The following is a 61,680-nucleotide window of genomic DNA, read 5'->3' as shown; positions in this document are numbered from 1 at the left end:
AGGGAGAAGCTCAACCTCCCCGCCGGACTCTCTGGGGGCTCCCCACTGCATTTATTGTCATCATTATCATCATCATCTTCATTATTATTTAAAAAATAATGATAATGATAATCGTGGTATTTGTTAAGCAATTACCATGGGCCAATCACTGTACTGAACACAGGGATAGATACCAAATAATCAGGTTTCACATTATGCTCACAGTCTAAGTAGGAGGGAGAACAGGTATTGAATCCCCATTTTGCAGATGAGGGAACTGAGGGCACAGAAAAGTGAAGTGGCTTGTCCAAGGTCATCCAGCAGGTAAGGGGTGGAGTCGGGATAAAATTCAGGTCTTTTGGCTCCCAGGCCTGTGCTCTTTCCACTAGGCCATGCTGCTTCTCCAATCTCACATCAAATCAATCATTCAGTGGTATTTATTGAGTGCTTATTGTGTGTGGAATATTGTACTAAGTGCTTGGGAGAGTACAGTACAACAACACATTCCCTGCCCACAACGAGCTTACAGACTAGAAGGGGAGACAGACATTATTATAAATAAATAATGGATATGTACAGAAGTGCTGTGAAGATGGGAACGGGAATGAAGAAAGGGAGCAAGTCAGGGAGATGCAGGAGGGAGTGGAAGAAAAGGAAAAGCTTCATATAGTGCTCTGCACACAGGAAGTGCTCAATAAATACCATTGGTTGATTGATTGGTAGCTGCTACCTGGGAGTACTCTGCCTTAGGTCTTGTCCGGACCAGGCCCTGGCTGTTTTCTGTGGCTCCTGTTGTGAGGTGAGGAACAAGATTTTGGGGCACAGGGACCTTTGCGGGTGTCATGGTAAAGACACTGAGAGAGGCAGGACAGTCCAGTGGAAATGGCACAGAGTTGTGAGTCAGGATCCTATTTTTTTATGCTATTTAAGTGCTTACTATGTGCCAGGCACTGTAGTAAGCTCTGGGATTGATGCAAGCTAATCAGATTGGACACATGAACCATGTCCCACATGGGGCTCCCAGTCTTAATCCCCATTTTACAGATGAGGGAACTGAGGCACAAAGAAGTGTCTTGTCCAAGGTTACACTGCAGACAAGCTGCCGACAAGTTTATTTGCTAAGCATTGACTGTTTTTCTTGCTCTCCTTGCCTCTTAGACTGTGAATGTCATTTGCGGAAAGGGTTGTGTCCTTTCTGATTATCCTACATCTGCTCCAAGTGCTTAGCATAGTGCCTGTAACCTGATAAATACTTATTTAATACCACTATCAGTCATTCAAGAAGAGGAGGTATAACGTTGCCTAGTTGATAGAGCCTGGGCCTAAGAGTCAGAAGGACCTGGGTTCTATACCTGTCTACTTTTTATTTTGTCTCCTAGACTGTGAGCCCGTGGTTGGGTAGGGACCGTCCCTATTTGTTGCCGATTTGTACTTCCCAAGTGCTTAGTACAGTGCTTTGCACACACTAAGCACCCAATAAATACGATTGAATGAATGAATAAATAAATATGACAATGAATGAATTTCCGATTCCACCACGTGTCTGCGGTGACAAGTCATTTCACTTTTCTGTGTCCAGGTTACCTCATCTGTAAAATGGGGATTAAGACTGTGAGCCCCATGTGGAATGTGGACTGTGTCCAACCTGATTCTCTTGAATCTACCCAGCACTTAATCCAGGTGCCTTGCACGTATTGTCAGCTGTGTGACTTTGGGCAAGTCACTTAACTTCTCTGTGCTTCAGTTACCTCGTCTGTAAAATGGGAATTAAGACTGTGAGCCCCCCATGGGACAACCTGATCACCTTGTAACCTCTCCAGCACTTAGAACAGTGCTTTGCACATAGTAAGTGCTTAATAAATGCCATTATTATTATTATTATTATTATTATTACGTAGTAAGTGCCTAATAAATATCATTTTAAAAAAGTGATGAGGGCAGAGGAAATTTACCTCCGGCTCCCGCTAAGCAATGCAGTCCTGAAACCATCATGGGTTGATGAGGATCCCAAAACGTTTTTGGGGACAGAAGGAAATGGATGACGTGACGCCCACCCAACGTGCCCCAGTGAGCGTCCCTGAGCCGCCTGCCCGTGAAGTTGCCCTTCCCCCACGTGGTCAAATACGGCAATGACTCTGAAATCCCTTCGGTGCCACTTGGGCAATCAATCAATCAATCGTATTTATTGAGCGCTTACTGTGTGCAGAGCACTGTACTAAGCGCTTGGGAAGTCCCAGTTGGCAACATATAGAGACAGTCCCTACCCAACAGTGGGCTCACAGTCTAGAGAAGCAGCGTGACTCAGTGGAAAAAGCACGGGCTTTGGAGTCAGAGGTCGTGGGTTCAAATCCCGGCTCCACCACTTGTCAACTGTGTGACTTTGGGCGAGTCACTTAACTTCTCTGGGCCTCAGTTCCCTCATCTGTAAAATGGGGATGAAGACTGTGAGCCCCACGTGGGACAACCTGATCACCTTGTAAATTCCCCAGCGCTTAGAACAGTGCTCTGCACATAGTAAGCGCTTAATAAATGCCATTATTATTATTATTATTATTATAATTAGAAGGGGCAGGAAACGAGCTGCCCCTGGTGGCCAGATTTGGCAAAGACCCTGAAATCCCTTGGGAGTCACTTGAGAAAGACCGAGCTGCCCCCTGGTGGTCAGATGTGGCAATGACCCTGAAATCCCTTGGGCGCCACTTGCGAGAGAAACGAGTTTCCCCCTGGTGGACAAAATTGTTAATGACGCTGAAATCCCTTGCGAAAGAAACGAATTGCCCTGCCCCCTTGTGGCCAGATAAACCTGAAATCCTTTGGGCGCCACTAGCGAAAGAAACGAGCTGCCCCCTGGTGGTTAGATGTGGCAATGACCCTGAAATCATCATAATGAAATCATTATTATTATGTGCCAGACACTCTTCTAAGCGCTGGAGTAGCTATGAGGTACATGTCCCACATGGGGCTCAGTCTTGATCCCCGTTTTGCAGATGAGGTAACTGAGGCACAGAGAAGTGAAGTGGCTTGCCCAAGGTCACACAGCAGACAAGTGGCAGAGCTTTTGACTTCCAGGCCTGTGCTCTATCCACCAAGCCACAGTGCTTCCTTAAGTGAAAGCAAAAAAGTAAAGAATTAAAAAATTCGAGCAGCACTTAAAGTGGCTGATGGGGGCGGGAGGCGGACGCCTGACCGGAAAGTGAAGGGCTAATCTAGGAATGGCTTCTGTTATTAGAAGCTGTTATTAGCCATTTAGAGTTATTTGTTACTCTATTTTATTTTACTTGTACATATCTATTCTACTTATTTTATTTTGTTAATATGTTTGGTTTTGTTGTCTGTCTCCCCCTTCTAGACGGTAAGCCCACTGTTGGGTAGGGACCGTCTCTATATGTTGCCAACTTGGACTTCCCAAGCGCTTAGTACAGTGCTCTGCACACAGTAAGCGCTCAATAAATACGATTGATTGATTGATTGATTGAAATCCCGTGGGCGTCGCTTGCGAGAAACGAATTGCCCTGCCCCCTTGTGGCCAGATGTGGCAATGACTCCGAAATCCTTTGGGCGCCACTTGCGCGAGAAACGAGCTGCCCCCTGGTGGTCAGATTTGGCAACGACCCCGAAATCCCTTGGGCACCGCTCGTGAACGAAACGAGCTGCCCCCTTGTGGCCAGTTGTGGCAATGACCCTGAAATCATTTGAGCGCCACTTGAGAATGAACGAGCTGCCTCCTAGTGGCCAGATGTGGCAGTGACTCTGAAATCCTTCGGGAGCCACTTACTAGAGAAACGAGCTGCCCCCTTGTGGCAAGATTTGGCAACGACCCAGAAATCCCGCGGACGCCACTTGCGAGAGAAACGAACTGCCCTGCCCCCTTGTGGCCAGATTTGGCAATGACCCAGAAATCCCGTGGGCGCCACTTGCGAGAGAAACGAATTGCCTGCCCCCTGGTGGCCAGATTTGGCAATGACCCAGAAATCCCGTGGGCGCCACTTGCGAGAGAAACGAATTTCCTGCCCCCTGGTGGCCAGATTTGGCAACGAACCTGAAATCCCTAGGGCGTCACTCGCGAAGAAGACGAATTGCCTGCCCCCTGGTGGCCAGATGTGGCAAAGACTCTGAAATCATTTGGGCGACACTTGCTAGGGAAACGAGCTGCCCCCTGGTGGCCAGATTTGGCAACGATTCTGAAATCCTTTGGGCGCCACTTGTGAAAGAAACGAATTGCCCTGCACCCTTGTGGCCAGATGTGGCAATGACCCTGTATATATGTTTGTACATATTTATTACTCTATTTATTTATTTTACTTGTACATATCTATTCTATTTATTTTATTTTGTTAGTATGTTTTGTTTTGTTCTCTGTCTCCCCCTTTTAGACTGTGAGCCCACTGTTGGGTAGGGACTGTCTCTATATGTTGCCAACTTGTACTTCCCAAGCGCTTAGTACAGTGCTCTGCACACAGATTGATTGATTGATTGACCCTGAAATTCCGTGGGCATCACTTGCGAGAGAAACGAATTTCCCTGCCCCCTGGTGGCCAGAGGTGGCAAAGACTCTGAAATCGTTTGGGCTCCACTTGCGAGAGAGACGAGCTGCCCCCTGGTGGCCAGATTTGGCAACGACCCTGAAATCCCTTGGGCGCCACTTGCGAACGAAAAGAGCTGCCCCCTGGTGGCTAGATGTGGAAAATACCCTGAAACCCTTGAGGATGGGTCAACCCGTTTCTCTTTACTTATTATTTCTTATTAATAGTGGTATTTGTTAAATAATAATAATAATGATGGCATTTATTAAGCGCTTACTATGTGCAAAGCACTGTTCTAAGCGCTGGGGGGATACAAGGTCATGAGGTTGTCCCAAGTGGGGCTCACAGTCTTCATCCCCATTTCACAGATGAGGGAACTGAGGCCCAGAGAAGTGAAGTGACTTGCCCAAAGTCACACAGCTGACAAGTGGCAGAGTCGGGATTTGAACCCATGACCTCTGACTCCAAAGCCCGGGGTCTTTTCCACTGAGCCACGCTGCTTCTCCAGTAAGTAAATGCTTACTTTGTGCTGAGCACTGTGTTATCCATTGGGGTAGGTATAATGCCCGTCCCACGTTAGGGCTCCCAGTCTTAGGGGGAGGGAGAACAGGTACTTAATCATCATTTTATAGATGAGGAATCTGAGCCCAAGGAATCTGAGCCCAGGTGCCCTGGAGCCCAGTCTTATGGTCTTTCTGTTAGGCCACACTGCTTCCCCCTAAGCCCCTATTACAATTGTTGTTGACAACATCAACCAATCAATCAATCAATCAGTGGTACTTATGTGCAGAACATTGTACTAAGCATTTCGGAGAGTACAACAGAATTAGCAGACACGTTACCTGCCCACGAGTTTACAGCTTTGAGAGGGAGACATTAGTATAAATAAACAATTTATAATATAAAATTTAAAGATATATATGTCAGTCAGTCAATCATATTTATTAAGCGTATTGGAGAGTACAAAATAACAATAAACAGACACATTCCCTCACTGCGATGAGCTTATAATAATAGTAGTGATAATAATTTTGGTATTTGTTAAGCACTTACTAAGTGCCAAGCACTGTTCTAAGTGCTGGGGTACATACAAGTTAATCAGGTATTACTCTATTTATTTTACTGGTACATATTTACTATTCCATTTATTTTGTTAATGATATGCACATAGCTTTAATTCTATTTGTTCTGATGATTTTGACACCTGTCTACATGTTTTGTTTTGTTGTCTGTCTCCCCCTTCTAGACTGTAAGCCCGTTGTTGGGTAGGGACCGTCTCTATATGTTGCCGACTTGTACTTCCCAAGTGCTTAGTACAGTGTTCTGTACACAGTAAGCGCTCAATAAATATGATTGAATGAATAAATGAATTCAATGATAAATAGAATTATAGCTATATGCACATCATTAATAGAGTAATAAATATGTACAAATATACACAAATGCTGTGGGGAGGGGAATGGGGTAGGGCAGAGGGAGGGAGTGGGGGCTATGGGGAGGGGAGGAGGAGCAGAGGATAAAGGGGGCTCAGTCTGGGAAGGCCTCCTGGAGGAGGTGAGCTCTCAGTAGGACTTTGAAGGGAGGAAGAGAGCTAGTTTGGTGGATGTGAGGAGGGAGGGCATTCCAGGCCAGAGGTAGGACGTGGGCCAGGGGTTAACAGCGGGGGGCGGGGGGGGAGTGAGAACGAGACCCAGTGAAGAGGTTAGCGGCAGCAGAAGAGCTCACAGTCTTAATCCCCATTTTACAGCTAAGGTTACTGAGGCACAGAGAAGTGAGGTGATTGCCCAAAGTCATACAGCCGACAAATGGAGGGGCCAGAATTAGAACCAATGATCTCTAACTCTCAAGCTCGTGCTCTTTCCACTAAGACACGTTGCTCCTCTGGGCAGGTAGGCCCAAACCAGAGTGTACCCATACTAACCCCAGGCTGGGGGCATTGGTGATTCAGGAGGACCAGACAGTTGGCATGCTCCAGCTGGGTGGTGGCCGGAGACCCTGGTGGATGAACCCTGGCCAGGGTGGAGTTGGGGACCCCTGGGGTAGAAGGCTGGAGTCCAGCCCAGGAAGAATCTCAGGGGAGCCTAGTCTGGCTCCAGGATGGGGAGATCATGGTGGGACAGGGGCTGCAGTGGTTACCCAGGAACACGGCCCTATGACCCCTGACCTTCAGATCTGCCCCACAAACCTCTTGTGGTGACCCTGGGTTGGGGAGGGGAGGGAAGGATGAGATTTCTGCCCAGAGATCCAAGGGCCACCCCAAAACAGGAAGCCCTCAGCCTCCTTGATCGTGAGCCAGTCTTCTCTGGGCTGTTCAGCCTTGTCCGGAGCTGAGCTATCAGTCCCCACCAGGCCAGCCTGTGGCCACGACTGATACCAGCCTTTCTGGGAGGGAACTGTGCCCAACGGTCCCAGTGCTCTGTTAGAGGGACATGGCAGGGCAGTGGCACTGATAGATAGTGAGCGGGTGGGGTGAGACAGTAAATACCTGAAGATGATAAACATCCACACTCCAGACCATACTACCTGGGGAACTGGGAGCAGGGAGACTCTTCTTCCCCAGCCCCTTTTCCTGGGTCAGCCCAAGGGAAGATTCCAGAGCCAAGAAAAACACCCCTTCCTATTTCCTGCCCTCCTGCTGCCTGGATCCAATTGGCACCCGATGGTTGAGGGAGACTGGCGTTTGATGAACAGGGCATTGGCCAGAAGGTCCAGGAATGAGGTGATGGCTGATGGTGTTGAAGGAGTTGGGGAGAACAATTAAATTAAAATCCATGGAATTCACATACCTTTCGGTGGATGCCATCGGTGATAGCAAACTGCTTCTGCTTCAGTTCTGGGCCCTGCAGAGTATCTGAGTGGTTCTTCCTGCTCTGGACCCCACCCTGCTGCCTGTTCCAGATCACAGCTCCTGTCTTTCTCTAACAGCGAGATTACCATTGAGCCATCATTTCTTCTCCAAGGGAGATTGAACAAGCCAGAGCCTCTGGACTCCAGCAGCAACAATGATGGTGGGTTTCCCAGATTCTTCCATGCCCGGATGTCTTCTCCTCCTCCATGTCCTCAAGTTGGCTACACTGGGCTCAGGTAGGGAATCTTTTATCTTTGTTCAGTGGGATCTTCTGAAAGAAGACATTTTCCCACTCATTCCCAATCTGAATAATTCTCCCCAGAGAGCAGAGCTGAAGGAAATATTATTTTTCAGCTCAGGGGGACCCTGGGGCCTGCAGAGGATGGACAGGGGGCAGCTCTCTCCTTTCCCTGGGGTCATATGCCTTCTCATCCCACCAATACCCCAGTGCCAGATCCTCTGTTTTAATGTTAATTACCACGTGGTTACTATGTGCTAGGCACCATCATAAGCACTGGGGTAGATAGAAGATAATCAGGTTGGACCCCATTCCTGCCCCACGTAGGGCTCACAGTCATAATCCCCATTTTACAGATGAGGTAACAGATAAATTCTAAAACAGATAAATGAGGGGCAGAGATAAATTAAGTTAGAAGAAGCATGGCCTACTGGATAGAGCATGGTCTGGAGTCAGAAGGTTCTGGGTTCTCACCCTGCCTCTGTCACTTGTCTACTGTGTGACCTTGGGCAAGACACTTTACTTCTCCATGCCTCAGTTACCTCAGCTGCAAAATGGGGATTAAGACTGTGAGCCGTGTGTGGGGCATGGAATGGGTCCAACCTGATTAATTTGTATCTGCCTCAATGCTTAGAACAGTGCCTGGCACATAGTGAGCACATAACGAATACCATTAAAAAAAAAAGTGACTCACCTGAGATCACACAGCAGGCAAGAGGCGGAGCTGGGATTAGAACCCGGGTGCTCTGAATCCCAGGCTCTTGCTCTTTCCACTAGGCTATGTAAGCTTCTCTGATCGTCTCTGTTACAGCTCAAGTTCTTGTGATTGGACCTGCTGAGCCCATCCTGGTCCTGGAGGGGAAAGACGCTGAGTTACCTTGTCATCTGGACCCCAAGATGAGTGCTGAGATGATGGAGGTGAGGTGGATCAGAAGCACATTCTCCCCAGCCGTGCATGTGTATCAAGATGGGCAGGACCTGGATGGAGAGCAGATGGAAGAGTATCGAGGGAGGACAACATTAGTGAAAGATGCCATTGAGAATGGGAACGTGGCACTGAGAATACACAATGTCAGAGCTTCTGATGCAGGAAAGTATCGCTGCTTTTTCCAAGGAGGCCTAGTGAGTGAAGAAGCCACTGTAGAGCTGCAGGTGGCAGGTGAGTGAGTGGCTGGTTTTTCCCTGAGGGGTTCCTCACCGTGACCAACATGGGGTGTTTCTCTCCCAGGCTCAGGCAGTATTACTGACTGTCCCTTTCCAGAAGTAGCATGGCCTAGCAGAAATATCTGGATCCTGGGAGTCAGAGGACCTGGATTCTTATCCCAGCTGCACCACTTGCCTGCTGTGTGAGCTTGGGCAAGTCATTGAATTTATCTTTACCTTATTTTCCTTATCTGTAAAATGGGATTCAATGTCTTTTCTCCATCGTATTTAGACTGTGAGTCCCACGCGAGACAGGGAGTGTGTCTGACTTGACTAACTTATATTTACCCCAGAGCTTAGAACAGTCTTTGACATCTAGTAAGTGCTTAGTAAATAACATAACAATAAACAACATAGTAATAATAATCTACTTCATCACCAAGATTTTGAGGATTGTTCTCATCCTGACCATGGCCCATTCAGCTGCCCCCAGCCTCATGATAGGTCATGGGCAGCACTGCCCAGTATTTTTTTTTCCTGTGGTATTTGTTAAACACTTACTGTGTGCCAACCACTGTTCTGAGGTAGATTCAAGTTAGGTTGAACACAGTACCCATCCCACATGGGACTCACAGTCGAGAGGACTGCCCAATGGAAACTTTTCTGCTGGTGAGCCACTTCCTGGGTCTGTTCTCGAACTGGATTTCTGGGACACCCAGAAACCTGGGTCTAAGGTGGGGCTCAGAGCAGGACACCCCCTTTGTACCTACTGGACTGTCTTTTACCCAAGAAACATTCATGTTTTCTAATGTTGGGGTCTTTCCTGACCAGGGGGCTGTGCAGGATTGAGGCAGGACCCATTTCTGGTGGTCCCAGCTCAGTCTTGTTGGGATGGGGCACATCTGAGCCTGATTACACTCCATGTGGTGGGGACTGGTCAAGGGTCACATGAGATCAAGAAAGGTTGGGATGAGGTGAGGTCAGGGCTGGTTGGTGTCACGGTCTGGGAGAAATGGGAGTCATTGGAGCATCTCATTTTGCATTGTAGTTGCACACACACATACAAATTGAGTTATTAAGGGGTCATGGTTCTGGATAAGGGGCATAGGTCGGGGAAGCAGAAAATGGTGGTGTGGAGTGAGGTTGGGAGAGAATTTGGGATCCAGACCAAGTAGGAAAAGAGTCCAGGAAACAACCCCCCCTCCCATCTGTTTTCCCTAGTGATAATCCCCGAGTGCTGCACTGCTGCCTCTCTTCCTACTCCTTCCCCAGGGATGCACTGGAATGGTGGATGTTCATAGGGAGTGGGAGCTGGAGGGGAGGGAACATTTTCCTGGTTTCATTCATTTATTCATTCAATCGTATTAAGTGCTTATTGTGTGCAGAGCACTGTACTAAGTGCTTGGAAAAGCATAATACAACAATAAAGAGTAACAATCCCTGCCCACAGTGAGCTCACAGTCTAGAGGGGAAGCAAATTGGGTTGAACACAGTCTCTGTCCCCCAGAGGGTTCACAGTCTCAATTCCAATTTTACAGATGAGGTAATTGAGGTACAGAGAAATAAAGTGACTTACCCAAGGTCACACAGCAGACAAGTGGCAGAGCCAGAATTAGAACTCATGACCTTCTGACTCCCAGGGCCACGCTTTAGCCACTATGCCATGTTGCTTCTCTTGCCACACTGCTTCCCTGCTTCACTGGCAGGGTGGATACAGGGAGTGGGAGCCCGAAGGGAAGCAGCATTTTCCTGGTTTCATGGGGATTCCATGCTGGAAGAAACAGTAGAAGACCAAGAATGGGGAAAAGGGGAATCAAGAAGGGCCCCTTCTGCTCCCTGACTCCATTGTCCCCTCACCCCAACCCAGCCTAGCCAGTGACCCTTTGTCTTTCCCCATAGTGACTCTGAGACCTGTTTTACCCAACACTCTGGGACTCCCAGCTTCAGGTCCACCCAGGCCCGCCCACCCTGTCCCTGCTATGGGCTCTCAACATGGCTTGGTGCAGAAACACAGCTAAATAATAATAATAATGATGGCATTTATTAAGCACTTACCATGTGCAAAGCACTGTTCTAAGCGCTGGGGAGGTTACAAGGTGATCAGGTTGTCCCACGGGGGGCTCACAGTCCTAATCCCCATTTTACAGATGAGGTAACTGAGACACAGAGAAGTTAAGCGACTTGCCCAAAGTCACACAGCTGACAATTGGTGGAGCTGGGATTTGAACCCATGACCTCTGACTCCAAAGCCCGTGCTCTTTCCACTGAGCTACACTGCTTCTCAGCTAGGACCTGGCATCCCTGGATATGCCCCCTTCATGGTTCCTAATTCTCCCAGAGCCCGGATAATGTCTGGGATTGTCCCATGTTTGCCCATGATGGCGTTTTTGGAAATGTTGTTTCAGGTCCCTTGTTCCCGAGGGCCTATCCTTTGATGGTGACTCTGGCTGTGACTCTTCCTGCACTAGGACTCCTCATCACTGGGGCCCTTTATCTCATCTGGAAATTGGACAGTGATAAAGGTAAAATACCGTGAATATTTCTGTGATTTCCCTGTTGGTGCAAGTTAAGGCAGGAGACCAGAACCGAGGTGGGGAAGTACACAGACAGGTCAGAGGTCAGAGCTCTCAGCTGCCTTGGGAAGACACTTGCCCACAACCCCAAACTTCCACAAACTTCCTGAGGTTCTGTTTCCCCCTAAGAAGGGACCGACCTACCCAGTGCCTGTGCCAACTGTCACACACGGGGGTAGGGGAAACCATAGGGCAGAGGGGCCCCAACCCCAACTTCTCCAGTTCAGAATGATGCCCGTCACTCCCCACCCGGATCTTGCCACCAAGTTCCCCAGTATGGCCAACCACCCCATTAAAGTTTGGAACTAGCATGGGCCTGGGGCTCAGAAGATCATGAGTTCTAATCCTTGCTTTGCCACTTGTCTGCTATGTGACCTTAGGCAAGTCAATTCACTTCTCTGGGCCTCATTTCCCTTCTCTGTAAAATGGGGATTGAGACTGTGAGCCCCACCTGGGACAGGGATTGTGTCCAACACGATTTGTTTGTGTTCACCCCAGCGCTTAGTACAGTGCCTGGCACATAGTAAGTGCTTAACAAATGTCATATTATTGTTATTATTATTTTCTGAGCTCTGGGAGATGGACGGCTGATACTAAACCAACTGGGTTTCCTTGAAATTTTAGAACAATGATCCCCATTCCAGATCCATGGATGATTCACTGATCAGTGGGGATTCTTTGCAAAGGGGCAATCCTTTGCTGCATGACCAAGACACATATTCCCCTACACCCCATCCCATCCTGTCCCAACACTTGGTTGTGGATTGTCTGTGGAGGGTTGGGGTTGTGGGCTGGCGTCTTCCCTAGGCAGCTGGGAATTCTGACCTCTGACCTTTCTGTCTATCTTCCCCACCCTGGTTCTGGTCTCCTGCCTTAACTTGCAGTTCTCTCTGTCTGGAAAGACTCTGACTTTATCTCTGTTCCTTTTCAGGAAAATTCCAGGCTGAGCTCAGTAAGTTCTGTATTTCCTTCATTTCCCTCCATTTCCTCTTGTTGGCGTTTGCATCCCATTCATCAGCCTGGTGACACTTCCTCTATCTGTTCCCTTGCAGGATGGAGACGGGCCCTGTTCCCTCCTGGTAAGCGACCCTGACATTCTCTGTGGGTCTCAGCTCCCTCCCGCCTTGGACCTTCTGGCCCTTCTCAGCTCCACCCCTGAGGGTCAGACCCAGGGCCATTTCCAAACCATTTGTGGCCTCCCCGCCGCCCCCCGGCAGCTGTCAGGGGCCCCAGAAGTCTTCTGGAATGGCTGAACCAGAGTGGGGAGACACATGGGAGCTGAAGCCATAGGGAAGAATTGGGGATCCCCAGCAGAGACCTGGGTGTCCTTCAACCTGAGTCCCTATATGTTGCCAACTTGTACTTCCCAAGCACTTAGTACAGTGCTCTGCACACAGTAAGCGCTCAATAAATACAATTGATTGATTGATTGGTGGGGTGGGCGAGTGGGGAGCTGGGCTCCAAGGGAGGGTCCTGGATGGGGACGATTCTCTCTGGGAAAGGAGGAGATGAGGAGAGAGTTTCTCCTTTTGGCATCTCCAGGCCCGGTCTGTGTCCCTTTTTGTATCTGGACTCTGGACACTGACCCTGAGGGAGGAAGGATGGGAGGGATTGTATTTAGCCCTTGGCAGAGGCCACACACCCACTCTCTGTTCTCTCCTGTGGCTGCTTCTGCACATCTCCCTTTCTTCTGCCTCACTCTGCTGGTGTCATCCAGCTGGTCTAATTGGTGTCCAGTCCTGGAGTCCAGTAACACTGTCACTGCTTAGCCCAGCCAGCCCAGCCCCATCTCACCCATCCAGGGGATCATTACCACAGTACACTACTCCTTCTAAGGACAGCTTGTTCAGGGACAACTGGGCTGCCATCTCTGGGGGTTGTCAGGAGGGAGAGTTGTTGGGGAGGGTCAATCTGCTCCTCTCCCAGGGTCTCAGGGATTCCTCAGTTACCCCAACCCTGGGGACAGGGGAAAACATCTTGGGGGCGGTGGGGGGAGGGTCCCACAACGACTGACCCTGTTTATCCCCAGGGACCCCAAGCCGCCCCCCACTGATCCTGGAACTCTCTCTGCAGCCAACATCACTCTGGATCCAGACACGGCTCAGCCTGAACTCATCCTTTCTGAGGATCTGAAAAGTGTGACCCGGGGAGACACCCGGCAGAACCTGCCCAACAATCCTGAGAGATTTGATCCAGATGCTCAGGTGCTGGGCCGTGAAGGCTTCACCTCGGGGAGACATTGGTGGGAGGTGGAGGTGGGGGACAGGACCTGCTGGGATGTGGGGGTTTGTAGTGAAAATGTGAAGAGAAAAGGGGTGACCACTGTGACATCTGAGAATGGATACTGGGCTATAGGATCAGGTGGAGCAAAGTACTGGGCCCTTACTTCACCACTGACATACCTTTTTATGAAAACACCCCCCCGTCGTGTAGTGGTTTACCTGGACTATGAAGCTGGAGTCATCTCGTTCTACAGTGGGACTGACGGATCCCACATCTACACTTTCCTCCATATCACCTTCTCTGGGACCCTCCGCCCTTTCTTCTTCCTTTGGTCCTCTGACCCAGGCCCCCTGACAATCTGCCCTGTGCCCAGTGGGACTGCATGAGATCCATCCGTTTCCCCCCTTCAGGAGGCCCAGTGTCCCCCTAAGGGGAGGGACCTGCCTCAACTCCTACCTAACCCACATCCGAGGTTCCTCCTGCCCCATAGGCTTTAGCTCCCCTTCTGTTAACAGGTGCAGTGGCCAGTGTCCCCGGCTCTTCTACTGCTCCCACAGGGCAGGCACAATCTGGAGGTCATTGTCTCCCTGATGCTGCTGCTGCTACTGCCAGGGAGGGCCCCCATTGGGGGCAGAGCTGAAGGAGACTGTGACACTGTAATCTTGGATGGGACAGTGGTGTCCTGAAATGCTACTGCTGCTAGAACCATATGCTTCGGTCAGGAAGATGGACAGGACTGGGTTTCCCAGACACTGTGGTTTGGGCTAAAATGGGATCATGAGACTGTCCAGCCCATGAACTGGGGTCATCTAGAGGGAGGGAAGACCATCCAAGTCAATCCCTGACATTCCATCATGTGAACGTGCAGATGAATCCTGGGAAATTCTGTACAGGAGTCCCGCGGCAACCTTGGGGCTGGGTCCCTGAAGTCTCCCCCGTGGGCACCACCATGCTTTGTCAGAGCAGAGGATGGTGATATATAGGGGATTGGGGATGGCTCAGCTTCTGTCACACCAGGGGAAATTCACAACTGTTTGTGGGTTACAAGGCAACAAAACAGGTCTTTGAACCTGGCTCATTGTGGCTGGGCTCCACTGTCCCTCTCCAGCTCTGGGATCTCACTGGACCACTATAACCCTGCACTAGTCATCCCTCAGCATCACCCAGGGACTGACCTCTAACTGCTGACAGTTCCCCAGCCCTTTGAGTTTATTGGAAATAGATAACTTCAAATAGAGATCCCCAGGCAAGGAGTCCTGGAGAGACCAAGATGGGCTGGGAGTCCATGGAGGCTGGAGCAGAATTCAAAAAGAAATTGAAAACAAGACAAGGTATGCTCCAGAATGCGAGACTGTTTCCCCCTGATTCTGGAAGAATCCAGACTTGGGTGGCATTTGTATCACTTCCAAGGATTGGATTTTCTGCCCTTTTCCCTTGGTCTCGGTGCTGATGGTGAGGGTGTCTGTAGCATCAGTGTCTGCTCCGTGCTGATGACCTGTTGGTTCTGTCCCCTCAGTCTCTGATCTCTGTGTTAGCTGCCAGTAAAGAGCTTGTATCAAACCCCCAAACCGTGTGTGTCTGCTATGTTGATTGGGTAGAAGCAGTGGCAATAGCATTCACTGAGCAGCAACTGGAGATTGTGTTCTGTACCCAGCACTGGAGAGGACAAAACCAAGAAGGGACTAATTCCCTTCCCACAAAGAGCTTCCCCCTTAAAGATGGGGAAGCAGGCACAAACCACTGACTACCATCTGTCACTGAGGGTTTTTGGGGTTGGCAGCTGGTGGAGAAGGAAGATCAGCCCCCGTGGATAGGGAGGGCCAAATCAGAGTGAACCCATACTGATCCCCAGCTGAGGGGGGTGGTGGCTCAGGAGAACAGGACTGTCCAGATGCTCTATCCAGAAAGTAAAGTGGTGACTGGAGACCCTAGCAGCAGAGCCCTGGCCAGGGTGGGGGTGAGGTGCGGGTTGGAGCCCCACACTGGTAGAGTCTCAGGAAAGCTCAGTCCGGCTCCCTTGGGGGGACAGGGCTGGGGCTACATTGTCTTCCTGCTCCACAGGGAACACAGGACCTGGAGCTCAGAGGAAGCTCCAGACCCTTTTACCCCATGACCCCCAACCTCTAGGCTGCAAGCTTGTCATGGGCAGAGAATGAGACTACCAACTCTTTCAAAGTGTACTCTCCCAAATGCTTGGTTCAGTGTTCTGCACACAGTAAACACTTAATAAAAATGATTGATTGATTGTTTGATTTACCTAGAAAGCTGCCCCAAAAGTACCCTCCTAAGGAGACCCTGTGAGGAGGGAGGACTGAGCCTTGTACCCAGAGACCTAGGAGCCACTCCAAAGCAGGAAGCCCCCAGTCTCCATGTCCTTGAGCCAGTCCTCTCCAGGCCATCCAGCCTCTCCCAGAGCTGAGCTATCACACCACAGCCAGCCAACCCATGGCCCCGAATGATACCAGCCTTTCTGGGCTGCCACTGTGCTCAGTAGCTCCAGCATCCAGTCAGGGGTACACGGTGGGAATGTGGTACTGATAGATAGTGACGGGGTGGAGTAGAAACTGTAAGAACCTGAAAGTTGATAAGCATCCACATCCTGGACTCCACCACCAGGAGAGCTGGGAGCAGGGGAACCTGGCTTCCCCACATGCCCCCTTTCCTGGGACAGGCCAGGGGAAGATCCCAGAGACAAGATAAATGTCTTATACCACTCTCTGCCCTCCTCCTGCCTGATCCAGTTGGCCCACTATTGTTGAGGGAGACCCTGGCATCTGATAGAGTGTTGGCCAGAAGGTTCAGGAATGGAGGTGATGGCTGAGGATGGTGAAGGAGTGGGAGAGAACAATTAAGTTAAAATCTGTGGAATGCACATATCTTTTGGTGGATGCCATTGGTGATAGCAAACTGCTTCTGCCCCAGTTATGGCCCCTGCAGGGTGTTGGATGGTTCTTTCTAACCTGAATCCTACCCAGCTGTTCTCTCAGGTCACCTTCCCCCTCCAGCTCTAATGGTGAGGTAAACCACTGAGCTTCTGTTCCTTCTGCAGTGGAGATTGAAAAAGTCGGGGGTTTCTGGGCTCCAGCAGTGGCATTGATGGCAACTTTTCCAGACTCCTCCATGCCCAGATGCCTTGTCCCCCTCCTCTTTCTCCTTTTCCTGATATCTGGCCACAGGTAATGGTCCCTATTTGCTCTTCTCTGCTACTTGATTCCCTGATAAGAAAAACTTCCTGTGTGTCCCTATTCTGAATAGTCATCTGCAGAGAGCAGAGTTAGAGTCTCTAGACTGCAAATCCGTCTCTAGACTGCAAGCTCTTTGTGGGCAGGGAACTTGTCTACCAAGTCCGCTGTAATGTACTCTCCCAAATGCTTAATACAGTACTCTGCACACAGTTAGCACTCAATAAACATGATTGATTGAATATCTTTCCACTGTCAGCTCAGAATGACCTTGTGGCCTTCAAACGATGGATATTAAGGTCTTCCCTTTCCCTGAGTATATATGTCTCCCTCTTCTATCGAGAATCTGGCACTAGCTCCAACTGCTCTGATTGTTCCCTTGTTACAGCTCAGTTTGCTGTGATCAGTTCTCCCAGGCCTTTCTTGGCCCAGCTGTAGGAAGACACTGAGTTACCCTCTCACCTGTATCCCTAGATGAGTGCTGAGAACCGGGAGGTGAAGTGGTTCCAAACCCAAGTCTCTAGCATTGTTCACCTGTACGAGAGCAGAGAGGATCAGTTTGGAGAGCAGATGGAGGAGTACTGAGGGAGAAGAGAGTTGCTGAGAGACGCCATAGCAAATGGAAACTTGGTTGGGAGAATACGCAAAGTGAGAGCCTCTGATGATGGGACAATATTGCTATCCTTTTCAAAATGGCTCCACTTACAGAGAGGCCACTCTTGCAGCTGCCGGTGACGGGTGATTGGCTGGCTTTTCATGTGACTTGCTCACAGTGAACAGTAGCAAATGGTTACCAATCCTAGGCAGCAACACAGACTATTTCATTCCTACTCAGAATACCCTTCAGTTCCAGGCTCCTAGAGAGTGTCAACTACTCCTGCCCATGTTCCCTCCCTACTGCCCCCAACCCCACCGTGCGTTATTGACTATAGAACCCGGTGCAGCATTTCCATGGTAACTTTTCCAAGGGTCGGGCTTTTCCGGTGTCTGGGCTGGAATCCTGGGACATTCCAGTAGTTTGGGGCTAAGATGGGGATCAGGGCAAGGCACCTCCTCTCACTTACTTTTTTGGCTTTCCCCCAGGAGATATTGGTGTTTTCTAACGTTGGGGTGTCTCCTGACCAGAGGCCATGCAAGGTCGGGGCAGGACCCAATTCTTGCGGTCATAACCCAGTCTGGTCAAGATTGGGCAAGATCCCATCTCGGTCTGGCTATGCTCCACTGCAGTGGGGGCCTATCAGGGGTTACATGAGGTCAGGGAGGGTTGAGTGGAAGGGGCTGGTTGCCCTGAGCTCCCAATCAATCACTGAATGGACTTTTTTGAGCACTTACTATATGTGGAACCCTGTACTAAGCTATTAGGAGAGTACAATGAAATAGAAAATAGTAGACAAGATCCTTGCCCAATAGGATTTTACAGTCCAGAGGTGGAGACAGGCATTAAAATAAATTAGATTTACATAAAGTAAATGTACATAAAATTGATGATAATCATGCTATTTGTAAAGTGCTTATTATGAAGCAGCATGGCCAAGTGGAAAGAACATGGGGCTTCAGAGTCAGAGGACATGGGTCCCAATCTTGGCTCCACCATATGTCTGTTGTGTGATCTTGGGCAAGTAACTTAACTTCTCTGTGCCTCAGTTACCTCAGCTGTAAAATGGGGATTAAGACTGTGAGTCCCATGAAACACATAAACTGTATCCTACCTGATTATCTTGTATCTACCCCAGTGCTTAGAACAGTGCTTGGCACATGGTAAGCACTTAACAAATACCACAATTATCATTATTATTATTAGGTGCCATGCACTGTTCTAAGCAATGGAGTAGATACATGGGGCTCTCACAGTCTAGGCAGGAAGGCGTGGGATTTAAATCCCCATTTTACAGATGAGGAAATTGAGACACAGAGATGTGAAGTGACTTTTCCAAAGGTCATACAGCAGACAAGTGGCAGAACTGTGGTTAGAATCCGAGTCCTCAGGTTCTCAGGTCTGGGCTCTTTCCCCTAGGCCACACTGCTTCTCTGTACATAACTGCTGTAGGGCTAAGTGCGGAATGAATATCAAGTGCCCAAGGTACTCTCTCTGTGGTGGATATCACCCTGGAACTGGCAACAGCTCATCCCCAAATCATCCTGTCAGAGGATCAGAAGTGTGTGACAGTGGGATATATCCGGCTGCACCTGCCCAGCAACCATGAACAATTCGAATGGGAGCTCTGTGTGCTGGGTGGCGAGGGCTTCACCACTGGGAGACATTGCTGGGAGGTGGAGGTCAGAAACAGGGATGAGTGGATTCTGGGGGTTTGTAGGAAAAATGTGAGGAGAAAAAGGATTATTGCAGATTCACGTTGTAGTGAGCCCACAATAAACTGCCTTTCTAGTGACAGTGATCCTGTGAACAACAAGGAAGAGACTTTGCGAGGGCACTGATGGGATTTACTTGAACGCAGGTGATTGCGGGCCTGCGGGGGCAGAGCATGGAGGGAGGTGGGGCTTTTTCTCCCTGTTCTACCCAGTAACGGGCCTGGATCAATCAATGACTGCTACATAATGCCACAGCTGCCATGCCTAAGGCAGATAAAAGGTGGTTACTTTGAGGTATGCTGCACCTGCACTGTGTCGTTGGGTAGGGACTGTTTTTATATGTTGCTGACTTGTTCTTCCTGAGCACTTAGTACAGTGTTCTGCATGCAGTGAGTGCTCAGTAAATATGAATGAATAAATCTGAAAGCAGCATGGGGTGGGCACCGGAAGCAGAAACATGAAGACAGAGGCACACTGAGACACAAAAGGGGAACCTAGAAGCAGCAGTCTCTTGCAAGGGGCATGCTGAAAGAGGGGGCACCTGAAGGCAGATGTGTGCAGAGAAGCAGCACAGAGGCATGCTGAGACACAGACAGGAGTAAGCATGCAGCAGCAGATACAGGAGGAGAGCAGTGCTTGAAAACAGAAGAAGGTAGCAGCACTTGGAAGCAGAAAGACGATGCATTGGCAAAATGGGCTCCTTTGACCACAGACTGATATTGGATCCTTGGGTGGTGAAGTGGAGTGAATGGGTGTGTGTGTGTATCACTCCCTTACAAGTTGGTAAAACTAAGTAAAACAACTTTTCACAGTAACCTTGGTGATCAGAGGTGTGGTTTGACTTCTACTATATGTCACTGAGACTTCCCTGGTCCAGGAAGGTCCTGGTTGGTATGACTGGGGTGGGTTTGCAACACACCTGAGCCTGGATTCTGGGCTATGGGGAAATAGGGAACTGAATTCCAGGTTCTCATGCTCAGTGGTTGCATCTCCCCTTGACAACTCACCCTAGCCATATGGGGGTGTACCAGGTTATGAGGCTGGAGATGTCTTCATCTACAGTGGGACTGATGGATCCCACATCAACACTTTACCCAGAATTGCCTTCTCTGGGACCCTCTGGCCTTTCTCCTATATTTGGTCCCATGACCCAGCCCCCTGACCACCTGCCCTGTGCTTGGTGGTGTTAAGGGAGACCCTTATCCTTCCCCTTCTTGGGATATCCCAGTGACCCATTCAGGGGTGGGACCAGACTCTTGGGACAGGGATCCCCTCTCTGGGTCCACTGCCCTTTGCTCTCCCCAGGTCCAGTCCTGTCATCCCCCCCATGTCTCTTAGGTATCCTTCTAGCTCCCTAATCCCTGTAACTCTTACCTCTTACCCCTATAACTCTCCCTCCCCACCCAGGGCTGCAGCTGTGTTCCCAGCTCCTCTGCTGCTCCCCCAGAAAAGACCCAAGCTGGGGCTCTCTGCCTGCTGCTTCTGCTGGAAGTAGATGTCTGCTGTTTCTGTTGCTGCTGCTGAGGGGAGCGTCCTCCCTGGGGGTGGGATTGGGGCACAGTAAAGCATTTGTAGTTCCAGTCCATCAGTAAGGGTTTCCCCAACTGCCACTGCCTCTCATGAGCTTGGATCAACATGCACTGTAGTAAGGGTTGGGGAGCTTATGATGAGAGTTGTAGACATCATGTCGGCCCTCTAGACAGTTTCATGGGGGAGACAAGCAGGCACAAATTGTACAAACAGGATTAATTAATAAATGAAATAAACCAATCCCACGTCAATCAATCAGTGGTACTGAGTGCTTACTATGTGCAGAGCACCGTTCTAAGCACTTGGGAGAGTACAATACAAGAGAATAAGCAGACACAATAAGTGCCAAGTGTGACTGTTGAGTTTGGTGACATGATCAGGGAATTGGGGAGTGGGTTCTAGAGAAGAATGTTTTCAGGAGGGCTCCGGAGAGAGGGAAGGATGTTTCAGATGGGAGGGAGGTGAGAGCAAGGAGCAGTAATAAGGTTGGCGTGGGAGGACTTTTGTTTTGATAACTGTTTATTTGTATTGATGTCTGTCTCTCTTCTCTTTCACCACCTCCCGCCACCCCCCGCCAGCCCCCAGACTGTGAGCACACCGTGGGCAGGGATTGTCACTCTTTATTGTTGTATTGTACTTTTCCAAGCGCTTAATAGAGTGCTCTGCACTAAGTGCTTAATAAATATGATTGAATAATAAATACAATTGAATGAATGAATGAGGGTGAGTGTGAGCAGGTGAAAACACTGGAAGGATAAGAAGATGACAGCTGGGGGAATGTCCTAAATCCAACAGGCAGAAAGGTTTGTTTTGTCTGGATAGGAATAGGTTAGCATTGGGGGTTTCCTAGGAGATGAAGCATTACCAATACCAGAAGCAGCATGGCACAGTAGATGCAGCATGGGCCTGGGAATCAGAAGGTCAAGGGTTCTAATACTGGCTCTGCCACTTGTCTGTTGTGTGACCTTGGCCAAGCCATTTCATTACTCTGTGCCTCAGTTACCTCATCTGTAAAATGGGGATTAAGACTGTGAGCCCCACATGGGACAAGGACTGTGTTTAACCCAATTTGCTTGTATCCACCCTAGCAATTAGAACAGTGCCTGGCATGTGGTAACTGCTTAAAAAATACCAGAATTATTATTATTATTCCTGCATCTTCAGAAAGTGGGATCAATCAAACAATAGTATTTCTTGAGTACTTACTATGTGCAGGGCACTGAACTAAGCCCTTGGGAGAGTACAATTTAAGAGAATTAGCAGACACATTCCCTGTCCACGAAGCCAGTCAGGAACATGGGTTGGGCTGCTCCTTCAGCCACTCAGCCCTAATGCTGATCCCAGATCTGTCCATCTTCTCTCCTCTGGGTCTTCCCCTGGTCAAGATAATGGAGTGGCTGAGGAGGACTGACCCCCCCCCCCCCACAGAGGGGGCTTCATGATGATGATGATGATGGCACATGTTAAGTGCTTACTACGTGCCAAGCACTGTTCTAAGTTCTGGGGTGGGGAATACAAGGTAATAAGGTTGTCCCACATGGGGCTCACAGTCTTCATCCCCATTTTACAGTTGAACTAACTGAGGCACAGATAAGTTAAGTGACTTTTCCAAAGTCACACAGCTGACAAATGGCAGAGCTGGGATTAGAACCCATGACCTCTGACTCCCAAGCCCATGCTCTTTCCACTAAGCCACTCTGTTTCATCTCCTTGGGGGCCAGACCATGTCACTGGGGTCTGATATCTTCTGCTTACAGAGCTGAGAGACACACTGCAGAAGCCAGGTGCAGTGTCATCACAGGATCCAGGCCACTGCTGGGCCAAGAGAAGGATCATCAGGGGAACAGGCAGGACCTCTTGGCTGTGTGGGCAGGGATTGTCTCCCTTTATTGCTGAATTGTACTTTCCAAGCGTTTAGTACAGTGCTCTGCACCCAGTAAGTGCTTAATAAACACAATTGAATGAATGAATGTGGTTGTGGGGGTTGCTGGCTGACAGAGAAGTCACCCGGGAGGCGGCGGGGGAGAGTCCTGGAGAGGCCCTGGGAGTCTGGGAGTCTATGGAGGCTGGAGCAGAATTGAGCGAGAAGCTGACAGCAGGACAAGGTCTGCTGCAAAGTGTGAGACTGTTCCCCCTAATTCCAGTAGAGTCCAGCCTGGGGGAGTTTGCATTGCTTCTGCGGATTGGATTTTCTGCTCTTTTCCCTTTGCCTTGGCATTGATGGTGAGACAGCATAGCATCAGTGCCTGTTCCATGCTGGTCGCCAGTTAGTTCTGTCCCCTCCTTCTCAGACCTCCCCATTAGCCCTCAATAAAAGACTTGTATCAAACCCTCAAACCGTGTGTGTCAGCTGTGTGGATGGGGTAGGAGCAGTGTCAATAACATTAATCGAGTGTTCATTGAGTGCCATGCTCTGGGGGTACAAGCTAGAGCCCCACCCTGGCAAGAGCCCAGGGGAGCCCAGTCTGACTCCAGGACAGGACAACCCTGAGGGGGGATAGGATTATGCCTGCAGCATCTTTCCTGACCCATGGGGAAACTGGGACCCGGAGCTCAGAGGAAGTGGGCAGCTTCTCCAGATTCCATTACCCCTCACATTCAGAGCTGACCCCAAAGTCCCCAAGTAGGGCAACACTGGGAGGTGGAGAGGGTGCCCTGAGCCTGCTGTTCCAAAGTAGGAAGTCCCCAGCCCTAGCCCAGCGTTAAGCTATCAGCCTGCAGCTGGACAGCCCAAGGCCATGACTGATACCAACTTTTCTGGGCAGCAACTGTGCTCAGCAGCCCCAGTGCCCTGTCAGTGTTACTGATAGATAGTGACGGGGTCAGGGAGGGATGGTAAAAACCTGAAAATGATAAATGTCCACCTGGTGAGCTGGAAGCTGAGGGTTACCACTCCCCAAAGAGCTCCTTTTCCTGGGTCAGGCCAGGGGAAGATCCCAGAGACAAGAGAAACATCTTACCCTGTTCCCTGTCCTCCTACTGCCTAGGTCCAGTTTGCCCACGATGGCTGGGGGAGACTCTAGTGCCCAATGGACAGAGCATTGGCTAGAAGGTTCAGGAATGGAGCTGGCAGCTGCTGATGGAGAAGGAGTGGGAGAAAATGGGTAAATTAAAATGTGTGGAATGCACATACACTTTGGTGAACACCACTGGTTACAGCAAACTGTTTCTCATGATATTTGTTACATGCTCACTATGTGTCAAACGCTATTCTAAGAGCTGGGGTCGGTACAAGTTTATTAGGTCAAACACAGTCTTTGTCCTGCACAAGGCTCATAGTCAAATACCAGTTTCAGACCCTGCAGGCTGTTTGGATGATTCTTCCCGCCCTGAACCCCTCCCTGCTTCTTGTTCCAGGTCACCACCCCTGCCTGCTCTAACAGTGAGATACTGAACCACCTCTACTTCTTTTGGGGACATTGAACAAGCCAGGGTCTCTGGACTCCAGCAGTGACATTGATGGAGGGTTGCCCAGACTCCTTTATGTCTAGATCCATTGTCCCTTTCCTCTTCGTCTTCCTGCTCCTCCAGATGACTACGCTAGGCTCAGGTAAGACTTTCTTTCCTCTTTTTCCTGTTTTTTAGTATTTGTCAACGTATATAAATTTCTTTGTGTAACCTCATTTTCAACATTACTCCCCAGAGAGCAGAGCCAACGGGAATGTCCACCCTCTCTCAGTTCAGGATGCTCTGCTGAGCTCCGCCACTTTCATTCATTCATTCAATCAATCAATCAATCAATCAGTCGTATTTATTGAGCGCTTACTGTGTGCAGAGCACTGTACTAAGCTCTTGGGAAGTACAAGTTGGCAACATATAGAGACAGTCCCTACCCAACAGTGGGCTCACAGTCTAAAAGGGGGAGACAGAGAACAAAACCAAACATACTAACAAAATAAAATAAATAGAATAGATATGTACAAGTAAAATAAATAAATAACTAAATAGAGTAATAAATATGTACAAACATATATACACATATACAACATATATATGTATATATATGTATATATATACATTCAATCACATTTATTGAGCGCTTACTGTGTGCAGAGCACTGAACTAAGCACTTGGGAATACAATTTGGCACTTGCTTGCTGTGTGACCATGTGTGGTCACTTCACTTCTCTGGGCCTCATTTGCCTCATCTGTAAAATGGAGATTAAGACTATGTGTCCCATGTCCAACCTGATTACTTTTTATCTACCCCAGCTCTTCGAACAGTACCTGGCACATAGTAAGCACTTAACCAATGCCATAAAAAACCCTAAAGAATCCCAGAACCAAAAAGACCTAGAAGGAACATTAAGGGGCCATCTGGGCCAGTCCTCTGCCTCCAGGTAGGTGTGTGACTAGATCATCCAGAACTAATGGCTTCTTTCTTAAGGATAGCTTGGGACAGAAACTCTCTAGACTGTGTGCTTGTTGTGGGCAGGGACTGTGTCTGCTTCCCTAAGCACTTAGTACAGTACTCTGTACATAGTAAGTGCTTAATAAATATGATTAGCTGACTGACTGACAGAGGGCAGACAGAGGACAACTCTGCCCTCCCTCTGGGAACGTGTGTCTACCCCTCTTCCTGAGGCCCCAGAGCCAATTCTTCTCTAACTGCCTTCCTCTGTTACAGCTCAATTTATTGTGATTGGGCCTGCAAAGCCTATCAAGGTCTTGAAGGGGGAAAAGGCTGAATTACCCTGTCACCTGAACCCCAAGATGAGTGCAGAGCACATGGAGTTGAGGTGGTTCCGATCCAAGCTTTCCCAAGCCGTGCACGTGTATCAGGATGGGAAGGACCAGCCTGGAGAGCAGATGGAGGAGTATCGAGGGAGAACGGAGATGGTGAGAGATGCCATTGCTGAAGGGAGTGTGTCTGTGAGAATATACGATGTCAGAGAGTCTGATGGGGGTCAATATCGCTGCCTTTTCCAAGGGAATTCATCTTATGAAGAAGCACAACTGGAGCTGGTGGTAGGTGAGTAGCTCATTTTTCCTTGCTATTGTTCCCCACTGTGGTCAATGGAGAATTTTTCACTCTCAATCTGAGGCACCATTGCTAAGAGTTTTGTCTCTTTCTAGAATCCCCTCCCATTACAGGACACTGCCCAGTGTCCACTCTTCCTGCCCAGGGTCCTATCCTGCTCCTTGAAGAGCAATCCCCACTGGACTACAGGCTGCAATGCTTGCTGAAGCGTTTCTGTTGAACCTTCTCTGTGTGTCAATCTCTTTCATGGATCTCTTTCCAGTTTAGATTCCTGGGGCATCCTCTAGTTTGGGGCTCATCCCAGGGACCCCCCCCCCTTCCTTTTCCTCCAGGTCAGAACCCCTGGGTGTTGCAATGCTGTTCCTCTTCCTGCTTCTTCCCTGGGGGAAGCAGTGGCAGGATGGACAAAGGGAGCGGGAGCCAGAGGGGAAACAGCCTTTTCCTGGTTCAGTGGGGATCCTGTGCTGGAGGAAATAGTTGAAGCCCGAGAATGGAGTTAAGGGGAGTGAGACCCTCCAACTGAGGATCCAGCTCTCTCTCTGGGGAATCATGAGAGGTCCCTTTCTCCTCCCCGACCTCACTATCCCCTCACTCCAGCCCAACCTGGTCACTGTAACTCTCACCCTTTTCCCTTCCTCATGGTGACTCTGAGCTCTCTGTGTCCCCTAAACCACTGGGCCCCCAGCTCCAGTCCCCTGCAGAGAGGAGAGGAGTCCTGGAGTCCCTGTCCCAGCTCTGGGCTCCCAGCATGGGTTCGAATAGAGACATTGCTAGAACCCCTGGACACGCCCCCTTCCATGGGGCTTTAACTCCCACAGAGCTCGGGGAAAGACTGGACTTGCTCTATATTTTCTGTTCTTTTTCCTTTGTCTCAGTGCTGATAGTGAGAGATTTTGCAGCATCGGTGTTTGCTTCATGCTGATCCCGGATTGGTTCTGTCCCCTTGGTCTCTGACCTCTTTGTTAGCCCTCTGTAAAGGCCTTGTATCAAACCCCCAAACCTTGTTTGTCTGCTGTGTGGATGGGGTAGGAGAAATAGCAATAACTTTCATTGATTGTCCATTGACTACAGTGCTATGAGGGTTCAGACCAGCCTAAGCAGAGTCCCAGGGGAACCCAATCTGGCTCCAGGCTGGGGCAGCACCAAGTGGAGAAAGGTCTAGGCTCACAGTGTCTTCCCTGCTTCAAGGAGAAGCCAGAACCCGGAGGGAGCAAACAGCTTCTCCAGACCCCATGACCCCTGACCTTCAGAATTGCCATAAAAGTTGCCACCTACAGTAACCCTGGGAGGTGGGGAGGGTAGAATGAGCCTTATACCCTGAGATACAGGGGCTGTTCCAAAGTAGGAAATCTCCAGCCACTGTGTCCATGAGCCAGCCCTTGTCCAGAGCTGAGCTATTACCCCTCAGTAGACCAGTCCATGACCACGACTGATACCAAACTTTCTGGGCAGCTACTGCTCTTAGTGGCTCAAGCTCCCTGTCATAGGGGGATAGTGGGGATGTGGCACTGATGGATACTGGGGAGAAAAAACATTGGGGGCCATCTGAGCCTGTTCTCTGCCTCCAGGCAGGTGTGACTAGATCATCCAGAGCTAATGGCTTCTTTCTTAAAGATCACTTGGAACAGAAACTCTCTAGACTAAGCTCATTGTGGGCAGGGAATGTGTCTGTTCTATTGTACTCTCCCAAGCACTTAGTACAATGTTTTGAACATAGTAAGTGCTTAATAAATGTGATTGACTGACTTACTGACAGGGAGCAACTCTGCTCTTCCCCTGGGGACTTGTGTCTCTCCCTCTTCCAGAGGCCCCAGTACCAGTTTTTCTCTGACTGTCTCCCTTTGGTACAGCTCAGGTTGCAGTGATTGGACCTGCAAAGCCCATCACAGTCTTGAAAGGGGAAAATGCTGAATTAACCTGTCACCTGGACCCCAAGATGAGTGCAGAGAACATGGATTTGAGGTGGGTCCGAACCAAGTTCTCCCCGGCAGTGCACGTGTATCAGGATGGGAAGGACCAACCTGGAGAGCAGATGGAGGAGTATCGAGGGAGAACAGAGATGGTGAGAGACGCCATTGCTGAAGGGAGTGTGTCTTTGAGGATACAAGATGTGAGAGCATCTGATGAGGGACAGTATCGCTGCCTTTTCCAGAAGGACTCTTTTTATGAAGAAGCCATTCTGGAGCTGGTGATAGGTGAGTTTTTCCCTGCTATTGTTCATGGCTGCAATCAATGGAGGATATTTCACTCACAATCTGAGGCACCATTGCAAAGAGTCTCATCTCATTCCAGAATTCCCTCCAAGTGGAGGACACTGCCCAGTGTCCACTCCTCCTGCCCAAGTTCTATCCTGCTCCTTGAAGAGCAACCTCCGCTGGTCCACAGGCTGCACTGCCTGATGAATTGTCTCCATTGAAACTTTTCTGTGTGTCAGTCTCCATATTAGATTCCTGGGGCATCCTCTAGTTTGAGCCCCATGGGAGGTGGTGTTTCCAGGGGCCCTAGCAATGTCTCTGCTCCAGGCCATGCTGGGAGCCCAGAGCTGGGGCTGACTCCAGGAATCCTCTCCTCTCTGCAGGAGGCCAATGTCCCAGGAACCCCTGGGAAAGCGCTGGCAGGGTAGATAAAGGGAACAGGAAGCTGAGAGGAAGCTGTGTTTTCCTGGTTCGGTGGGGATCTTGTGCTGGAGGAAATGAATGAAACCCGAGAATGGGGATAAGGGGAGTGAGACCGTCCAACTGAGGACTCAGATCTCTCTCTGGGGAATCATGAGAGGTCCCTTTCTCTTCCCTGACCTCACTATCCCCTCACTCCAGCCCAATCTGGTCACTGTAACTCTCGCCCTTTACCCTTCCTCATGGTGACTCTGAGCTCTTCGTGTTCCCTAATCCATTGGGTCGCCAGCCCTGGCCTCCTGCAGAGAGGAGAGGATTCCTGGAGTCAGCCCCAGCTCTGGGCTCCCAACATGGCTTGGAGCAGAGACATTGTTAGGACCCCTGGAAACACCACTTCCCATGGGGCTTGGGGAAAGGCTAGATTTACCCTATATTTCCCCCTTATGGAATTTTTTGGGAATTCTCTTTCCAGGTACCTCTCCCTGGATGGTGGCTTTGGCTGTGATCCTGCCTGTGCTAGGCCTGGTCATCACTGGGGGTCTTTATTACACTTGGAAATATGCACCTTTTAAGGTAAAATAGCAAGAATACTTCTGTAACATCCCTGCTGTTCTGACCAAGTCGGGAAACTGGAAATGGGGCGGGGAAGGCAGACAGACATGTCAGAGGTCAGAGCTCCCAGTTGCCGGGGAAGGAACTAGCCAATGTCCCACCAACAACCCATGACCTGATGTTCTGTTTCCCCCAGAGAAGGGACAGATCCACCCTGTGTCTGTGCCAATCATCACTCAAAGGGATGGGGAGACAGTAGGGAGGAGAGACCCCAGCTTCCACCTCTCTAGTTCAGACTGGAGTCCACTATGCCCCATTCACTTCCTGCCACCACCCCCAGCCTTCCATCCAGTTCCCCCAATGCAGCCACAACCCCAGTGGAGCATGGAGATCTCAGCTGGGTGATGCCATCTGATAACAACCAACTGGCTCTTCCTGGAGATTCTGGGGACAACAGTCATCATTCTGGATTCATAGTTCATTCCCTGGGCAGTGGAGAATTTTTCCCAGGGAGTCCAGTCCTCGGTTGCAAGACCCAGACCCAGGCTCCCCCAACCTCATCTTATTTTATCCCTTCCCAACCCATCCCAAGTTCCCCCTGTTCCCCCTGTCTGGAAGGGCTCTGATTGTTTTTCTGTTCTTTTTCAGTGAAACTCCAGGATGAGCTTAGTAAGTTCTATGTTTCCTTCATTTATTTTCAATTACTCATGTTGGTGTTTGTGCCTCCCCTCCCGATCAATCACTCATTCAACAGCATTTATTAAGTGCTTACTGTTTGCAAATAAGTAGACATCACCCCTCAAAGAGTTTACACTCTAACAGAGAGGTACTACTTAAAATAAACTCCAGGTAGGGGAAGCAACAGAGTGTAGGGGAGCAGCATGGTCTAGTGGATAGATAAAGTACGGGCCTAGCAGCCAGAAGAACTTGGGTTCTAATTTTGGCTCTGCCATGTGTCTGCTATGTGACCGTGGGCACTTCTCTGTGACTCAGTTATCTATAAAATAAGGATTAAGACTGTGAGCCCACATTGGACATGGACTGTGTTCAACCTGATTAGCTTGTATCTACCCCAGTACTTAGTACAGTACCTGGAACATAGTAAGCACTTAACAACTACCATAAAAAGTATAAGGATATGTACATAAGTGCTGTGGGGTTGTGGGTTTGGTGAGTATCAAGGTACTAAGTGCACAAAGAGTAAGGAGAAAAATTAGGATGGGGAGATGAGAGATTAGTCAGGGAAGGTCTTCTGGGGGAGATATGATTTTAGTAGGGCTTTGAAGATGGGGCAGAGCAATGGTCTGTCAGATATGAAGGGAGGAGGAGTTCCAGGCAGGAAGGTGGAGCCAAGCGAAGGGCCGATGATTAAAAGAGAAGATGGTTGAGAAGCAGCATGACCTAGTGGAAAGAGCACAGGCCTGGGAGTCAGAAGACCTGGGTTCTAATCCCAGCTCTGCCAATTGTCTGCTGTGTGACTTGGGGCAAGTCACTTAACTTGTCTGTGCCTCAGTTACCTCATTTGTAAAATGGGGATTAAGGTTGACTGTGTCTATTCTCATTATCTTGTATCTACCCCAGTGCTTAGTACAGTCCGGGTACAAAATAAACTCTTAACTAAAAAAATGAATGGATGGAAAAGGAGGGAAGGAAAGTGAAAAAGGTATAAAATTGTTCAGAAAATTGGAGGTGGCGTTTGGGGGCTGTAGATGATGGGAAGCAGCATGGCCTAGTGTGGATAGTGCTGGGTTCTAATCCTGGCTCTGCCACTTGCCTGCTGTGTGACCATGGGCAAGTCACTTAACTTCTCTGTACCTCACTTTCCTCAACTGCAAAATTGGGGTTTCAATACCTGTTCTCCTTCCTACTTCAGACTATACATCCCACATGGAACAGGGATTGTATCTGGCATGAATGTCTTTTATCTACCCTAGCATACAGACCAGGTACACAAGGAAAAAGGTTAACAAATACCATAAAAACAAAACAAAACTGTAGTTGTGGTAGTTAGTGAAGGTGGATGCCAGGGTATAATGCATGATGTTGTCTCCTCTGCCTATTCCTTACAGGGAGTACATTAGGCTAGTTATATGCAAGTATTAATAATAGTAATCATAATAATAACAATAATAGAGGTATTTGTTAAGTGCTTACTATGTGCTAGACACTGTACAAAGCACAAGGGTAGATACAAGGTAATTGAGTTGGATGCAGTCCCTGTTCCTCATGGGGCTCACAATCTTAATCCCAATTTTAAAGATGAGATATTGGAGACACAGAGAAGTTAAGTGACTTGCTCAAGGTCACACAACAGACAAGTGGCAGAGCCGAGATTAGAATCCAGGTCCTTCTGATTCCGAGGCCCCTGCTTTAACCCCTAGGCCATGGTACTATTCACTGTGGGTGTCAGCTCCCTCCCACTCATGAGCTTGTGTCTAGCAGGGGCCACACATCAGCTTCCTGCACTTTCTTGTGATGTCTCCGTCTTCTATCTCTCCATCCACTGTCCCCCACTGCTGGGGACATCCAGCTGGGCATATTGCTACAGGACAGGGTGTCCAGCACTAGGGTCCAGTGACATTGTCACTGCTTAGCTCAACCATGCCCAGTCTATCTTCCCATCTTGGAGGGGGTCTCAAAATGCACAGCTTCTCCTGTGGACAGGCTGTTCCGGGGCAGCTGGGACTGCAGTCTCCTGTGGGAGTGAGGAGAGAGGGACATGGGAGAGGGGCAGTCTGTTTGCTCTCTTCCCAGGGGATCCTTCACTTTGCAGTTCTTCCCCTGGAACAAGGGGAACGGGTCCTGGGGGTCCCATAGGCACTGATCTTACTGACCCTCGGGACACTGAACCCCCAGTACTGACCCTGGGACTCTCTATGCAGTGGTCATCACTTTGGATCCAGACATGGCTCGTCCCCAGCTCATCCTTTCTGAGGATCAGAAACATGTGACTTGAGGACATACACCAAAGAACCCTCCCAATACCTCTGAGAGATGAGTTCTGTTTGCTGGGCCATGAGGGCTTCACCTTGGAGGGACATTGCTGGGAGGTGGAGGTGGGAGACAGCAGTGGCTGGAGTCTGGGGGTTTGTAGGGAAACAGTGGGGAGAAAAGTGGGGGAATCTCAGTGCCATCTGAGAATGGATTCCGGACAGTATGATATATAGAAATGAATAATGGGCCTTCACTTCTCCCTGCACCCATCTCCTCCTGAGCACACACTCTTTGGATAGCAGTTTACCTGGACTACGAGACTGGAGATGTCTCCTTCTACAGTGGGACTGACGGATCTCACATCTTCACTTTCCCCTGCACTGCCTTCTCTGGGACCCTCTGGCCTCTCTTCTGCTTTTACTACGACTATGATTCCCTGACCACCTGCTCTGTGTTTGGGAGCTCATTGTAGGCAGGGAATGTATCTGTTTATTGTTATATTGTACTCTTCCAAGTGCTTAGTACATGGCCCTGCACACAGTAAATTTTCAATAAATACATTTGAATGACTGAATGAATGAATGAATCCGAGAGAGACCCTGTCTGTCCTTGGCCTTGCCCCTTCTCAGCAAACCCCTTCCTCTTTAGGGGTAGGACTGGCCTCAATTATTCAGGATGGGGTTCCTGTGTCTGGGACCAATGCCCCATTGTGGGTATTTGAAATGTTTGCGTTTGCCGAAGTATGACATAGAATAAATTATAGCTTCTGGAATGGTCTTCTCTGATGATATTCCACAGGTTAAAAGCATGGCCCTTCGGGGCATTGAATGATGACTTCCTCTGATCGGTTTCCCCAGACAGGATCTGATTGACTGGGAGTGCGGGGGGAAAAGGAAGGCAGCCACAGCAGTGGTGCAATACTTCATCATCATCAATGGAATTTATTGAGTGTTTACTGTGTACAGGACACTGTTCTGAGAACTTGGGAGAATACAACAGAGTTGGTAGATACGTTCCCTGCTCTCAACGAGCTTACTTGGGAGACAGATTTGTTTCTGTCAGGTTTTTGTTTTGTTTTATGATTAAAAAAGTCCTAATATTCCTGAATAGAATGAGAGCATATTTTTGTTTTCAAACATGCTTGGTGAAAACTTTGAAGTCCAGGCTGGAAATGACAGCTTCCCCAGCAAAGTTCAGATTCAGTGCTCACCCCAGGATGGGATGGAGGTGACAGGGCTGCATTTGACGCGTGGGAGATGGGGGAGATGAGGGGAGATGCAGCTGGGTCCTAGCCTAAGAAGAAGGTCCAAGCCTACTTCCTTTCCCTCCCTGACTCCCTCTCCACTTGGGAAGAAGCATGGCCTAGTGGAAAGAGCACAGGCCTGGGAGCCAGAAGATCTGGGTTCTAATCCAGGCTCTGACATTTGACTGCAATGTGGCCTTGGTCAAGTCGTTTCACCTCTCTGTCTCTGTTACCTCATCTGTAAATTGGGGATTAAATCCTTCTCCCTCCTACCTAGGCTGGGGGCCCCATGTGGGACAGAGGCTTTGTCTAACCTGATGAATTTTTGTCTACCCCAGCACTTAACACAGTGCTTGGCATGTATTAAGTGCATAAAAAGTACCATAATAAAAAAGTACCATAGCAGTACAGGTGAAAGTGGCATTCAAAGGATTTGGGAAAGCATTGGTTCTACCACTACCTCAGCTTCATGGCAGCTGATCTTTAAGAGACAGACCATCAAGCTGCAGTTCCTTGTAGAATCCTCCAATTGCCACCAGCCCTTTCTGTCACTTCCACCGCCCCAGGACTATTCAAGGAGGGGCCAACAGGGGCCGGGGAAGGTGTGAGGAGGAGAGACCAGGGGATGGTTAAGGGATGAGCCTGTAGGCCATGAGGAAGTGGGTGAGGAGAATCCAAGGGGACAGTTGAAAACAGGGCTCCCCACTTCCACCTTAATTCTGGCACCCAAAAGGGAAGCAAAACCAAGGCAGGAATTGGGCTCTGCTCCCTCAGTGCTGGTGAGAAATTGAGCCTTAATGGGCAGTCATGACTGTTGAACGAATCCCTCGGCGACAGTGGAAGGGTGGTGCCCAGTGATTAATATTGAATGAACCTGTCCAAATGAAGCAATTTAGATGCTGCTTTGATCAAGCTCCTGTGCAGAGGGAAGATAGGTGGATGGCCTGGTGGTAGTGGTGATGGTGGGGGTGGTGCAGCATCTTCCCCACCTCATGAGGAATCCCAGCCTCAGAGCTTGGAGGGAGAGGGCAGCCCCTCCAGACCCCATGATCCCTGGCCTTCAGAGCTGCCCCAGAAGTCCCCTCCTAAGGCAACTATTGACTATGGTGGGCGAGGAGGGCAGGCAGAGCCTTGTACCATGAGGCTTAGGGGTCGTTTCAAAACAGGAAGCCCCCAGACTCTGGGTCTAAGAGCCAGCCTTCTTTGGGTCGTCTGGCCTCCCCCAGAGCTGAGCTATCAGTACCCAAGTGTCCAGCCTGTGGGCACAACTGATAACAGCTTTTCTGGGCAGCTGCTACAGTCAGCTGCCCCAGCACTCTGCCAGAGGGGCATGGTGGGGAAGTGGCACTGATAGATAGTGAGGGGGTGGGGTAGAAACTGCAAGAAGATAAACGTCCTCACTGTAGATGACACCACCCTCAGAGCTGAGAGCAGGAGGAATCCACTTCTCCAAAGTCTCCTGTCCTGGGTCAGGCCAGGGGAAGACCCCAGAGCCTAGAGAAACATCTTATCCCTGCTCCCTGCCCTCCTGCTGCTTGGATCCAATTGGCCTACGATGGTTGGCAGAGATTCTTGTATCTGATGAACAGAGCGTTGGTCACAAGATTCAGAAATGGAGGTGGCGGCTGCTGATGTTGAAGGAGTGGGAGAGAACAAGTAAACTAAAATCTGTGGAATACACACACGCTTCACTGGAAGCCATTGGCAACGGCAAACTGCTTCTGCTTTGGTTCCGGTCCCTGCATGGTGCCCGTATGGGTTTTCCCTCCCTGGACCCCTCCCTGCTGCCTGTCCCAGGTCATCGTCCCTGCCTGCTGTAATGGCGAGATAACTACTAAGTCACCAGTCCCTTTATGAGGGACATCGAACAAGCTGGAGTCTCTGGGTTCCACCAGCAGTGGTGTTAATGGCGAGTTTCCCAGAATCCTCTGTGCGTGGATGCCTCATCCTCTTCATCCTCCTGCAGATGACCATGCTGGGCTCAAGTAAGGGTTTCATTCCTTTGTTTCATTCCTTTCATTTTGTTTTGTTCCTTTATTCCATAGTTCTTTGCTCTGTGGGGACTTCCCAAGAAAATAAGTTCCTGTGGATCCCCAATCTGAATGTTTCTCTTCAGAAAGTAGAGCCGAGGGGACCGTCTGTCATTTCTCGTCTCAGGATGCCCCTGGGGTCTTCAGAGGGTGGACAAGGGGAGGTTCTCTTCCTCCCCCATGGTCACGTATCTCCCCCTCCTACTGAGATCCCAGCACCAGTTCCATCCTTTCTGTCTGTTTCCTTTTGTTACAGCTCAGTTTTCTGTGATTGGACCTGCCAAGCCCATTTTGGTCCTGGTGGGGGAAGATGCTGAATTACCCTGTCACCTGGAACCCAAGACAAGTGCTAAGGACATGGAGGTGAGATGGTTCCGAACTCAAGACTCAAATGTTGTGCACCTGAGCAAGAATGGAACCGACCAGTTTGGAGAGCAGTTGGAGGGGTATCGAGGGAGGACAGAATTGGTGAGAGATGCCATTGCTAATGGAAGTTTGGCTGTGAGAATACATAAAGTCAGAGCCTCTGATGATGGACAATATTGCTGCTCTTTCCAACATGGCTCCGAGTACAAGGGGACCAGTCTGGAGCTACAAGTGACAGGTGAGTGGCTGGGTTTATCCTGTGATTACTTCTTACTGAGACCAATGTGGGGAATTTCTCTCATCACAGACTATCCTCCTTTTTAATGGTATTTGTTAAGTGTTTATTATGTGTCAATCACTGTTCTAAGCACTGGGTTAGATACAAGTCAATCAGGTGGAACACAGTCCCTGTCCCACATGGGGTTCACATTCCATAGGAGGGACAACAGATATTCAATCTCCATTTTATAGATGAGGCAGCTGAAGCAGTGAGAAGTGAAGTGCCTTGCCCAAGGTCAAACAACAGGCAAATGGCAGAGCCGTGATTAGAACCCAACTCCTCTGACTTCCAGATCTGGGCTCTTTCCACTATACCACACTGCTTCTCTGCCCAGAATCCCCCCTAGTTCTAGGACCCTGCAGAGTTTCCATTCTTCCCACCCAAGATGCCAGCCTACTGCCCCCCAACTCTCCACTGACCAGTGGGCGGGACTGGCCAGTGCAGCATTTCTTGGATTCTTTTCTGTGTGACAGTTCCCAATTCTGTTCCTGGACTGGATTCCTGGGACACCTAGTAGCTTGGGACTAAGATGGGGCTTAGGGCAGGACACCCCCCTCGCACCCACTGGGCTGGCTTTTTCCCCAGAGACATTAATGTTGTCTGACATTGGGGTTTATCCTGACCCAGGGACCATGCAGGGTTGGGGGAGTACCCAGTTTTGGTGGTCCCAGCCCAGTTTGGTCGGGATAGGGCAAGACATATCTGGGTCTGGTTATGTTCTATCGCTGTGGGGACTAGTCAGGGGTCACATGGGGCCAGGGAGGGTTGGGTGGAGGTGGGGTGAGGTGAGGTCAGGGCTGGGTTGTTGGAGGGTCTAAGAGTGGCATAGATTCATCAGAGGTTTCTAAGCATCTTCTGTGATGGAGAGCTCAATATTGTTTCCATCTATCAGAGTTGTTTCCAGTATGACTAGATATAGAATAGCAAGTCAGTGACAAGCGTAAGAGTATAGACACAATGAATAAAACAAAAGTAGACAGTTCAATAATCAATTAACGGTATTACTGAGGCCTTACGGTATGTAGGGGAAGCAGCATGGCATAGTGGCAAGAGCATGGGCTTGGGAGTCAGAGGTCTTGGGTTTGAATCCCAACTCTGCCACTTGTCTGCTGTGTGACTTCAGGCAAGTCACTTCACTTCTCTGTGCCTCAGTTATCTCATCTGTAAAATAGGGATTAAGACTATGACCCCCACAGTCTGACAACCTGATAACCTTATGTCTAACCCAGGGCTTAGAATAGTGCTTGGCATATGGTAAGCACTTAACAAATACCATTATTATTATATTATTATGCAGAGTACTGTACTAAGCACTTGGGAGAGTACAAAGAAGCATCATGGCCTAGTGGAAAGAGCACGGGCCTGAGAATCAGAGGACCTGGGTTCTGATCCTGGCTCCACTACTTGCCTGCTTTGTGACCTTGGGCAAGTTTGTGCCTCAGTTACCTTATCTACAAAATGGGGATTCAGACTGTTAGCTCTATGTGGTACAGGGACTATGTCCAATCTGATTAACTTATGTCTACCTCAGTCCTTAGTACAGTGCTTGGCACATAGTAAGCACTTAACAAATACCACAAAATTATTATTATTACAATACAACAGAGTTGGTAGACACATTTCCTTTCCACCTCAAGCTAGAGGGGGGAGACTGATATTAATAAAAATAAACAATTTACAGATATTTTACGATAGTTAAAAAAAATCTATAACAGCTGCCCATATGTGTACTAACAGTTGCTGAAGAAAAGGCATGAACGTGAGTGACAGAAAAGGCATGAACGTGAGTGACCTGATGGGGGTGGGGGTCCCAAACACAGAAAATTTGTGTTCTGATTGCCATATGTTGGAGATGGGAGAACCCCGGAAGAGGTAATGATAGGAGTTCACTTGCAAGGAGTTGGGAATTGTGATAGAAGAGTGCAGAGAACAGATGGTTAAAAACAAGGCATCTGAGGCCAGCAAAATGAAAATGAGAAAGGATTTCCACCCCAGGCGAGCAGTTTCTGATGCTCCATCCCACCCTGGGGAACCTCTCAGAGTTGGGGCTAGAGGACTCAGGCAGACCTCTCCTTCTCCTTCTCCAGCTCTGGGCTCTGACCCTCACATCCGCATGGAATGGTACAAGGGTGGAGGAATCTGGATGGAGTGCACATCAGCTGGGTGGTACCCGGAGCCCCAGGTAAGGTGGAGAGATGCCAGGGGACAGACGGTCCCAGCTCTTTTCGAGTCCCGACCCCGAGCTGGAGACGGCCTGTATAGTGTGGCGGTGTCCTTGGTCGTCCGAGATGACTCCATGGGGATGGTGTCCTGTTCCATCTGGAACGCCCGCCTTGGGCAGGAGAAGAAGTCGTCGATTTCCATAACAGGTCAGAATGGTTCCCAACCACAGACTCAGAATTCAGGGAATCTGTTGGAAAGTCCTTAGCAGGAGTCCGAGGAAAGATGGACCATTTCTTCCCTTCAAACCTCACGAACACTTAATCTCTGTCCTGGGATTCAGGGAATAGATCTGACCCAATTTGACCCTTTCATTCATTCAATCGTATTTATTGAGCGCTTACTGTGTGCAGAGCACTGTACTAAGCACTTGGGAAGTACAAATTGGCAACATATAGTACAAGTTGGCAACATATTGTTGCCAATATTTCTTCCTCATATTCTAACCAGAATGACATTTGGCCCTCTGCATTCCCCATTCCTGCAGTAAGTGCTTGGGAGAGAACAATAGATTTGGAAGACACAATCGCTGCCTCAAGAAGCTTGCAATCTAGTGGTGGAGGAAGACATAAAATAAACTACAGGAACAGACCCAAGTGCAAAAGAAAGGGAGAACAGGATGGGGAGATGAGCAGTAAATCAGGGAAAACTTCCTGGTGGAGATAGGAATTTAGTAAGGTTTTGAAACTGTCAGTCAATCAATGGTATGTAATGTACACTTTGTGCAGTTCATTCATTCATTCAATTGTATTTATTGAGCATTTACTGTGTGCAGAGTACTGTACTAAGCGCTTGGGAAGTTCATGTACTAAGCTCTTGGAGATACAATATAACAGAGTTTTGAAAGTGGGGAGAGTGGTGATAGGTCAGATATGAAGGAGGAGAGAGCTCCAGGCTCGAGGGAGGGTATTAGCAAAGAGTGGATGGGGAGAGTGACACAGCCCTGGCTCTGAGATACCAAATGCTTTAAAAATGTTAAATCCCAACCCAAGGACTATAACCCCCCTGTGCAGGGGAGGGAAACAGCAGTGATTTTTCCCCATTTCAGCTCCCTTCTTCTGGAACACCCAACCTTGGAAGATGACTTTGGCTTTGATCCTGCCTGTGCTGGGACTGGTCATCGCTGGAGGCCTTTATCTCCTTTGGAAATAGTGCAGGGAAAAGGGTAAAGGAAGAAGAACATTGCCTTGTAGTCCAACTTCTTGCTGTGGATGGTTGGTCACCAGAGTGGACAAGGGGTGAGGGCAGATGGACAGAGGGTTCGGCATTTAGCACTACCAGCAGCTTAGAAAAGATTCAATATCCCAATTCCCATCCCTCTCTGTGCCATGATTCTTTATTTTTTTAACTCTATTTGTTATGCACTTACTACGTACCAAGCACTGTATTAAGCGCTGGGGTAGATACAAGATATTCAGGTTGAACACAGTCCATGTTCCACATGAGGCTCATAGTCTTAATACCTTTTTACAGATGAGGTAACTGAGGCATCTAGAAGTGACTTGCCCACGGTCACACAGCAGCAAGGGACGGAGCTGGGATTAGAACCCAGGTCCTCTGCCTCCCAGGCCCAGGCTTTTTCATTTAGTTTCAGTTTCAGCTCTGCCTTTCAGTTTCCCCCAGAGACATGCTGGACTTTCCTTGTATTTGTGCCAACACACAGCTGGAAGAAATAAAGGAATCATGACCCCAGCTCTCTTGTAATAATAACAATAATAATAATAATAATGATGGCATTTATTAAGCACTTACTATGTGCAAAGCACTGTTCTAAGCAGAAACCTTAAACTCACGATGTCCCTGTTACTAAACTTCATCACCCTCATCCTGCTGTCAAGTTCCCGCCAGTGTGGGCATAAACCCAGCAGAGCATGGGATCTGAGCTCTGAGAGATGCTGGTGGATAACAACCATCTGGCTTTTCCTGAAGATTCTGGGGAGAATGGTCACTATTCCAGGTTCATGGATCATTCTGTGGACAGTGGGGATATTTTCCAAATGGCCAGTCCCCTGCTGCATGTCCTTGACAGAGACCCCCCCCCCCCCCCCCATCCCCTTCCATTTCATACCTGGTTCTCCCTACCTGGAGGGTTGCTGACTAATTTCTGTTCCTCTTCAGACAAACTCCTGGATTGAACTCAGTAAGTTCTTTGTGTCCTTCATTTCCCTCCACTTCCTCAAATTGGCATTTGTGATCCCTTCATCCACTCTGGTGATATATTTTCTCTTTCTCTTCCTTGCAGGGCAAAGACAGTCCAAGTTCCCTACAGGTAAGTGACCCTGATATTCTCTGTGGTCTCAGCTCTCTCCTGCCCTGGAGAGAGCTTGCTCCATCCTTGAGCCAGACCCAGGACCATTTCCAGAACCCTCTGCGACCTCCTCCTCCTCCTCCTTATCCTGTCAGGGACCCCAGGAAACTCCTGGAATGGCTGGACCACAGTAAGGGAACACATGGGAGCTGAAACCCCAGACAGGAATAGGGGATCCCCAGCAGAGACCGGTGGACCCTAAGTATTGAGCCTGAGGGCAGGGGCAGAGTACAGTGTGATGATGTCACCCTCTGTGTTTTGCTGGGAGAGTCATGATTCCATATCCAGGTGAATCCTTTGTGAGTGCAGCAGTGCCCAGGGGATCCTGCTGGGTGGGTGCCACAGCTCTGGAGTGACCTTCTCTGGCCCAGAACCATCCAGACTAGCCAATGGGGTCTGGGCCCCCCACAATTCCCCCGAGGGGTTCCTCTGGCTCGGCCACCCCCCCGGACAGTCACTCCTGTTCTCCATGGCGGGGATGCTCCTGGGCTCTGGCCAGCCCTGAGCTCCCAACACTCACGCTGCCACCCTCTCCACAGCCACCGTCACTCTGGATCCAGACATGGCCCAGCCTCTCCTCCTCCTGCCCAAGGATTGGAAACGTGTGCACTGGGAGGCAAGTGGCAGAACCTGCCCAATAACTTGGAAGGATTTGATGAGGAGCTCTGTGTGCTGGGCCACGAGGACTTCACCTCAGGGAGACATTGCTGGGAGATGGAGGGGGGAGACAGCAGAGGCCAGGATCTCAGAGTTTGTGGGGAAAATGTGAGGAGAAAAGGGGGATCTCAGAGTCAACTGAGATTGGATTCTGGGCAGTGAGGAAACACAGAAATAAATACTGGGCTCTCATTTTTCTCCACATAACTTTCCTCTTGAGGTCATGTCCCTGCCACTTGGTGATTTTCATGGGCTATGAGGCTGGAGACATACCACTCTACAAAGGGACTGACGGATCCCACATCTACACTTTCTCCCTGTCTCTTTCTCTGGGACTTTACAACTCTACTTCGGGCTTTGGTTCTTAGAACCAAACCCTCTGACTGTTTGCCTGTGCCTGGTAGGACTGAGGGAGACCCTTGCCTTGACCTTGCCCCCTCTGAGAACACCCCAGTGACATCCCTACTCCACAGAGATAAGACCAGCCTCACTGGGAATGTGGACCACTTTCCTGGGGGAAATGCCTTATTACTCCCAACTCCCCCAACCCCAGGGTCCCTTCTGACCCTTAGGGAGTATCCCAACCCCTGCCCTTTGCTCCCTGCACCTCTCTGTCCCCCATGGCTGCAGCTGCCTGTGTCCCCAGCTCCTCTGCTGCTCCCCCCAGGGCAGGCCCAGCCTGGGAAGTCTCTGCTTGCCTGCTGCTGCTGCTGCCGCTGCTGTCGCCACCTGGGAGGTTGGAGGTAGAGACTCGCATTTCCCAAGCGCTTAGTACAGTGCTCTGAACACAGTAAGCGCTCAATAAATACGATTGAATGAATGTATGAGACTAATACTGCAATCTCGGTAGGGATGGCAACACCCTGAAATCTATGGCCTAATGGAAAGAGCATGGACCTGGGAGTCAGAGGAACTGAATTCTTATCCTGGCTCCATCATGTATTTGCTGTGTGACCTTGGGCAAGTCACTTAACTTCTCGGTGCCTCAGTTACCTCATATGTAAAATGGGGATTCAGCAACTGTCCTCCTTCCTACTTAGATTACGAGCCCTGTGTGGAACAGAGACCATATCTGTCCTGATTGTCTTGTTTCTTTCCTAGAGTTTAGAACAGTGGTTGACACATAGTAAGCACTTAACAAATACCACAATTATTTTTATGTTGTGGTTCCACTACACAGTCACACCTCAGGGCAGACATCCAGTGGGACTGACCGGTTCTCTTGTGGCGGTACTCTGTTGCCCTCTGCTAGCCATGCCCCTCAATAACATGCCTCAGTCAGAAGGAAAGCGGCCAAAGTCTGGGGCGGGAAGGGACTGCGGAGGAGCCACCCAAGGAGAAACCAGTATCGGTCCCTGTGGCCTGAAATGGGGAAGATCCAGGGTCCAGTATCCAGGGTCCAGTATTCAATGTCCAGTGTCCACTGTTGGTGTGTGTCTGTTTTGTGCTGCCAAGGAAGTCTTCCCTCTACCAGTCAACCTGAAACCTGAAAACTGCATATTGCTGAAGCCTTTAGCAACATCACTGCCCCGCCTCTTCGATGGCGTAATAAAAATCTGATGAACAAGCTACGAAGCCAACCGAATGGAGGGAAGATGAACTCGGTGCCATCTGGAATTTCTTTTAGCACCAGAGGGCTGCCCTAAGGGATGAAACTGACCGGAACTTGGGAAGTGGGAGTTGGTCCAAAATGGCTTTAATTAGATAGGGTCTGTTAATCATGGTGGGTTTTGATGTCAATTAAAGGGGATCTTGATTTCATGTGCAGAGAAGTAGTGTGTCCTAGTAGATAGAGTCTGGGCCTGGGAGTCAGAAGGATCTGGGTTCTAAACCCAGCTCCATTACTTGTCTGCTCTGTGACCTTTGGCAAGTCATCTAACTTCTCCGTGCCTAAATTCCCTCATCTGTAAAATGGGGATTAAGACTGTGAGCCCTATTTGGGACATGGACTGTATCCAACCTGATTGTCTTGTATACACCCCAGTGCTTAGTACAGTGCCTGGCACATAGTAAGTGCTTAATAAATGCCATTTTTTTAAAAGGTGAGTAGTCAATTGGATATGGGAGCAGAGTGACAATAAGAAGTCAAGGATGATACCATGTCTTTAGGTTTGAGTTGCTGGGAGGGTGGTGGTGATCTCAACAGAGATGGATGTTTGTCTTCCCCTCTAGATTTTAATTTTGTTGGGGGCAGGGAATTTATCTGTTGTTATATTTTACTCTCCCAAGCACTTAGTACAGTGCTCTGCACAGAGTAAATAATCAGTAAATACGATTGATTAAATGAATGAATATGGGGAAGTTGGGAGGAAGGGAAGGGTTAGGAGGGAGGATGAGAAGTTCATTTTTGAGAAGGCTGCAGCAGTTGAACTGTAGGACTAAATTCCTGTCTCTGGTTATAGAGACTTCCCTGTCTGTATAGCCCATTGTGACCAATCACACCCTGGTCAGGCTAAAGAGCTTAGCTCACTAGCACTGGAGGGGTTGGCAGTGAGTGATAGGAAGCATTAATATTTCCTATATCTCCTGGCACTACCGACCCCCCCACCGCCTCAGTTGGCTGAGTGAACAATATAGGTCTAACAGTCTAAATAGGAGGGAGACAGAAAAACTGAGAGACACAGAGAAGTGAAGTAACTTGTCCAAGGACACACAGCAAGCAGTTGGCAGAGCTGGGATTAGTACCCAGGTCATCTGACTCCCAGGCACGTGCTCTTTCCACTAGGCCATGCTGCTTCTCCTTGTGATGCTTTTTCCTTGTGACTGTTTCTCCCTGTGACCAGTGGTGGACATTTCTCTCCCAGTGGCAACCAGCCAGGAAACATTTGTGTTTTCTTTGACATCCCCATGTACCTGATCCATTAGAGCTGTGCAGGGCTAGTTCTGGTAGTCCCAGCCCAATCTGGTCCAGAAGGGTCAAGGATAAGTTTGGGGTCTGGTTACTCTCCATTGTGGCAGAGAGAAGTCAGGATTCATCTTGGGTCAGGTAGGGTTGGTTCAAAGTGGGGTGAGGTGAGGTCAGGGCTGTATGAGGAAGGGTCTGACTGGGGGCCAAAAGAGGGTTGGTACCACCTCCTGTGATTGGCAGCTTAATACTGTATCCATTTCTTGCCTGCAGCTATCAACAAACAGTAAGCTTTTTGTGGTCAGGGAATGTGTCTGCCAGTTCTGCTGAATTATGCTCACCCAAGCGCTTAGTATAGGCTCTGCACATAGTACGTGCTCAATAAATACCACTGATGATGAACTTGAGTCAATCTCATTATATATACAGTGTTTGAGAGAATGAGTTGCTCTTCTGTGTGATCACAGGGCTCAGTTACCTCATCTGTAAAATGAGGTTTAAATCTTCCTTTCTCTTGCTTTAGACTGTAAGCCTGGTAAGGAGACTGACATAGTGCTCCAGATGGGAGGGGGCAGGGTGTGGAACTAGGCTGCGGACCACGAGGGAAGAGAAGAAAGGGCAGCTCTTAAGAGAAATATTGTGGAGCAACATGGTGGGCAGGGCTGCGGAGAGGCCCCTGGGGGAAGAAGAAGAGCGAAGACTGGAGTGGGAGTGTGAAGAAATCGGAGGCTCAGGGAAAGATATGAACAAAGGCTAGTATCTTCCTCCAAATGTGGAATTTTTGCCCAGATGTTAGACCCTGAACACCATCCTGGCACCCTCCAGGTATGAAGATCCCCTCAGGGTAGGAGCTGGGACATTCAGCAGATCTCTCCCTCCCCAGCTCTGGGCTCCGACCCTCACGTCCACCTGGCAGGGCACAAGGAGGAATCCATCTCAAGTTCAGGCCAACCAGATGGTACCTGAGCCCGAGGTACAGTGGAGAGATGCCAGGGGACAGACTGTCCCGTCCCTGTCTGAGTCCTGACCTCGAGACGGAGACGACCTGTTTAGTGTGGTGGCATCCGTGATCATCCAAGAAGACTCAGTAGGCATCGTGTTCTGCTCTGTCAAGAACCTTCACCTCATCCAGGAGAAAGAGTCAGCAATTTCCATAGCAGGTCAGTGCCTCTCCCAACCAAAACCCCAGAAATATATTTGATTCACTTATTCTTTCATTTATTCATTCGATGGTATTTGTTAACCCATACAGTAAGCAGAACTGTGTGGGAAAGCTTCCCGGAGGAGGTGGGTTTTTAGAAGAAGCTTGAAAATGAGGCGGGATGTGATCATACCCCTTGTCCTCATCCTGCCCCTAGCCTGGAACTAGAGGATGGAGAGGGGTGGAAAGGTGGGTTGGGAATTTTGAGAATTTTGTAGAAAGATGACCTGGTCCATAGAGTATAGTGGGGAGAGGCCAGAGGCCAGAAGGCCAGAAGGAGTCTGAGGCAGGTCTCAGGCAGGAGGTGATAAGAGCTTGAACCAGGGTGGTGGCTTTCAGGATATAGAGAAAGGGCCGATCCAGGAAATATTGTGGAGAAAAACAAACCCAGTTTCTCCCACACATCCATTCCCCAGGTGCCTACCCTGTCACTTAGAAGACTCTGAACCTCTGAACCCCTTTTAATATCCGATGGGTCCTAAAACCCTCCTGCTTTCCCATCTTGGGATGGACAGGATTTGTGAACTCCCTTTATTTATGGTATTTGTTCAGTGCTTACTATGTGCCAGGCACTGAATTAAGCGTTGGAGTAGATGCAAGCTAATCAGGTTGGACACCGTCCCTGAACCCCATGAAGCTCACAGTCCTAATCCCCATTTTACAGATGAAGTAACTGAGGCACAGGGAAGTTAAGTGGCTTGCCCAAGGTCACACAGCAAACAAGTGGCAGAACCAGGATTAGAACCAAGGTCCTTCTGACTCTCAGGCTCAATCTCTATCCACTAGACCATGCTGCTTCTCTCTTTTGAAATCCTTCTGATGTCATCACTCCTTGTCTCTCAAATCAACCCCTTCTCCAAAGGCAAGGAAATTATTCAGAGTTTATCTCGTCATTCTCTGTATTAGAATCCAGGTCTTCTGACTCCCCTGCCACAAGGCCTCAGACATTTGTCTCCCAGAGCTGGGTAATCCACATACAGGGGAGGGAAACAGTCAGGATTCATCCCTATTTCAGCTCCATTGCTCCACAACGTCCACTCCTGGATGGTGGCTCTGGCTGTGATCCTGACTGTGCTCGGACTGATCATCACCGGGGGCCTTTATCTCATCTGGAAACTGCACAGGGAGAAGAAGAAAGAGTGTGAGGAAAAAGAAAGTGAACACAATATAAATGGTAATGGAAAATGCATTTCGATTTAAATCCCAATTCCTAGTGGGAATGGCAAGGTATCAGAGTGAATATAGAGGGAGGGCAGACAGATGAATCAAAACTCAGAACTCCCAGCTGCCTAAAAATTAACCAAACCGAACACTCCTACCCATTTTGGTCCCTGTTCCCAACCATTATCTGTTGTTTAGTTTCTCCTAGTGAAGTAACTGACCCAGTGCCATGGGCAGGGTACATGTCTAACAACTCTGCTATATTGTATTCTCCCAAGTGCGTAGTACAGTGCTCTGCACACAGTAAGTGCTCAATAAATGTAATTGATGGACTGAAGTCTCAAATGTGGTGGGAAGGAAAGGATGACAGGATAAGAGCCCCCACCTCCCTCCCCTCTATTATAGACCAGAAGCCAACCACTCCCCAACCATTTCCCCATCCATTTCCCCCATCCCCCATCCTGCTGTCCAGTTCCCTCCATATGGCCACAATCCCAGTGGAGTATAGACTCCTGGGCTCTTGGAGATGCTGACAGATACCAAAACAATGGCTCTTCCTGGAGATTCTGGGGACAATCGTCACTATTCTGGATCCACGGATCACTGGGCAGTGGGGATTCTTTCCCAGGAGCCCTTCCCCTATTGCATATCCCAGACACAGAATACCCCATCCCATCTTATCTCATCCCAGACCAGTCCTCCTTATATGGAAGTTTCCTTATCTTTACCTTTATGGTAAAGTGGTAAATGTCTCCCTTCTTGTCTGTGTGCCTGTTATTGGGTAGGGACCGTCTCTATATGTTGCTGACTTGTACTTTCCAAGTGCTTAGTACTGTACTCTGCACACAGTAAGCACTCAATAAATACGATTGAATGATATCTGTTAAGTATGTACTACATGTGAAACACTTTTCTAAGCCTGGGGTAGATACAAAGTCAGTCAGGTCTCTGACTTTTTTCTGTTGTTTTTTTCTTTCAGAGAAACTCCAGGCTGAACTCAGTAAGTTCTGTTTCCTTTATTTCCCTCTGCTTCTTCATGTTAGTCTTGTGATCCGTTCATCTGCTCCGGTGATGAGCCCACTGTTGGGTAGGGACCGTCTCTACATGTTGCCAACTTGTACTTCCCAAGCGCTTAGTACAGTGCTCTGCACACAGTAAGCGCTCAATAAATACGATTGAATGAATGAATGAATATGACATCTTCCAGCACCCATCTACCCGTGACCACACATCCCCTCCGGGTGGTGGTTTACCTGGACTACAGGGTTGGAGACATCTCGTTTTACAGTAGCAGTGATGGATCCCACATCTACACTTTCCCCTGTGACGCCTTCTCTGGGACTCTTTGGCCTTTCTTTTACCTTCACTCTTATGATCCAACCCTCTTGACCATCTGCCCTGTACCTGGTGGGGCTGATAGAGAACTTGGACTTTCCCCCTCTCAGGAGGCTCCAGTGAAGTCCCCAAGGGCAGGGCCAGCTTCGGCCACTAGGGATAGGGATCCCTTCCCTGGGGCTGATGCCCCATTACTCGTCCTCCAGCCCTGCCCTGTGGTTCTGGCCTCCTAGGGGGAACTGGCCAGCTTCTGCCCTTTGGCCCTGAAGCTCTCATCCCTCCCCAGTGCTACAGCTGCCCATGTCTCCGGCTCCTCTGCTGCTCCCCTGGGGCAGAGGCAGGCTGAGGGTCTCCGTCTGGCTGCTGCTGGTGGGGGAGGGTGCACCCTGGGGATGGGGCTGGAGGGTGAGACGACGTCGTGATTCGGGTCAAGGCAGCATGGCCTAGTGTATAAACCACGTGCCTGGGAGTCAGCAATCTGAGCCCTGATCCTGGCTCTGCCACTTGCCTGCTGGGTGACCTTGGGTAAGTCACTTCACTTCTCTGTGCCTCAGTTACACCATCTGTAAAATGGAGATTAAGATTATGAGCCCAATGATGGACAGGGACCGTGTACAACCTGATTAGCTGGTATGTACTCCAGAGCTTAGTACAGTGCAAGGATCAAAGTAAGTTCTTAACAAATGCCATTAAAAATAATAAAAAAAGAAACAGCGGCATCCTGAAATGCTCCGGTTTGACCACATGGTGGTGCCATAGAGCAGCACCCACTGGGCTGACATCACTTAAAAAATACCAAAAAGAAAGGCGACATTTGTGTTTTCTGTGACACTCATGTTTCCCTGACCTTTGGGACTGTGTAGAGTTGAGGCAGAATCAAGTTCTGGGTGGTTCTGGTTCGGGTGGGGCATGGCCCTGTCTGGGTCTGCTTATGCTCCGTCATGGTGGGGACTAGTTTCGGGGGGTCACCTGGGATCAGCAGAGGTTGGGTGGAGGTGGGGTGAGGTGAGGGCAAGGCTGGTGGGGGCAGGGTCTGGGGGAGCTATAGGAGTCATCAGAAGACTGTAAGCTCTCCTTTGATTGACAGCTCAATTCTGTATCCATCTCCCACCTGAAGTCATCAGTGAACCTGCTAAGTCAATGTCATTCTTTGTGTGTGCAGTGTGTAAAAGAACAGCTTTGTTTAAATATATCAAGTCTGTTTTTCTTCCCATTTCAATCAGAACTGTAGCAGGGAAGCCTAGACAAAGTACTCCTAGTCAGTGACAAGAGTGAGTACAGATATAATGGATAAAATGAAAATAGTCCAATAAATACAATTCATCTGTATATCTGGGTACTAAAGGTGGCCGTTGGGAAGACAGCTCCTGAGAGGGAAGTGGAGGCAGATGTGAGGAAGGAGGAGTTCAAATGAGAAGTAGCATGGCTTAGTGGAAAGAGTCAGAGGACCTGGGTCCTAATCCCAGCTCCACCACTTGTCTGCAGTGGGATCTGTTTGCTGTGAATAAATTTCATTGGAGGTTCTTGAGGAAGGGAGTAATAACAATAATTATAATAATAATAATGGTAGTATTTGTTAAGCATTTACTATGTGCCAAGCACTATACTAAGTGCTGGGGCAGATAAAAGCTAATCAGGTCCTACATGGGATTCACAATCTAAGTAGAAGGGAGAACAGATATTGAAACCCTACTTTAGAGGTGAGGGAACTGAGGCCCAGAGAACTGAAATGACTTGTCCAAGGTCACACAGCAGTTATGTGGCAGAGCTGGAAATAGAACCAGCTGGACCCGGCTCATCCCCAACTTAACCTGTCTGAGAATCGGAAACAGGTGACAAAGAGAAATACATGGTAGGAGCTGCTTAACAACCCTGAGATATTCAAAGGCCTGGACCCTTTCCACTAAGACATGCTGCTTCTCAGTGATGCGTTCTAAATGGCACTGTGGGAGACTGATCCAGGCTACAGAGTGTGGAGGTTGGAGTGAAGGGAGGGGCCAGTAAGAAGGAGTCTTAAACAGGAGTCCAGATGGGTGAGAGCTAGTGTTGGGACCAGGCTTTGGGCCATGCGTGAAAAGAAGAAGGGGCAGATACCAAAAATAAAGTGGAGCAACATAGTGAGCAGGGCTAGGGGGAGGCCCCTTGGGGAGGAAGAAAACTGAGGTCTGGAGTGAGGGTGTGAATCAGGAGGTTCAGGGAAAGGTATAAACATAACCTAGGACCCTCCTCTGACTCAGAATTTCCATCCCAGACTGTGAGCCCCATGTGGGACTATCTGATCACTTTGTATCCTCTCCAGTGCTTAGAACAGTGCTTTGCACATAGTAAGTGCTTAACAAATGCCATCATTATTATTATTATTATTTGAGGAGAGAGGGCATTCCAGGCCAGAGACAGGATGTGGGTCTGGTGTTGGCAGTGAGACAGGAAATATAGAGGCACAGTGAGAAGGTTAGCACTAGAGGAGCGAAGTATGTGGCCTGGGTTGTAGAAGGAGAGAAGTGAGGTGAGATGGGAGTGCAAGGTGATGGAGTGCTCTAAAGCCAATAGTGAGGAGTTTTTGTTTGATATGGAGGTGGCTGGGCAACCACTGGAGATTTTTGAGGAGGGGGTTGACATGCCCTGAATGTTTTTGTAGAAAGATGATCTGGGCAGCTGAGTGAAGTATGGCTGGATTGGGTCAGCGAGGAGGCTGATGCAGTAATCTAGGCGGGATAGGATGAGTGATTGTATTAATATGGTAGCAGTTTGGATGGAGAGAATAGGGCAGATTTTAGCAGTGTTGTGAAGAAGGGACTGACAGGATTTGGTGATGGATTGAATATGTGGGTTGAATGAGGGAGAGGAGTCAAGGATGAAGCCAAAGTTACAGGCTTGTGAAAAGGGAAGAATGATGGTCTTGACCACAGTGATGGGACAGTCAGGGAGAGGGCAAGGATTGGGTAGGAAGATAAGGAACTCTGTTTTGGATGTGTTAAGTTTGAGGTGACAGGAGGACATCCAAGTAGAGATGTCTTGAAGGCAGGAGGAGATACAAGCCAGTAGAGGAGAGAGATCAGGGCTGGAGAAGTAGATATGGGTATTATCTGCATAGTTGAAGCCATGGGAACAAATGAGTTATCCAAGGGAGTGAGTGTAGATGGAGAATAGAAGGGGAGCCAGAACTGAACCTTGAGGGACCCTCCCACAGTTAGGTGGTGAGAGGCAGAGAAGGGGCCCACAAAGGATACAGAGAATGAATGGCCAGAGAGATAAGAGGAGAACCAGAAGAGGACAGAGTCAGTGAAGTTGAGGTGGGATAATGTTTCCTGAAGAAGGGGGTGGTCCACAGTGTCATGGCTTTGTAGCAAGAGCATGGTCTTTAGAGTCAGAGAACGTGGATTCTAATCCAAGCTACACCACTTGTCTGCTCTGTAACCTTGGGCAAGTCACTTCACTTCTCTGTGTCTCAGTTACCTCAACTGAAAAATGGGGATTGAGACTGTGAGCCGTACGTGGAATAAGGACTGTATCCAAACTGATTTACTTGTATCCACTCCAGCATTTAGTACAGTGCCTTGCATATAGAAAGTGCTTAACAAATATCATTATTCCTAAAGACAAAGCCTAAAATTCCCTATTCTTTTGCCATTTCCTCCTTCCCTCCCTTCCTCCAATCAATCAATCAAATTTATTGAGCACTTACTGTGTGCAGATCACTGCACTAAGTGCTTAGGAGAGTACAGAAGAACAGAGTTCGTGGACACATTCCCTTCCCACAGGGAGCTTATAGTCTAGAAGGGGAGACAGTGTTGAGTACTTTCAAGATAAAGATATCAGTTGGAAGCAGCCTTTGTGTCCAGGACTGTGAGGGAGTTTGACACTAAAGTTCCTTTTCCCAGAGAGTAGAGCCTTGGAGAGTTTATGGAGTTCTGCCTGTACCAGATGACTTCTCTCCAGAGGTCAGGGGGCACCAGAGCAGCCGAACTGACACCCAGACTTAATTCACAAGCTGCCGTTCCTGTTCATCAGTTCCCTTCTCACTCTTCCAACTATCTTTGGTGAGTTCTGCCAGTGACTGATAAAACGTTCAAATGCCGCCTTTCTATCAGAGGGAGGTGCCCACCAGCCTAGAACTAATCCTGCAAAAAGAACTTCAATTCCTGGTGAGGTGAGCCTGACTGTCACCAAATAATGGAGAATCTGCCTTGCTGCCAGGGCTGCTGGGGCTGCCAGCTGTGACTGACCAGGGAGAGTTCGGCTGGTGAGTCTCGTGGGGACCCTGCTCTTGGGTGGTGGGAGCTGAATTCTGGGGAAATTCTCCTGGACACTGGAGGTGGGGTAGGAGTAGCCACAGGATGTAGAGGATGATGTGGTAGGGACAGGAGATGTCCTGAGGGCTGCCCCTTCCCCAAAACAGCTATAGGTAGTGATGGCATCGGGTGGGGGTGCCCACAGGAAGAGAGTGGGAGAGGAAAGCCTGAACAACCCAAACCCCTTATAATCAAACAATGATATTTATTGAGTCCTTACTGTGCGAGGAGAAATGTACTAAGCACTTGGGAGAGTACACTATAACAGAGTTCATTCATTCATCATTCATTCAATCGTATTTATTGAGCGTTTACTGTGTGCAGAGCACTGGACGAAGCGCTTGGGAAGTACAAGTTGGCAACATACAGAGACGGTCCCTACCCAGCAGTGGGCTCACAGTCTAGAAGGGGGAGACAGACAACAAAACAAAACATATTAACAAAATAAAATAAATAGAATAAATATGTACAAATAAAATAAATAAATAGAGTAATAAATACATACAAACATATATACATATATACAGGTGGTGTGGGGAGGGGGAGGAGGTAAGGCGGGGGGTGGGGAGGGGGAGGGAGTTGGCAGTGGATGGAGATTATTCCTATTCAATCCCTTCCTCTCCCCCATTTGTGTTAGGGACATTGTGGGGTCAGAGGGAGCTGTTGAGGAATTACGCTTGGTTCCCCATCTTCTGCTCCCTCACCAAGACCATTCCCCTATCATTGCCGCGCCCGCTGATACCCCCAGCCTCCAGAGCAGAGAGGGAGAAAGGAGCCCCACCCATCCCTGTTCTAAGAAGGGCGAGGACAAAGGGATCTGGCACATGGTGGAATTGTTGGGGATCTGGTTCCTCTCTCTCCTCCCCCCACCTCCACACCCTGCCTAATACTTCTGGGGAGCAGGGGCAGAGGGGAGGCGGGAGAAGTTGGGGGACTGAGGCCCCAACTTCGAAATTCATAGAATAGGGGTGGGGGTCCCTTCCCCTCCCCACTCCAAGCACCTGTCTCTGTCATCCAAGAGAATTCCTGTACCTGCAGGGACCCTGGATCCTCCTCTACTCCCTGCCCAGCTGGAGTCTGTCATGGCCACTGAGAACCTGGGAGGGACAGGAGGGTCCTCAAAGTGGGGAAACAGTTCCCATCATGGGGGGTTCACAAAGGTCTGATCTAGGTCAGGAAAAGGATCCAGGGACTGGGTATTCTCCTCTCACAACTGTTTTTATTCTTCCCAATAACAGGGTATGTTGGGGAGTCCAGAATAGAGTCCGGTCTACAGTGGCTTGTGGGCTCAGAGTGAGGTCATTGCATTCTGCTAAGAACCAGTGCCTTGGGGACCACTTGGGGACTGGGACCCTCTTCAGACCCTAGTCCACAACTCAGTCCTGCCCTGACTCTGGAGACACCAGATGGAGACAAAGGAAATGTCCCAAAGCTCCTGCTGACCTTTGACCTCTGATCTCAAACCACCAACTCTCAGGTCAGTGTCCTGCAGCCATAAATGCCCAGGAGATTTTGGCTGAGGGGCCAGAACTCTGATCCTGCCTCCCATGTTGGAGTGAAGAGAAGATCCAGTTCGTTTCCCTGACTCACCCTGAGGGGCAGAGACTGTGACTTGTCTTGGGGAGACCGGGGGTGTTGGGATTGGTAACTGGGTACCTAGGGGCAGAAATTTGGTTTAAGACAGGAGGCTGTTCCTGTACTGAAGTCAGGTCCAGGAGTCTTCCATTGCTGCTTGACTCATTCATTCATTCATTCATTCATTCATTCATATTTATTGAGCGCTTACTGTGTGCAGAGCACTGTACTAAGAGCTTGGGAGAGTACAGTGCAACAATAAACAGACATATTCCCTGCCCACAACGAGCTTACAGTCTAGAGGAGGGGAGACAGACATCAATTCAAATAAATAAAATTACAGATATGTACGTAAGTGCTGTGGGGTTGGGAGGGGGAAGAGCAAAGGGAGCAAGTCAAGGTGATGCAGCAGGGAGCGGGAGATGAGGAAAGGTGGGGCTTAGTTTGGGAAGACCTCTTGGAGGAGATGTGCCTTCAGTAAGGCTTTGAAGAGGGGGAGAGTAATTGTTTGTTGGATTTGAGGAGAGAGGGACATGAGCTAGGGGTCGGCAGCAAAACAGGCAAGATTGAGGTACAGTGAGAAGGTTAGCACTAGTGGAGCGAACTGTGCGGGCCCATGTTCCTGCCCCTAGCTGGCTCTCTGATGGTAAGGGACCGGTATTGACTGAACCACCATTGTCTCTCTATGGCCCCAGCGATGAAGAATATGGCGAGTGTCCCCAAATCCTTCACATCTGGATACCTCCTCCTCCTCCTCCTCCTCCTCCTCTTGCTCCAGCTACTCACACTGGCCTCAGGTAGGAGTTTCTTTTCCATTGCACTGCCCCAGAGGGCCATTGCAGAGGAAGAACAAAATCCCCCATGTGTCCCTAGACTGAATGTTTCTGTTCAGAGATCAGAGTTGAGGGGATTGTGTGTCCTCTGTCAGCTTAGGATGCCACTGGAGCCTTCAGAGGGTGGACAAGGGGACGCTCGGCCCTTCCTCTTTGGGACTTTGGTTTTCCCCCCAATATTTAGACCCCAGGGGCAGCTCCTATCTGATTACCTCCCATTGTTACAGCTCAAATTTCTGTGTTTGGACCTGACGAACCCATCCTGGCCCTGGAGGGGAATGACGCTGAGTTACCCTGTCACCTGGACCCCAAGATGAGTGCTGAGCACATGCTGGTGAGATTGTTCCGATCTCAGGTTTCTGATGTCGTCCACCTGTTTGAGCATGGAGAAGATCAGTTTGGAGAGCAGATGGAGGAGTATCGAGGGAGGACAGAGTTGGTGAGAGATGCCATGGATTATGGGAGTGTGGCTGTGAGAATACGCAGTGTCACAGTCTCTGATGCGGGAAAGTATGGCTGCTCTTTCTATGATGGTCAAGAGTATGATGAAGCCTGGCTGGAGCTGCAGGTGGTCGGTGAGTAGCTGGTTTTTTGTTGTGACCAATGGGGTACCTTATGCTTCCAATCTCAGGCAGACTTGCAGGCTGCCCTGTCCTTAACCAGAATCCCTTTCTGCTCCAGGACTCAAAGTGTCCACTCCCCCTGCCTAGAGTCCCATCGTGCTGCCCCCAACCTCCTGCTGGTCCCCTGGCAGCACTGCCCAGTGCAGCGATTCCATGGAACATTTTCCACTGGTCAGTCTCTTCCTGGGCCTGTTTCTGGACTGGATTCCTGTGATTTCCAGTAGTTTGGGGCTAAGATGGGTCTCAGAGCAGAACACCCCCCCCCCCCCCCCTCATTTGGAGGCATTTTTTCTGAAGACGTTCATGTTCTCTAAAGTAGGGGTCTCTCCTGACACAGGAGCTGTGCAGGGTCAGGGCAGGACTTGCTTCTCGAGGTCCTAACCCAGTCTGAACAGGATGGGACAAAGCCCCTCCTGTGTCTGGTTATGCTTCATCACTGTGGTGACCAGTCAGGGATCACATGGGGTCAGGGAGGGTTAGGGAAGGTGGGGTGAGGTGAGATCAGGGATGGTTGGGGCAGGTACGGGGGGACAAATGGAGTAATAATAATAATAATAATAAATCATAATAATTGTGTTTTTTGCTTTGTGCTTACTATATGCCAAACACTTTACCAACCGCTGTGGTAGATAGAATATAAGCAGATCAAGACACAATCCCTGTCCCACATGGGTTCATAGTCTAAGGATGCTGGAGAAAGAGGGAATTGAAGGCTCTCAATCAGCTCTCCCTTTCCTAATCTCCCACTACAACCCTGTCCAACCACTTCGCTCCTCCAACGCCCACCTACTCACTGTACCTTGATCTCATTCCTCTCGCTGGCTCCTCCTCACTCACTTCCTCCATCTTTCCTGGAACACCCATCCTGTTCATAGCCAACAGAGCACCACTATTCTCATCTTCAAAGCCTTACTAAATTAATGTCTCCTCCAAGATTTGCTCAAGGGAAAGCAGGGTTTTCCTTGTTCCATGCAGATCCTGTGCTGGAGGAAATGACTGAAGCTTGAGAATGGGGAGAAGGGAAGTGAGACCTTACACTGAGGACACAGCACTCTCCCTCGGGAATCACAAGAGGCCCCTTCTCCTCCCAGACCCCACTGTCCCCTCACCTCAGCCCAGCCTGGCTAGTGAAATATTTTCCCCACAGTGACTCTTATGCTTCCCAAAACACTTGGCTCCAAGCCCCCATCCCTTCATGCCATGCAGAGAGAAAGGGAGTCCTGGAGCCTGCCCCTGCATTGGACTCTCAGTGTGGCTCGGAGCAGAGACACAGCTAGAGTCTCTCTCATGGGGCTCCAACACCCCCAGAGCCAAGGTAATGGCTGGAATTGTCCCATGTTTCCCTCTGAAAGTATTTTGGGAATTCTATTTCAGCTCCCCTCTTCCCGACAGCTTTGTCCTTGATGGTGGCTCTGTGTGTGACCCTCCCTGTGCTGGGACTGCTCATCGCTGGGGGTCTTTATCTCATCTGGAAACACTCCAGGGACAAAGGTAAAGGGACAAGTATTTTCCCATGACACCCCATTACTGCAGGGCAGGAGGACAGGGTGGGATTCAGGGGCATATAGGTCAGAGTTCTGACTTTCCAGTGCCTGGGGAGGGGGGGGATGGACACCAGCCCACAGCCCCAACCTCCCACAAGTGACTCCCAACCTGATGTTCTGTTTCCCCCAGAGAAGAAAACGACCAACACTGTGTCTGTAAAAACTGTTACTGACATTCAAATAAATTAAGGAGTAGAGACCCTAGCCCCAACTCCCCCATAGATTGAAGCCCAGCTCTCCCCATTTATTTCCTGCCCCAACCCCGTCCTGCTGTCCAGTTCCCCAGTGCAGCCACAGTCTCAGAGGACCTTTGAGATTTGAGCATTAGGAGATTCCTACTGATAACAGTGAATGGATAGGGGTGTGTTTATGTGTGTGTCTGTGTGAGTATGTTTGTGTACCTGTGTCCTGAGTGTAGTGCCAGGGCCAGGGAGACACCTTCATCTGAATTTATTTATTTATATTAATGGCTGTCTCCCCTTCTAGGCTGTAAGCTCCTTGGTGGCAGGGAATGCTGCTGTAACCAAACTCCCTGAAGCACTTAGTATAGTTCTCTGTACACAGAAAACACTCAGTAAATACCATTAATTGCTTGATTGATGATAACCAACTGGCTCTTCCTGGAGATTCCAGGGACAATGGTCTCCATTCCAGATCCATTCTCTGGGCAGTTGGGATTCTGTCCTCGGGGTCGTTCCCTGCTTTAGGTAGCAGATATAGACTCCTCTGACCCCATCACATCCCCTCCCAGCCCACCCCAAGTTTTCCCCTTCCGGACTGTCCCTGACATTTCTTTTCCTTTTCAGGGAAACTCCAGATTGAGCTCAGTAAGTTCCGTGTTTCTCTCATTTCTCTCAGTTTTCCCATGTTGGGGTTTGTGTCTGCTCCACCGGCCCTGTGATATCTTGACACCTCCCCTCTCTGTTCTCTTGCAGGGTGGAGCAGGGGCCAGTTACACATGGGTAAGTGATCCTGACATTCTCTGAGGTCTTAGGTCCCTTCCACCCCTGGAGGTCCTGGCCCTTCATGACTCCATCCCTGGGAGCCAGAGCCAGGGCCATTCCCAGAACAACAAAAACAACAACAACAAAATTCCTCCTCCTCCTCCCCTCCCCACTTCTTCCTTCCCCTTCCCTCTTCCTCACTCCTCCTCCTCCGCGTCACCCCCTCTCCCCCACCAGGAGCCTACTAGATTTGGGGACACACAGGAGCCCCCAGGCCGTAATTGGGGGTGTCCAGCGGAGGCCGGGGAAGGCAGGGTCCGGAGCCGAGCGCTGCGCGATGCCGTCACCATCCGTGTCCTGTCCGGGGGGAGGGGCGTGTGTCCGCCCCCCGGGGGGCTCTTCGGTCCCCGCCGCCCCCTCCGGGCAGCCCTCCTGGTGTCCGCGGCGGGGCCGCTCCCGGGCTCCGCCCCGCCCGCTCCTCTGCCCGCGGCCCCCGACGCTCACACACACGCTCTGTCCGCAGACAACGTCACTCTCGACCCACACACGGCTTATCGCTTTCTCGTCCTGTCCGAGGATCGGAAAACTGTGACAGCTGGAGACACAGAGCAGGACCTGCCCGACAACCCGGACAGATTCACAGGTTCCGTCTGTGTGCTGGGCCGCCAGCGCTTCACCTCCGGGAGACATTGCTGGGAGGTGGAGGTGGGAAATGCGGATGGTTGGTACCTGGGGGTTTGTAGGGAAAATGTGAGGAGAAAAGGGGCGATCTCGGAGGCCCCCGCGAATGGGTTCTGGGCTCTGAAGAAAGATGGAGATGGATACTGGGCGTTCACCTTTCCTCGCGTCCCTCTCCCCCTGAGCACAGCCCTCAGCCGGGTGGTGGTTTACCTGGACTACGAGGCTGGAGACGTCTCCTTCTACAGTGGCACTGACGGATCCCACATCTACACTTTCCCCCGCGCCGCCTTCTCGGGGACCCTCCGACCTTTCTTCCGCCTTTATCGCATCGATGACTCCCTGACCATCTGCCCTGTGCCCGGTGGGGCTGGGGAAAACCCTGTTCCTGACCCCGCTCAGTAGATTCCTGTGAGCCCCCCAGGAGTGGGACCAGCTTCAGTCCCTGGGGATGGGGATCCCCTCCCCTGGGCCGATGCCCCATTGCTCCCCACCCAGCCTAGCCCCTTGGTCCCTCCTGCCTCTTAAGGAGCCGCCCGGCTCCTGCCCTCTGTCCCCTGCAGCTCTCTGTCCCCTCCCCTGGCTGCAGCTGCCTGTGTCCCCGCCTCCTCTGCTGCTCCCCTGGGGCAGGCCCAGCCTAGGAGGGCTCTCTGCTACTGCTGCTGCTGCCAGGGAGGGTCCCCGCTGGAGGCAGGGCTGGGGGAGGGCAGCAAAGCAGCTACTGCAGTTCTGGTCCATCAGTGGGGTTTCACGACTGCCACTGACCTTCCTGCCCCTGACTCCTCCACTGGACCCCGAACTCAGAGGGTAGAGGAGCAGCTCACCTCCACTGCTGCACTGCTCATAGACTCCAGGTTGTCCTGGTTCATGGCACCTCTTTTGAGTATTCGTGTGGCACTGGGTTCTATTCAATCAATCAATCAATCAATCAATCGTATTTATTGAGCACTAACTGTGTGCAGAGCACTGTACTAAGCACTTGGCTCAGTGCGGAGCTGGCTAATGTGGTGACAGGCCTCACTCTCAATTCACCAGAATAATTACAACTATGGTATTTGTTAAGCTCTTACTATGTGCAAGACACTGTACTAAGCCATAGTGTGGATACAAGCAAACTGGGTTGGACACAGTTCTTGTTCCACCTGGGAGTCACACTCTTGAGAAGCAGCATAGTGTAATGGATAGAGCACAGGCCTGGGAATCAGAAGGTCAGGGATTCTAATCCCAGCTCCACTACTTTTCTGCTGTGTGACTTTAGGCAAGATACTTCTCTGTGCCTCATCTGAAAAATGATGATTAAGGCTGTGAGCCCCATATGGGACAGGGACTGACTCCAACCTGATTACTTTGTATCTACCCCAGTGCTTAGAACAGTGCTTGGCACATAGTAGTACTTAATATATACAATTATGATTATTTTATCATTGTTAATCCCCATTTTACAGAAGAGTCAAGTAAGGCTCAGAGAAATGAAGTGACTTGCCAAAGGTCATGGAGCAGTTAAGTGACAGAGGCTGGATTAGAACCCAGGGCCTTCTGACTCCCAGAGTCTTGCTCTATCCATTAGGGAACACTGCTTCTCAGTGTGATGCCCCACACCTGCAGACTCTCTTGCTGCTCCCCATGCCCCAGTGGGAACATGATGGGTGGGCTGAGAGGGTGTGAATAGTGCCACACAGACCAGCAGAACTCCAACCAACTGCTCCATGCCCATTCTCATCCCGAATTCTCAGAACTGAGGCTCAGCTGTTATTTCTGGTGGGAGACTCCAACCCTGGGAACCTTTTGCATTCAGCACACTCAACTGAGAATGGATTGTGTACAGTGCACTGGAGGAAGTGTTGGGAACATATAATAAGAGTTACAGTCACAGTGCCTGCCCTCAAGAAATTGGCATTCTCATGGGGGAGAGCGGTAGGCACAGATTGTATTAACAGGATTAGTAGATGAAATAAACAAACAGGCTACACATACTTGCTAATTGTGGTAATCTTTTGGGTTGACATGCTTGGGGAGGTGAGGATTGGTCAGGGATTGGATAGGAGAAGGGTTTTCATGGGGAGCAGTGAAAGGAGGTGGGGAAGACAGGCTCAATGTTTTGGACGTGTCAGAGGTGAGAGGAAGGAGTGGTAACAAGATTGGCTTGTGAGGAATGAAGAATGTGAGCATGAGTGGGTGAGGACACTGGAAAGGTGAGAACGAAGCAGTGTTGGGTAGTGGAAAGAGCCCGGGCCTGGGAGTCAGAGGACCTGGGTTCTAATCCCAGCTCTGCCACTTATCTGCTGTGTGACCTTGGGCAAGACCCTTAACTTCTCGGTGCCTCAGTTACCTCACCTGCAAAATGGGGATTAAGACTGTGAACTCCCTGTGGGATATGGACCATGTCCAATCTGATTAACCTGTATCTACCCCAGCACTTTCTACAGTGTCTGGCACATAGTAAGGACCCAACCAATACCATAAACTCTAATAAGGGAGAGAGCTGGGAGAAAATCCTCAATCCCATGGGCAGAAAGTTTGCTTTTTCTGGATAAATCTGTAACCACAGGAGGTTTTTGAGGAGCTGAGTGAAGTGCTCTGATTTGTAGTCAATCGATCATTTTAAGAACACAGTTCCCACAGAAGAATGTAGAACAGTCTAAATGGGGGAGAAGCTGGGGGAAGAAGCCTAGTGAGTTGCATCAATGAAACTGAGAGATTGCCAACTTGTACTTCCCAAGCGCTTAGTACAGTGCTCTGCACACAGTAAGTGCTCAATAAATATGATTGATTGAGAGATAACAGGAACATGACTCAGCCTAGTGATTGAATGGGTCAGAGGAAGGAGCAACTCTGGAAATTTTGAGGTGAAAAACCAGCAGGATTTAGTGGCAGCGTGGTCTAATGAGGCACAGGTCTGAGAGTCAGAGGATTCTAATCCTGACTCTGCCACTGTCTGTTTCATGACCTTGGGCAAGTCACTTAATTTCTCTGTGCCTCAGTTACCTCATTTGTAAAACATGGATCAAGACTTAGAACACTAGTAGGATATGGACTATGTCCAACCTGATTGCCTTTTATCCATGTTAGCACTTAGTACAGTGCCTGGCACATAGTAAGCACTTAACAAATACCATTAAAAAAAAGTGTCACACCTGACATGGGAGGAAAAACACAGAGATCAGACAAAATGGCACCAAGGTTGTGAGGTTTTGGAAGCTAGTGAGCAGGGGCCCACCGTTGCTCAGCAACCCAACATTACTTTAATAATCATAATAATAATGATGATAATACCAATAATAATGCATAATAATGGCATTTGTTAAGCGCTTACTATGTGCCAGGTACTATTTTAAGTGCTGTAGTAGATACAAGATAATTGGGTGGACGCAGTCCCTGTCCCACATAGGGCTCACAGTCTTACTCCACATTTTACAGATGAGGAAGCTGAGGCACAGTAAGCACTTAACAAATGCAATTATCATTATTATTATTATTATTATTGTTGTTATTATAGAGGTGAGGTGGTTCTGATCCCAATTCACCCTGACCATGCACTATATGGGGTTGGGCAGAACCTGGGTAGAGAAGCAGCATGGCCCAGTGGAAAGAGCATGGGCTTTGGAGTCAGAGGTCATGGGTTCAAATCTTGCTCCACCAATTGTCAGCTGTGTTACTTTGGGCAAGTCACTTCACTTCTCTGTGCCTCAGTTACCTCATCTGTAAAATGGGGATTAAGACTGTGACCCCACCGTGGGACAACCTGATCACTTTGTAACCTCCCCAGTGCTTAGAAAAGTGCTTTGCACATAGTAAGCACTTACTGAATGCCATCATCATCATTATTATTATTATTATTATTATTAGAGAGCCAATGGAAGAATATCTAGGGAAAAAGGAGTTTGTGAGAGCTTCCATTGTGGATGGAAATATGA

General features: G+C 49.4%; 1 protein-coding gene and 3 pseudogenes across 1 annotated transcript; all 4 read left to right on the top strand.

The window, feature by feature from the left end:
• The first annotated feature begins 7,507 nt into the window (after positions 1-7,507).
• LOC119946987 lies at positions 7,508-13,987 on the top strand (annotated as a pseudogene).
• A 9,565-nt stretch (positions 13,988-23,552) lies between these two features.
• On the top strand, positions 23,553-32,103 carry LOC119946986 (annotated as a pseudogene).
• A 2,677-nt stretch (positions 32,104-34,780) lies between these two features.
• LOC119946985 lies at positions 34,781-47,699 on the top strand (annotated as a pseudogene).
• LOC119947307 (butyrophilin subfamily 1 member A1-like) lies at positions 45,921-58,867 on the top strand. Its single transcript, XM_038768935.1, has 10 exons — positions 45,921-45,955; positions 46,922-46,942; positions 51,369-51,520; positions 52,808-53,046; positions 53,840-53,941; positions 54,205-54,552; positions 55,975-56,091; positions 56,951-56,971; positions 57,080-57,106; positions 57,612-58,867. Exons 5-10 carry the CDS (start codon positions 53,842-53,844, stop codon positions 58,169-58,171), a joined length of 1,173 nt encoding a protein of 390 aa, XP_038624863.1. The 5' UTR covers positions 45,921-45,955; positions 46,922-46,942; positions 51,369-51,520; positions 52,808-53,046; positions 53,840-53,841; the 3' UTR covers positions 58,172-58,867.
• The last annotated feature ends 2,813 nt before the right edge of the window (positions 58,868-61,680 follow it).

The sequence above is a fragment of the Tachyglossus aculeatus genome, chromosome Y4 (assembly GCF_015852505.1).
Source record: "Tachyglossus aculeatus isolate mTacAcu1 chromosome Y4, mTacAcu1.pri, whole genome shotgun sequence".
In the NCBI taxonomy this organism is placed as follows: Eukaryota; Metazoa; Chordata; class Mammalia; order Monotremata; family Tachyglossidae; genus Tachyglossus; species Tachyglossus aculeatus.
Note: the sequence above shows the minus strand (reverse complement) of the source record. Positions and strands in the feature narration are given on the sequence as shown.

What these genes read in the sequence shown, in the direction of transcription:
- LOC119947307 (XM_038768935.1), top strand. Translation starts at nt 53,842, where the DNA reads ATGAAGAATATGGCGAGTGTCCCCAAATCCTTCACATCTGGATACCTC. An exon ending in GCTACTCACACTGGCCTCAG is followed by an intron (nt 53,942 to 54,204) that starts GTAGGAGTTTCT and finishes CCATTGTTACAG; the next exon opens with CTCAAATTTCTGTGTTTGGA. An exon ending in GAAACTCCAGATTGAGCTCA is followed by an intron (nt 56,972 to 57,079) that starts GTAAGTTCCGTG and finishes GTTCTCTTGCAG; the next exon opens with GGTGGAGCAGGGGCCAGTTA.